The sequence below is a fragment of the Ranitomeya variabilis genome, chromosome 7 (genome assembly GCF_051348905.1).
Source record: "Ranitomeya variabilis isolate aRanVar5 chromosome 7, aRanVar5.hap1, whole genome shotgun sequence".
NCBI classification, from domain to species: domain Eukaryota; kingdom Metazoa; phylum Chordata; class Amphibia; order Anura; family Dendrobatidae; genus Ranitomeya; species Ranitomeya variabilis.
In genome coordinates, this window is record NC_135238.1 from 181,837,139 (window position 1) to 181,909,227 (window position 72,089).

General features: G+C 44.7%; 1 long non-coding RNA gene across 1 annotated transcript; it reads left to right on the forward strand.

Moving 5' to 3' along the window:
- Positions 1 to 20,235: 20,235 nt before the first annotated feature.
- Positions 20,236 to 47,008, forward strand: LOC143785826 (uncharacterized). Its single transcript, XR_013218098.1, has 6 exons — positions 20,236 to 20,294; positions 21,481 to 21,607; positions 39,708 to 39,918; positions 42,925 to 42,947; positions 44,484 to 44,786; positions 46,693 to 47,008. It is a non-coding gene; the product is annotated as an uncharacterized LOC143785826 (long non-coding RNA).
- Positions 47,009 to 72,089: the final 25,081 nt, after the last annotated feature.

Below are 72,089 nucleotides of genomic sequence, written 5' to 3' on the forward strand. Positions count from 1 at the left end.
GGCAGTCATTGCCAACAAAGGGTTTTCAACCAAGTACTAGAAATGAACATTTTATTTAAAATTATTGAATCTGTCCAATTACTTTTGGTCCCTTTAAAAACAGGGTGGCACATGTTAAGGAGCTGAAACTCCTAAACCCTTCATCCAATTTTAATGTGGATACCCTCAAATGAAAGCTGAAAGTCTGAACTTCAACTGCATCTGAATTGTTTTGTTTAAAATTCATTGTGGTAATGTCTATAACCAAAATGAGAAAAATGTTGTCTCTGTCCAAATATATATGGACCTAACTGTATATATATATATATATATATATATATATATATATATATATACTGTATATATATATATATATATATATACAGTATATATACAGTATATATATATATATATATATATATACACTGCTCAAAAAAATAAAGGGAACACTTAAACAACAGAATATAACTCCAAGTAAATCAAACTTCTGTGACATCAAACTGTCCACTTAGGAAGCAACACTGGTTGACAATCAATTTCACATGCTGTTGTGCAAATGGAATAGACAACAGATGGAAATTATTGGCAATTATCAAGACACACTAAATAAAGGAGTGGTTCTGCAGGTGGGGACCACAGACCACATCTCAGTACCAATGCTTTCTGGCTGATGCTTTGGTCCCTTTTGAATGTTGGTTGTGCTTTCACACTCGTGGTAGCATGAGATGGACTCTACAACCCACACAAGTGGCTCAGGTAGTGCAGCTCATCCAGGATGGCACATCAATGCGAGCTGTGGCAAGGTTTGCTGTGTCTGTCAGCGTAGTGTCCAAGAGGCTGAAGGCGCTACCAGGAGACAGGCCAGTACAGCAGGAGATGTGAAGGGGCCATAAGAGGGCAACAACCCAGCAACAGGACCGCTACCTCAGCCTTTGTGCAAGGAGGAACAGGAGGAGCACTGCCAAAGCCCTGCAAAATGACCTCCAGCAGGCCACAAATGTGCATGTCTGCACAAACGGTTAGAAACCAACTTCATGAGGATGGTCTGAGTGCCCAATGTCCACAGGTGGGGGTTGTGCTCACAGCCCAACACTGTGCAGGACACTTGGCATTTGCCACAGAACACCAGGATTAACAAATTCGCTACTGGTGCCATGTGCTCTTCCCAGATGAAAGCAGGTTCACACTGAGCACATGTGACAGAGTCTGGAGACACCATGGAGAGTGATCTGCTGCCTGCAACATCCTTCAGCATGACTGGTTTGGCAGTGAGTCAGTAATGGTGTGGGGTGGCATTTCTTTGGAGGGCCACACAGCCCTCCTTGTGCTCACCAGATGTAGCCTGACTGCCATTAGGTACCGAGATGAGATCCTCAGACCCCTTGTGAGACCATATGCTGGTGTGGTTGGCCCTGGGTTCCTCCTAATGCAAGACAATGCCAGACCTCGTGTGGCTGGAGTGTGTCAGCAGTTCCTGCAAGATGAAGGCATTGAAGCTTAGGACTGGTCTGCCCGTTCCCCAGACCTGAATCCGATTGAACACATGTGGGACATCATGTCTCGCACCATCCACCAATGTCTTGTCCAGGAGTTGGCGGATGCTTTAGTCCAGGTCTGGGAGGAGATCCGTCAGGAGTCCATCCGCCCTCTCATCAAGAGCATGCCCAGGCATTTTAGGGAGATCCTACAAGCACATGGAGGCCACACACACTACTGAGCATCATTTCTTTGACTTGAGGCATTTCCACTAAAGTTGGATCAGCCTGTAACTTAATTTTCCTCTTTGATTTTGAGCATCATTCCAACTCCAGACCTCTGTGGGATATTAGTTGTGATTTAGGTTGATCATTTTTAGGTTTTATTGTTCTCAAAACATTCCACTATGTAATGAATAAAGATTTACAACTGGAATATTTCATTCAGGGATATCTAGGATGTGGGATTTTAGTGTTCCCTTTATTTTTTGAGCAGTGTATATACAGTATATACTGTATATATATTCATTTTGACCTCATTAATTTACACTCTGCACCCCATCTTGACTGAAAAAAACAGAAATGTAGAATTTTTTACATATTTATTAAAAAAGAACTGAAATACTGAAATGTCACATGGTCATAAGTATTCAGACCCATTGCTCAGACACTCATATTTAAGTCACATGCTGTCCATTTCCTTGTGATCATCCTTGAGATCGTTCTACTCCTTCATTGGAGTCCAGCTGTGTTTAATTAAACTGATAGGACTTGATGTGGAAAGGCACACACCTGTCTATATAAGACCTCACAGCTCACAGTGCATGCCAGACCAAATGAGAATCATGAGGTCAAAGGAACTGGCCAAGGATCACATAGAAATAATTGTGGCAAGGCACAGATCTTGCCAAGGTTACAAAATAATTTCTGCAGTACTCAAGGTTCCTAAGAGCACAATAACCTCCATAATCCTTAAATGGAAGAAGTTTGGGACCACCAGAAGTCTTCCTAGACCTGGCCATCCAGCCAAACTGAGCAATCGTTGGAGAAGAGCATTGGTGAGAGAGGTAAAGAAGAACCCCAAGATCACTGTGGCTGAGCTCCAGAGATGCAGTAGGGAGATGGGAGAAAGTTCCACAAAGTCAACTATCCCTGCAGCCCTATTCCAGTCGGGCCTTTATGGCAGAGTGGCCCAATGGAAGCCTCTCCTCAGTGCAAGGCATATGAAAGCCCACATAGAGTTTGCTAAAAAACACATGAAGGACTCCCAGACTATGAGAAATAAGATTCTCTGGTCTGATGAGACAAAGATAGACCTTTTTTTGATAATTCTAAGCAGTATGTGTGGAGAAAACCAGGCACTGCTTATCACCTGCCCAATACAATCCCAACAGTGAGACATGGTGGTGGCAGCATCATGCTATGGGAGTGCTTTTCAGCTGCAGGGACAGGACGACTGGTTGCCATTAAAGGAAACATGAATGCGGCCAAGTATAGAGATATCCTGGATGAAAACCTCTTCCAGAGTGTTCTGGACCTCAGACTTGGCCGAAGGTTCACCTTCCAACAAGACAATGACCCTAAGCACACAGATAAAGTAACAAAGGACTGGCTTCAGAGCAACTCTGTGACCATTCTTGACTGGCCCAGCCAGAGCCCTGACCTAAACCCAATTGAGCATCTCTGGAGAGACCTGAAAATGGCTGCCCACCAACGTTCACCATCCAACCTGATGGAACTGGAGAGGATCTACAAGGAAGAATGGCAGAGGATTCCTAAATCCAGGGGTGAAAAACTTGTTGCATCATTCCCAAGAAGACTCAGGGCCGTACTAGCTCAAAAGGGTGCTTCTACTCAATACTGAGCAAAGGGTCTGAATACTTATGACCATGTGATATTTCACTTTTTCTTTTTTAATAAATTTGTAAAACTTTCTACATTTCTGTTTTCTTTCCATCAAGATGGGGCACAGAGTGTACATTAATGAGAAAAAATGAACTTTTTTAATTTACCAAATTGCTGCAATGAAACAAAGAGTGAAAAATTGAAAGGGGTCTGAATACTTTCTGTACGCATCATATATATATATATATATATATATATATATATATATATATATATATATATATATATATATTTACCTGCTGTGTAATCCTGTGTAACCATTTGTACATTTCCCCCTGCTAGCCTCTTGTCGCCTTAGTTTGCTCACTGTTTTCCCTGTAGTTACTATTTTTTATTGTATTTCACCAATAAAGATTTAAAACTTTTGAGCCTACTACAGGCTATATAGTTTTTGTTTATAGGTTCTCTAGTACTCCATACAAATATAATGCACTCCTCATAGTACTCCATAGTCCATACAGTAGAATGTTCCTTGTAGTGCTCTTTACAGTATTATGGCCATTACAAAGTACTCATTGACTAAAAAAAAAAAAAAAATACAATACTCACTGCTTCTTCTCGTTTCCCCACTGCTCCGGTCTCTGCAGCTAGCACTCTGAGACGCCCACACATCTCAGCACAGCGGGCGCCATGTAGTTACATCTTTGCAGCCACTGCCTTGAGATGTCATATGCCAAGGAAGGATGATGGAGGAGGAAGCTTTAGCTGATGCTACCTTTTTCATCATTGCTTTGAACTGTATCGTCATCCAAGATGCTGATACAATTGAACTTGCGATGACAGGCAGGGAACCCGGTGCTGTCACTTGCACATGGTCCCCCCGTCTCACGGGCCTCATAGCAGCAGCATGGCCCTCCGCAATAGTAGGTACGCCACTGGTCTCTCTACACATTATTCCAGAAGTTTTGTGTCTTGTTCATATGCAACTTTGCAAACTTTAGCCGTGGTACCATGTTCTTTTTATAAACAAGAGGCTTTCTCCTTGTTACCCTTCCAAACAAGCTATAACGTTCTCCACTTCTAATAATTTTTTTTCATTGTAAAATAATAATCTCCAAATAGTTTGTAAATGGCCTTATTACCTCTTTTATATTGATGGGCAGAAACAATTACTTTCTAACATGATTGCTGAAGTCTCTCTCTGTGTTAAAGGTGTTGTCCACTACTAGGACAGCTATAGTTCTCATTCTGAATCTTTGCCCCTGTGAAAATAAGAACAGCTATACTCACCTCCCGAGCCGGCGTTGTTCCAGTGGTGTTGGCACTTTTGTTCATGGGACTCACACGACTTTAATTTGCCACATGAGCCCCGTGCCCAGTCACCGCTGATGTCATTGTCTCTGCCTTTGGATTGATCAGTAAGACAAGAGGACGTGGGCGGCCAGCCATAGCTTCTACTTCCTCTTTATCACTAGTAAGTAAGGTGGGTACAGTGCGGTGATTGGGCGCAGGGCTCTCTTGTCATAACAATCTCACATGAGCCCTGGGTACGAGAATGCCAACACCTCTGAAATGGTGCCGTATGGGAGGTGAGTATAGGTGCTGCTATTTTCCTGGGGGCAAATGTTCCGATTGAGAAGGGGATATCCTTGTAGTTAACAACCCCTGTAACAAATACCTGAATGCTCCAAAATAGCAAACTGCCCAAACTTCTGCTTTTATACAGGTGGTCACACTTGGTGACAAACAGTCGATCAAAAACAATTAATTAGCTGCTACTCACCCTCTTAGTATCTATGGAAGCAGTAAGGATGTACTTACATTTTAACACACTCACCTCTTTTGTATCTTGGCAAAGCTTTTGACAAATATACAATGTTCCGGTTCAAATTGGCATCTGATGGTCTTCACCTGATGTTGTTAATCTGAGATTGTATTTATCTAATATTAAGACCCTCAAAAGGCCAGTTCCTAATATGTTTATATACAGCATATGACAAAACTGAGCACTCCCCTCTCACATATTTGTTAGGATATTATTATATATTTTCATGGGACAACACTAAAGATATGATACTTTGCTACAATATAAATTAGTCAGTGTACAGCTTGTGTAACAGTGTACATTTGTTGTGCCCTCTAAATAACAAAACATGTCTAAATGTCTAAACCGCTGACAACAAAAGTGACTACACCACTAAGTGAAAATGGCCAAATTGAACCCAAAGTGTCCATATTTTGTGTGATCACCATTATTTTCAAGCACTACCTTAACTCTCTTGGGCATGGAATTCACTAGAGCTTCATAGATTGCCACGGGAAACCTCTTCCATGACTACATCACAGAGCTGGTTGATGATAGAGACCTTGTGCTCCTCCACCTTCTCTTTGAGGATGCCCCACAGATGGTCAATAGGGCGTAGATCTGGAGACATGCTAGGCCAGTCCAGCATCTTTACCCTCAGTTTCTTCAGCAAGACAGTGGTCATTTGGAGGTGTGTGTGGGATCATTATCATGCTGGAATAGTGTCGTGAGACCAAGTTTCTGAAGGGAGGGGATCATGCTGTGTTCCAGTATGTCACAGTACATGTTGGTATACATGGTTCCCTCAATGACCTGTATCTCCCCACCTCCGGCAGGACTCATGCAGTGTGGGAGCAGGATTTATATTTATCTATCCTGACTCCATTTTGGATATTCTACATTAATTCTTGCTTTCCGGGATGGAGTTTTAGTCTGTGTGCGTGTTTTGAGATTTAGGAATGTCTTTGTCTAACGGACTTAGAGAAAACATAGGAAAGAAATTAAACTAAAGAGTAAAAGACACACCTAAACTCTTCAGCTGGGCGTAGACAGTATTACATTTAGCCAATGAGATGCATATATGCTAATGCCAGCACATTTTTAGAGATAAACTGAGCCAATTACATTGTTACAATGCATTACTATTAATAACCTACAGTACAGACCAAAAGTTTGGACACACCTTCTCATTTAAAGATTTTTCTGTATTTTCATGACTATGAAAATTGTACATTCACACTGAAGGCATCAAAACTATGAATTAACACATGTGGAATTATATACTTAACAAAAAAGTGTGAAACAACTGAAATTATGTCTTATATTCTAGGTTCTTCAAAGTTGCTTTGATGACTGCTTTGCACACTCTTGGCATTCTCTTGATGAGCTTCAAGAGGTAGTCACCGGGAATGGTTTTCACTTCACAGGTGTGCCTTGTCAGGTTTAATAAGTGGGATTTCTTGCCTTATAAATGGGGTTGGGACCATCAGTTTTGTTGTGCAGAAGTCTGGTGGATACACAGCTGAGAGTCCTACTGAATAGACTGGAAAGACGAAAAGCAGCTAAATAAAGAAAAACGAGTGGCCATCATTACTTTAAGAAATGAAGGTCAGTCAGTCCGAAAAATTGGGAAAACTTTGAAAGTGTCCCCAAGATAATAATCTTACCAGATTTGCTTTATCAGGATAGCAACTCAAGATGGAGCAGTTACATGAGGACAAATGAACATGTATATCCCAGGACGTACACAGAAGAAAATGGAGTTTCTTCTACCCAGTATACCTTGCTTCAAACCCACAATGCAACACTCTATCTGCTGTTAAAGACACAGGTTATAAATTCAGCCACCACTAGATGGTGCTATAACGCAACAAACCAGCACATAAATACAAATATATTGCCTATATTCAGATGGGCTGAACAGTGTGTGACGTGTGGTCTGAACACTGACAGGTTGACCCCCCACCCCTTTTACCTCTGCAGCAATGCTGGCAGCACTCATACGTCTATTTTGAAAAAACAATCTCTGGGTATGACGTTGAGCACAGGCACTCAACTTCTTTGGTTGATCATGGTGAGGCCAGTGCTGAGTGGCATGGGTCTTGATAAACCGCTGTATGTTCTTGGCCACCGTGCTGCAGCTCAATGTCAGGGTGTTCGCAATCTTCTTATAGCCTCAGCCATCTTTTTGTAGAGAAGTCTTTTTCAGATCCTCAGAGAGTCCTTTGCCGTGAGGAGCCATGTTGAACTTCCAGTGACCAGAACAAGAGTATGAGAGTGATAACACCAAACAAAAACCTTCTCCTCATTCACACCAGACCTTGTAACACTAATGAGTCACATGACACCAGGGAGGGAAAATGGATAATTGGGCACAATGTGGCCATTTTTACTTAGGGGTGTGTACTCACTTTTCCTTCCAGCAGTTTGAACATTAATGGCTGTGTGTTGAGATACTTAGAGGGCACCACATTTACACTGTTACTGTACATTGAAAAAAAAAAGAGAAGCCAGCACTGCTAATGGTCAGAACGCAATACAAATGGTGCACATGCACCTACTGAATTCTAACTGTAGTTCAAATATGAGACATTTAGCAAATAATTGATCAATTTTTTGAGCTACCCCGCCACTTCACGGCAATCTCATAATGGGGCAGTCCTACGCTACGTTTTTTATTAACGTTGTGCCATTACGGCCTCCTAGATGTATAAAAAGAGCATAAAAAGAAGAAAGACACCATTACTATACTATGACATGCAAGCTGTACCTGGAGACATTTTCAGAATCACCCCCTTGGTGCCAGGAAGGACAAGCGTAGGTGAAGGCCGATCAGGTCCAGTGCGGACATGTCAGATCTGGCCTCCACCCTGCCCTGCCTCAGGCTCTAGTTAATTTTGCAGCTGTGTCTGAACCTGTCTCACTCTTTAACCTTGGTGCTGGCTTGGAGGCGTGGAGGCCAGATCTGACATGTCCGCACTGGACCTGATCGGCCTTCACCTACGCTTGTCCTTCCTGGCACCAAGGGGGTGATTCTGAAAATGTCTCCAGGTACAGCTTGCATGTCATAGTATAGTAATGGTGTCTTTCTTCTTTTTATGCTCTTTTTATACATCTAGGAGGCCGCAATGGCACAACGTTAATAAAAAACGTAGCGTAGGACTGCCCCATTATGAGATTGCCGTGAAGTGGCGGGGTAGCTCAAAAAATTGATCAATTATTTGCTAAATGTCTCATATTTGAACTACAGTTAGAATTCAGTAGGTGCATGTGCACCATTTGTATTGCGTTCTGACCCTTAGCAGTGCTGGCTTCTCCCTTTTTTTTTTCTGTTACTGTACATTGTTTCAAAGTGTCAGATGTTCACTGTTGTCCCATGAAAACATATAGTAATATATTTTCAAAAATGTGAGGGGTGTACTAACTTTTGCAAGATACTGTATATATAAAATTCAAATCTGGGCGAACTTCGTTTTTTTCATTACTGTACTACTATCTATATGTTCTAATACAGTAATATACAGGGGTGGAGCAGTTAGAACAACTCCATGCGGCTCCACTTATCAATAGCTTTGCCATTAATGCGGAGAAAAAAAGCACTTTCCTAACATAAATGTAACTGCAAAATGCTATTATTCTCTGTTGTCAGTTGTTTTGTTCCTGTCGGATCAGGGAGAGACTTGGAAGTTGCCGTTCATTGTGATCAGCAAATGCAATAAGGAACCTCATGTTTTCCTCTAACTCATAGAGCAGTAGGTGATATGGACTAAAATAAAGGTACATATAAAAAGTGTCATGAATTATAGCATGGGGCTGTGGGCTATTTGCAGTCTGATTTTTTTTTTATTTGTTGAAGTTGTAAACTTAATACATAAAACAGCCGTGTCAGTTCTGATGACATCACAAGGCGCATGACATCAGAGTACTGGACATCACAGACCTCACATGACATCACAATTGCTATAGAATGTGCAAAGTTCTGATCCTGAGCCATCTTGTGTCACAGCCTGAAGAGGACGAGTCCAGGTAGGTAGCTCTTCACTGAACGCTGAGGACCGGGTCACATCGGAGAGGGAGGAGGACTCGCTGCACAGCATTCTGCACAGCACAGACAGCACAGCGGGGCCAGGAAGAGATCTGCAGTGGGCGCTGTATGGACGGCATCCTCATCACCGTGATTTCTCCAGATGAATATTAGCTGCATTTTTTTTCTTCTTCCTGATCTTCCCCAGGCTGCTCTGAGATTGGAAACAGAGATCCCACATACATTTTGTGAGTACAACCGGGGTCCGGCGGACAAAGCACGCCCTGTAGGACCCACAACTCACCAAATCAGCTCTATTTGAACATATTCACAAAGAGAAGGAAAACGAGCATTGATTTATACAAGAAAACTTTAATTTAAGTAGTAAATATACATGTTACAAATTTTAATAATAAATGGCTAAAAGACACAGGGTGAATGCCTAAATATGCTGATGTAAACCCCTATACACCATACTCCCCAGATGACATAGCGGTTCTATAACAAATTGGCAAGTAACTCTATTGGTCCCCTATATTGGGGGTAGAACAAACGGGGGAAAACACAATAGGTGCATAATGGCACCCATGCAACCAGGTGAAACCGCCCAAAGTGGGGACCCAGTAATAAAAACCCCATTAGTACCAAGGTGAAACTAAGATGGAATAGGTATTAGCACTTACCAAGAGTACAGACCGGGTGGGGAGACTGGTGGGAAGAAGAACGCCCCAACGCGCGTTTCGTGGCCGCACAGGACCACTTCCTCAGGGGGATATGTTTGCTGCATTGAAGGACCTTCAAATAACCCTTGGCCGTAGTCACATGGTAATCGGCGGCCAATGAAAATGGCGCTATCGGCGCATGCGCACTGCGCCCGACAGGTCCTAGCAGTGGATCGGCGTCTCCATGCCTCCTGGGCACGCTCCGGGTACTTCATGTGCCCTGCGCGTGCGCATTTGGCTTGACGCTTTGATCCACTGCTAGGACCTGTCGGGCGCAGTGCGCATGCGCCGATAGCGCCATTTTCATTGGCCGCCGATTACCATGTGACTACGGCCAAGGGTTATTTGAAGGTCCTTCAATGCAGCAAACATATCCCCCTGAGGAAGTGGTCCTGTGCGGCCACGAAACGCGCGTTGGGGCGTTCTTCTTCCCACCAGTCTCCCCACCCGGTCTGTACTCTTGGTAAGTGCTAATACCTATTCCATCTTAGTTTCACCTTGGTACTAATGGGGTTTTTATTACTGGGTCCCCACTTTGGGCGGTTTCACCTGGTTGCATGGGTGCCATTATGCACCTATTGTGTTTTCCCCCGTTTGTTCTACCCCCAATATAGGGGACCAATAGAGTTACTTGCCAATTTGTTATAGAACCGCTATGTCATCTGGGGAGTATGGTGTATAGGGGTTTACATCAGCATATTTAGGCATTCACCCTGTGTCTTTTAGCCATTTATTATTAAAATTTGTAACATGTATATTTACTACTTAAATTAAAGTTTTCTTGTATAAATCAATGCTCGTTTTCCTTCTCTTTGTGAATATGCTCTGAGATTGGCAGAGGACCTGTAAGTATCAAGTGAGAAGACATTTTGGGTCCAACATAGAAAGTAAGTGACCGTGCATGTGTCTGTGTGTGTGTGTGTGTGTGTGTGTGGTGGGCGTGCATGTGCCTGTGTGTGTGTGTGTGTGTGTGTGTGTGAGGTGGGTGTGCATGTGCCTGTGTGTGAGGTGGGCGTGCATGTGCCTGTGTGTGTGTGTGTGTGTGTGTGTGTGTGAGGTGGGTGTGCATGTGCCTGTGTGTGTGCAGCACTGAACGGGTGTGTGCGTGCATGTGTTTAGATGTTTACGTGTGTGTTGAGGTGTACATGTCCCCTGAAATGCAGCAGTGAAGGGCTGTGTGTGTGGCCCCTGCACTGAATGGGTGTGTGTGTGTGTGACCCCAGCAATAAAAGTGTGGCTGTGTGACACTTTGTGTGTCCTGCACTAATGGGGTGTGTGTTTGTGTCTCCAACATTGTAGCACTGAAGGGGTGTGTTCCCTGTTTTTATGTGAGTGTGTTGATGTGAGTATACATTGTATATGTTTGTATGTGTGTGTTGAGGTGTACATGTCTGTTATGGACCTGGTGGTTAGGTGCACCAGGAATGACCTGATAGTTAAACACGGAATCAGGACGAGCTCTGGGGAAATGGGAACTCTGCTGACCGCAAACCCTACTCCTATCAACACAACTAGAAACAGCCGTGGAGCGTGCCTGACTCTGCCTAGACGCCTCTTCACAGCCTAAGAGCTAACTACCCCTAAAGAAAGGAAAGAAAGCCTTACTTGCCTCAGAGAAATAATTTCCCCAAAGGTAAAAGCAGCCCCCCCCACAAGTATTGACTGTGAGATAAGAGGAAATCACAAACACAGGATGAAATAGGTTTTAGCAAAGAGAGGCCAGTCTAACTAAACAGATTGAGGATAGAAAAGGGATCTTTGCGGTCAACACAAAAAGCTACAAAAACCACGCAGAGTGTGTAAAAAATACCCCCGCACCGACTCACGATGCGGTGGTGCCACTCTGCACCCCCAGAGCTTCCAGCTAGCCAGGTAGTTTCATGATAGCAAGCTGGACTAGAACTTAGCAAGAAAAACAATATGTAACAAATGAACAAGCAGGAACTTAGCTTGTGCTGGAGTAGACAGGTCCTCAGAAAGATCCAGGAGAGATCTGAACCAGTACTAGAACATTGACAGCTGGCAAGGAGTAAGGATCTGAGTGGAGTTAAATAGAGAATCAGCCTAGCCCCAAACGAGGGCAGCTGGAGAAGGAATCTCAGAACCAGCAGCTCCACTCACAGCCACCAGAGGGAGTCCACGGACAGAACTCACCGAAGTACCATTCATGACCACAGGAGGGAGTTCGAGAACGGAATTCACAACACATGTCCCCAGAAATGCAGCAGTGAAGGGCTGTGTGTGTATGTGGGTTTGTGTGACCCCAGCAATAAAAAAGGGATGTGTGTGTGTGACCCCAGAAATAATGGGGTGGCTGTGTGATGGTCTGTGTGTCCCTGCACTAATGGGGTGTGTGTTTGTGTGCCCAGCACTGCAGCACTGAAGGGGTGTGTGCACTTGTGTTTATGTGTTGAGATGAGTGTACGTATGTTGTGTATATCTGTGTGTATGTATGTATGTTGTGCCTTGAGGTGAGTGTGCACGTTTGTGTGTATATGTGTGTGAGTGTTCATGTATGTATTAAAGCCAATTAACCTGTCACTTCATTTCAAGCCCCTAATCTCCCACCACCTTGGTGGTGAGGTGGTGACTTCATTCCCAGTTCCCTTAGAGGGGTTATTTGGGACATGAATTTATGACCTCTCTGTAAGGTCGGTTTCACACGTCAGTGGCTCCGGTACGTGAGGTGACAGTTTCCTCACGTACCGGAGACACTGACACACGTAGACCCATAAAAATCAATGCATCTGTTCAGATGTCATTGATTTTTTGCGGACCGTGTCTCCGTGTGCAAAACACGGAGACATGTCAGTGTTCGTGGGAGCGCACGTATTACACGGACCCAATAAAGTCAATGGGTCCGTGTAAAACACGCACCTCACACGGACGTTCTCCGTCTGGGGTACGTGTGCGTGCAGGAGACAGCGTTACAGTAAGCGCTGTCCCCCCCACATGGTGCTGAAGCCGCCATTCATATGTTCCCTGTAGCAGCGTTTGCGGCAGAGAAAATATGAATAATAGTGTTTAAAATAAAGATCTATGTGTCCGCAGGCCCCCCACCCCCTGTGCGCCCCCCCCGCTGTCCTGAAAATACTCACCCGCTCCTACGTTGGCTGTCACTCCTTCCTCTCTGCCCCGCGCCTCCTACTGTATGCGGTCACGTGGGGCCGATCATTTACAATCATGAATAGTCGGCTCCGCCCCTATGGGAGGTGGAGCCACATATTCATGACTGTAAATGATCGGCCCCACGTGACCGCATGCAGGAGAAGCCGCGGCCAGACCAGGAAGCAGCGAGGGAGCGGGTAAGTATTTTCTGAAGAGCGGGGGGGGCACACAGGGGGTGGGGGGGCGGCGGACACATGGATCTTTATTTTAAACACTATTATTCATATCTTCTCTGCCGCAAACGATGCGGCAGGGAACATATGAATCGCAGCTTCAGCACCAGATGCTCCTACGTGTGGTACCCAGCACGGTGCGTGTGGTACCCAGTGGGAACACGGGCGGCACACGTGTGCCGCAAGTGTGACACACTGATGTACACAAGAAACGTAGGGGCACACGGACACGGATAACTCCGGTACCGAATTTTCCGGTACCGGAATTATCTGGACGTGTGGGACAGCCCTAAGATAGATGATCAGTATGAGATCGGTGGGGTCCGACACCTGGCACCCCCACGATCAGCTGAAATCTGCTGCGGCAGTAGCAGATACATGATAAGCATACATGATCGGCCGCTGCCTCTGGTCTATAAGACGCACACAATATTTAGCAAGAATTTTGTTGTTATAAAGTGCGTCATATAGTCTAGAAAATACAGTGAGTGACAGTCACGCTTTATCTAAGAAATGCATCTTATCCCCCATCTTATGCTGGACTATGTCCGCCATATGTCGGCTCCCCACCTTTCACGCAGGCTCGCACGCTGAACCCCATCTTTATCGGCAGATGATGGCTGTGTTATTCAGCCATCATATGCCTCTATCAGTGGCGGGTCACCCGCCGCTGTTGTTAAATGCCGCAGTCAGTCTGTGACAGCTGCATTTAACGTTCGCCGGCAGGGGGACTCACCGTTCTATCCCCTCATCTGCGCACCCGTGACCTGATCACTGAGGATCCATGTGACTGTCACCACTGTACTCCTGTGAAAGCTGCCTGTGGCTGCTGTTTATAAGAGATTGTGATTTCTGCTATATATAGCAATGCTGGATGTAGCACAAGCAATCAGATTATCTCAGAATCTAGTCCCCTAAGGGGACTAACAAATATAGTGAAAAGTAAAAAAAAGTTTTAAAAAATCTGAAAAAAATAAAAGTTCAAATCACCAGTTCTCCCCCATTAAAAATTTAGAAATATAAAAATTTTAAAAATACACATATGTGATAATGCTACGTTTGTAAAAGTCAGATCTATCAAAATATAAAATAAATTAGTCCGATTGGGAAATGACCTAAGTAGAAAATAAAATGCCAGAACTAGTCTTTCTGCCATTGCAACAAGAGAAAAAAATGTAATAACAACAGATGATTAAAGCATTGTATATACCCCAAAACAATATCAATATAAACATCAGTTCAGTTGCAAAAAACAAGCCCTCACAGGACAATATCAACACAAAAATAAAAATGTTATGGCCATTGGAATAAAGGAAGGAAAAAACGGAAACGCAAAAGTGAAAAAAAATTACTCAGTCCTTAAGGGGTTAAAGAGGTTTTACCGTAATATGTCATAATAACACATGAAGCTTTCCTACCTCCGGCCGCTCCACTTCTGGCTCGTCACTGCTGCCTCTGATCTTTAGTCACTGTCTTCAGGGGTGACGTCATGACTGCAGTTCTGCAGCCAATCACTTGGTCAGTGGCCCATGCCGGCAGAGCTTCTAGGCTCAGTGATTGGCTGCAGCAATGATGTCTGCTGTATTTGAGCCATCACCGCTGCAGCCTGTCGGAATAGACCACAGGAAGTGCTGAAGATCCAGAGCTGGAGCAGCAGGGAGAAAGTAAAGCTCTGTTGTTTTTTCTACCTCCTACATAATTAAAAAACCTTCCTGTAAAGACAGATAATGATTTATTACCTACCAGCCATTGTCTCCTTTATCACTCACTAGCTCCTAAGGTACCGTCACATTAAGCGACGCTGCAGCGATATAGACAACGATGCCGATCGCTGCAGCGTCGCTGTTTCGTCGTTGTGTGGTCGCTGGAGAGCTATCACACAGACAGGTCTCCAGCGACCAACAATGCCGAAGTCCCCGGGTAACCAGGGTAAACATCGGGTTACTAAGCGCAGGGCTGCGCTTAGTAACCCGATGTTTACCCTGGTTACCAGTGTAAATGTAAAAAAAAAACAAACACTACATACTTACATTCCGGTGTCTGTCGCGTTCCTCGCCGTCAGCTTCCCTGCACTGTGTCAACGCCGGCCGTAAAGCAGAGCGGTGACGTCACCGCTGTGTTCTGCTTTACGGCCGGCCGGCGCTGACACAGTGCAGGGAAGCGGACGCCGGGGGACGCGACAGACACCGGAATGTAAGTATATAGTGTTTGGGTTTTTTTACATTTACAATGGTAACCAGGGTAAACATCGGGTTACTAAGCGCGGCCCTGCGCTTACTAACCCGATGTTTACCCTAGTTACCAGTGAACACATCGCTGGATCGGTGTCACACACGCCGATTCAACAATGTCAGCGGGTGATCCAGCGACGAAATAAGGTGCTGGCCTTCTAGCTCCGACCAACGATGTCACAGCAGGATCCTGATCGCTGCTGCGTGTCAAACACAACGATATCGCTATCGAGGACGCTGCAACGTCACGGATCGCTATCGTTATCGTTGTTAAGTTGTTCAGTGTGAAGGTACCTTTATACACATTTGGCTGATTTCACCTCTTCGCTGGAAGTCCTATTAGGAGCCTCCATCGTAGATTTTATCATATTGGACGATTGCTCAGCCAACAGCTACATGGCCGCTGTTCACATGACGTAACCCAATGTTATATACAGCAATATGCAGCAGGACACGAGATCCAGGGAAATATCCGATCGCCAGCAATGGGGTCAGGAAGGAATGTTTTTCCCCCCTGAAGCAGAGCTCTTTGGGGGGGTTTCTTTGCCTTCCTCTGGATCATTGGGTCCCAGTGGCTCTCAGATGGTCCCCAATGATTGCAGCTCGTTCCGTTGTCTCCATGGGGCCAATCTGAGAGTCACTGTGACCATAGTTTAATTTCTTAAAGTGCCAGTAATATTTTCATTACAATGTTGCTTATTGCTATTCCAATAAAAAAAAAAATCTCTATAAATATAGTGTGTTGTGTGGTTTTTCCTGGATTTCACTTTACACTGTGACAATGATGGGAGTGATCACTACTACTCTGAATATTCCACGACTAGACCTGGAAGTATAGGGGGCTCCATATACAGAGAGCAGATGCCATAATGTCAGCTCCGGTACCAAAATATATTACAATTGTTCTAGGGCTCAGTCTGCGATGGGGGCACTAACATTGTATACAGTACGTCCTACACAACACACTACAGAGAGAAGACTGAAGACCAGGACACAGAGCAGCAGAATATAAGAGACACAGGGTCTTGTGTAAAAGGAAAAAACAGGGATAAGATGTTCAACAAGTAGCCGGGGGCTCCAGGACCAAACCAGGAGGGAGGCCTCAGTCATCAGTGGCCACTGTTCCCATGGAATGGCCACATTTACCAACCGTTCTGTAGCCACTTGTTTACCTTGGTCCAACACCTCCGTCGGTCCTTGCAGTTATTAGGTCAATGCTGAAATTCTTTCCTGATTAGACACAGACACGTAGGTACAAACCATGTATACCACCATTACCGTACACAACCAGAGTCCTGTTCCGGACCAGCGGCCTTTACAATTCATGTCTAAGTGGGTTTATACAAGGGTCTATCTCTATAAGAGAACCATGTGCTAGTAACTTGGAACAGCAGTAATGCAGTAACACCAGATTAATATTCTTCGGGCTCAGAACCTTCTCACAAAGGCGAAATGGACTCTGACATTCAATAAGCAATAAGTACCCACACAATTGGAGGGATAAATTGCTAGTCCTTCCTGCACCCTGGTGTGTGTCCAGTGGTGACCACTCTTAGTCTACTTTGGCTCTTTAGATTGCATGGTGATAAAGAATATGAGGGCCACATACCATCAGGAAAAAGATCTCTTAAGAGCACGGTACCCTGAATTGTGCAAAACACAATAATATTTTCCATATAATTCTAATGTGTTATATTCAGGATATGTTTTTCTTTAAAGTTTGGTTCTTAGAAGATATAAAATGAGGTGAATTGGACTCTGACATTACATAAGCAATAAGTACCCACACAATTGGAGGGACAAATTGCTAGCCCTTGCTGTACCATGGTGTGTGTCTAGTGGTGGCCACTTGTAGTCCATGTTGGCTCTTTAGTTTGCATGGTGATAAAAAATCTGAGTGCCACATACCTTCAGAAAAAAATCTCATAAAGGCATGACACTTTGAATTGTAAAGAGCACAATAATTTATTCCATACAATTCTAATGTGTTATATTCAGGACACAGTATATTAAAAAAAAAAATCTGGTATAAAAAGAAGTAAATATGTCTTCAAGTCACAGCAGTCAATCAGCATTCAGAAAGATGATGGATATCTGTTATGTGCATGTGTGTTATGCAACTGTCTGGGCTTGGCGGCTCTGCCACCTTCTCCAATGCGGTACTACAAGTGGCCCAGCTTGCCTCCATGACATCAACTCCCTAGAAGTTTTAAGGCCCATCTGGACACACTCCAGTTAAACCAGGACTTTGTGCGACAGCCGTGGGTGTGAACTCTGACTTTATCCAAGTCCTTTTTTCCTGTTGTCTCCTTAGACATCTGTCCCCGGGATCCAAGGCTGGTTTTAGACAAAGTGGGTCTCTGGGCAAAAGTTTAAACTGGGGCCCAAAATGCTAACACATTGCACCATCACACAGTATCATTTTGGTTGTATTTACATGTGAGTTCAGGCATCTAATTGAGCGTGATCGACAATATTGAAGTCATTTGACGCTTGTTTCCCAGCCTCTTTACACTGGCTGAGGAACAATGATGAGGATAGAACGATCACTAATAGGTCAATCTGCCACATACAGTATCATGTTATCAGCAGCATATCCATATTATATAATGTGCACCATATACTCATAGTCCTCCATATAGTATAATATATTCCTAGTCCTCCACATACTATAATGCACCCCATAGTCCTCCATATTGTTTAATGTGCGTCAGTCCTCCATATTGTATAATACTCTGCCCATAGTCCTCTATATAGTATATTACATTCCCCATAGTCCTCAATATAGTATAATACATTTCCCATAGTCCTCCCTATAGTATAATACACTCCCCATAGTCCTCCATACAGTATAATACACTCCCCATAGTCCTCCAAATAGTATAATACTCTCCCCATAGTCTTCCATATACAGGGTGGGCCATGTATATTGATACACCTAAATAAAATGGGAATGGTTGGTGATATCAACTTCCTGTTTGTGGCACATTAGTATATGGGAGGGGGACAACTTTTCAAGATGGGTGATGACCATGATGGCCATTTTGAAGGTGGCCATTTTGGATCCAACTTTATTTTTTCTAATGGGAAGAGGTTCATGTGACACATCAAACTTATTGAGAATTTCACAATTAAAACAATGGTGTGCTTGGTTTTAACATAACTTTTTTTTCATGAGTTATTTACAAGTTTCTCTTTGTTTACAGCCATTGAAATTTTGCAGAGGTTAACACATGAGGAGCGGATAGAAATTGTATTGATGTCATGTGAATGCAGTGCCCGGGTCATTGCAGCAGATTTCAATGCAAGACACCCTACTTCGGTTGGAAAGTCGTTGTGTGGTCGCTGGAGAGCTGTCACACAGACCGCTCTCCAGCGACCAACGATGCCGAAGGCCCCGGGTAACCAGGGTAAACATCGGGTTACTAAGTGCAGGGCCGCGCTTAGTAACCCGATGTTTACCCTGGTTACCATCGTAAAAGTACAAAAAAAATAAACAGTACATACTCACATTCCGGTGTCCGTCAGGTCCCTCGCAGTCTGCTTCCCGCTCTTACTGAGTGCCACCGTAAAGTGAAAGCAGAGCGCAGCTGTGACGTCACCGCTGTGCTCTGCTCTTACTTTACGGCCGGCAGTCAGTCAGAGCGGGAAGCAGACTGCGAGGGACCTGACGGACACCGGAATGTGAGTATGTACTGTTTGTTTGTTTTTTACTTTTACGATGGTAACCAGGGTAAACATCGGGTTACTAAGCGCGGCCCTGCGCTTAGTAACCCAATGTTTACCCTGGTTACAAGCGAACGCATCGTTGGATCGGTGTCACACACACCGATCCAGCGATGACAGCGGGAGATCCAGCGACGAAAGAAAGTTCCAAACGATCTGCTACGACGTACGATTCTTAGCAGGGTCCCTGATCGCTGCTGCGTGTCAGACACAGCGATATTGTATGGATATCGCTGGAACGTCACGGATCGTACCGTCGTAGCGACAAAAGTGCCACTGTGAGACAGTACCCTAAAGCTCGGGTGTTCATGTAAAGTTGCATGAACCAGTTAACTGCCTAAGTGTGTAGCAGTACAGACACAGCGTGCTATTAACTGCATAAAGTGTATGAGAACATGATGCGAGGAACCTGATTATGTTTTTTTTTTTAAACAGGCCACACAGGGATAGTTAGGTTAATGCATTGAGGCGGTAGGCCAGTCTGAACAAATGAGTTTTTAGGGCACACTTAAAACTGTGGGGATTGGGGATTAATCGTATTAACCTGGGTAGTGCATTCCAAAGAATCGGCGCAGCACGTGTAAAGTCTTGGAGACGGGAGTGGGAGGTTCTGATTATTGAGGATGCTAATGTTTTTGCAGTGACGCCTTGATGTTCCGGGAGTTGGGAGTCTTGAACTGCAATTCACACTGTGTGCCTCACTGCTGTCTTGGGGAAAACCACTCTTAAGATCGTCTACAAGCGTGTTTTGATACTCCAGCATGCATGAGTCCCAGGGGCGTAACTACCGCGGTCGCAGGGGTCGCAATTGCGACGGGGCCCGCAGTGCTTAGGGGCCCACCCAGTCCAGCAGACTGGGCGGGCTCCTAAGAACTCTAAGCTACAAAATGGGCCGCCGGCCCTTTAAATAATTCTTCCTTACAGGCCCTGCTGCGCGTGCACTCGCGATCACGGGTGGGACTGCACTTGACCCGCAGCAGAGCCCCTCCACCGCAGAGAGCCGCACACCACTACTATAGCTGCCACTGCTCTGTGCGCACAGGACCTGTGATGAGGTCACAGGAGGGGAGGAGTTGGAGTCACATGATCAAGGGCTTCCGTGTAGTGCAGGACAGTAGTGCAGTGCTGTTTGTCATCGTGCTGGAGGGTAAGCTTTTGTGTGAGGTCAGGAGGGGTTTGGGTGGATGTAGCAGAGCAGTGTGTGTATGAGGTGTACAGAGCGGAGCCGGGTGTGTATGAGGTGTACGGAGCGGAGCCGGGTGTGTATGAGGTGTACGGAGCGGAGCCGGGTGTGTATGAGGTGTACGGAGCGGAGCCGGGTGTGCATGAGGTGTACGGAGCAGAGCTGGGTGTGCATGAGGTGTACGGAGCGGAGCCGGGTGTGTATGAGGTGTACGGAGCGGAGCCGGGTGTGTATGAGGTGTACGGAGCAGAGCCGGGTGTGCATGAGGTGTACGGAGCAGAGCCGGGTGTGCATGAGGTGTACGGAGCGGAGCCGGGTGTGTATGAGGTGTACGGAGCGGAGCCGGGTGTGTACGAGGTGTACGGAGCGGAGCCGGGTGTGTACGAGGTGTACGGAGCGGAGCCGGGTGTGTACGAGGTGTACGGAGCGGAGCCGGGTGTGTACGAGGTGTACGGAGCAGAGCCGGGTGTGCATGAGGTGTACGGAGCAGAGCCGGGTGTGCATGAGGTGTACGGAGCGGAGCCGGGTGTGTACGAGGTGTACGGAGCGGAGCCGGGTGTGTACGAGGTGTACGGAGCGGAGCCGGGTGTGTACGAGGTGTACGGAGCGGAGCCGGGTGTGTACGAGGTGTACGGAGCGGAGCCGGGTGTGTACGAGGTGTACGGAGCGGAGCCGGGTGTGTACGAGGTGTACGGAGCGGAGCCGGGTGTGTACGAGGTGTACGGAGCGGAGCCGTGTGTGTACGAGGTGTACGGAGCGGAGCCGTGTGTGTACGAGGTGTACGGAGCGGAGCCGTGTGTGTACGAGGTGTACGGAGCGGAGCCGTGTGTGTACGAGGTGTACGGAGCGGAGCCGTGTGTGTACGAGGTGTACGGAGCGGAGCCGTGTGTGTACGAGGTGTACGGAGCGGAGCCGGGTGTGTACGAGGTGTACGGAGCGGAGCCGGGTGTGTACGAGGTGTCGCATCTCTGCTTCAGGAAAATGGCCGCCGCGATCTCCATCTGGGCACGCGCGGCATCCTGCGGCCATTTTCCTGAAGCCGCGGCCAGCAGAGCGCCGCTTCTGCGCACGCGCGGCCAAAGGAAGATGGCCGCCCCACCGATCACCAATGAAATGTCGCACATCACGCTATTTTCACTCCCCTGTGCAGTGGATTCGGGACCTTGGGCATGCGCAAACCACTACGCCACCAACGGAAAACTAAGCAAGATCTGGGGGAAGACACCACGCCCATCTGACCAGACCAGCCTGATTGACAGGCGAAAACGACTACTTTGGTAACGTATTTCGGCAGCATAGGTGGGGAATCAGGGTCCACAAAATACACTATTGCAATGCACAGCTCAGGCCCTATTTAACAGTATTTTTATCTCATACGGAAAAAACGGGGTGACAGGTTCCCTTTAAGAGAAAGCCAAAATAACCCCGGGACAGAAGGCGAGAGCAGGGGGGAGGTGCGGGACAGAGCCGCTTTAGGCTAGTTTCACACTAGCGTTAACTGCAATACGTCGCAAATGCGTCGTTTTGCCGAAAATACGCATCCAGCAAAAGTTCTTGCTGGATACGTTTTTTCGTCATAGACTAACATTAGCGACGCATTTGCGACGCATTGCCAAACGTCGCGTCCGTTTTGCGACGCTTGGGCGTGTGGTAGCGGACCGTCGGGAGAAAAAAACCTTACATGTAACGTTTTTTGCTCCCGACGGTCCACTTTTTCCGACCGCGCATGCGCGGCCGGAACTCCGCCCCCACCTCCCCGCACTTCCCCGCACCTCACAATGGGGCAGCGGATGCGTGGGAAAAATGCATCTGCTGCCCCCGTTGTGCGGCGGAGACCACACTAGCGTCGGGAACGTCGGCCCGACGCACAGCGACGGGTTGTTCCCGACGCTAGTGTGAAACTAGCCTTAGTCGCTAGTGTGAAACTAGCCTTAGTCAGGAGAAGCTGAGGAGCTGCAGCCGGTTTACATCAGCCACCCCTGTACCAGAGAGGAGATTGTGAGTTGTGTATATGAGCTGGTATCTCTGGTGTGTGTGTGTGTGGTATCTGTAGTGTGTGTGTGATAACTGTAGTATGTGTGTGATATCTGTAGTATGATGTGTGTGTGTGTGTGTGTGATATCTGTAGTGTGTGTATGTGTGTGATATCTGTAGTGTGTGTATGTGTGTGTGTGTGTGTGTGTGTGTGTGTGATATCTGTAGTGTGTGTGTGTGTGTGTGTGTGATATCTGTAGTGTGTGTGTGTGTGTGTGTGTGATATCTGTAGTGTGTGTGTGTGTGTGATATCTGTAGTGTGTGTGTGTGTGTGTGTGTGATATCTGTAGTGTGTGTGTGTGTGTGTGTGTGATATCTGTAGTGTGTGTGTGTGTGTGTGTGTGTGTGTTATCTGTAGTGTGTGTGTGTGTGTGTGATATCTGTAGTGTGTGTGTGTGATAAGTGTATGTGTGTGATATCTGTAATATGATGTGTGTGTGATATCTGTAGTGTGTGTAATAACTGTTGTGTGTGTGTGTGTGTGTGTGTGTGTGTGTGTGTGTGTGTGTGTGTGTGATATCTGTAGTATGATGTGTGTGTGTGTGATATCTGTAGTGTGTGTGTGATATCTGTAGTATGTGTGTGTGAGGCAGCGGCGTAACTACTACGGTCGCAGCTGCAAGCGGCTCTGGCAGGTCAGGGGGCCGTGAGTCCCCTTGAGCCTGTCTCCCTTATGCTTGTGTCCCCATGTGCCAGTCTCCCTTGCCCATTAGTCCCTGTGTGTCCCCATGTGCCTGTCTCCCTTGTCCCCTTATGCTTGTGTCCCTTGTCCCCGTGTGCCAGTCTCCCTTGCCCATTAGTCCCTGTGTGTCCCCTTGAGCCTGTCTCCCTTATGCTTGTGTCCCCGTGTGCCAGTCTCCCTTGCCCATTAGTCCCTGTGTGTCCCCATGTGCCTGTCTCCTATGTCCCCTTGTGCTTGTGTCAGTCTCCTTTGTCCCCTTGTGCTTGTGTCAGTCTCCTTTGCCCACTAGTCCCTGTGTGTCAGTCTCCCTTTCCCACTTGTCCCTGTGTGTCCCCTTGTGCTTGTATCCCTTGTCCCCTTGTGTCAGTCTCTTGCTCACTAGTCCCTATGTGTCCCCTTGTGCCTGTCTCCCTTGTCCCCTTGTGCTTGTCCCTTGTCCCCGTGTGTCAGTCTCCATTGCCCACTAGTCCCCTTGTATCAGTCTCCCTTGCCCACTAGTCCCCGTGTGTCAGTCTCCCTTGCCCACTAGTCCGTGTCCCCGTGTGCCAGTCTCTCTTGTCCACTAGTCCCCGTGTGCCCTTTGTGTCAGTCTCCCTTGCCCACTTGTGTCAGTCTCCCTTGCCCACTAGACCCCTTGTATCCTTCTCCCCTGCCTCCTATCCCCCATGTGTCCCCTAGTGCCTGTCTTCCTTGCCCCCTTGTTCCCTCTCCTCTGCCCCCTCGTCACCATTTGCTCGTGTCTTTGTCACTGCCCCTGTATGGAGGGGCTGCATTATACTATGAGGGGGGCTGCATTGTATTCTATGGGGCTTACATTGAATTTTATGGCGGGGGGGGCCCCATTTGGAAGTTCGCACCGGGGCCCATAACTTTGTAGTTACGCCACTGATGAGTCCCTTTCCAGGGGGGAAGCATCTGGTAAAATTTACTTTTGTACCATCGATCTAACAGAGTGGCAACCCAGTAGTCAGCACTATTTCTAACCCTAAGTATATGGGCTTCAAGTTGAAGATGTGTTGGTGGTGGGGTAACACTCAAGGGTGCTTCCTCTGTCCCCTCCCGCCAACCATGGACAACAGAGAAGGGATCACTATTCTCTTAATTTCCTGACAGTTGTGCATCCATCACCTTTATCTCCTCAATTTGTTCTCGGCTCCTGCACTTCACTAACAGTTTGTCAGGTACCTTGAGCCCCTTTCAATTGCTGCAATCCACCCTCCCATGGCACCAACCTGTGTGACGAAAATTTCGAATTTAGAGATACTGTTATCTCTTCAGCATCCTCCTCTGCTTCCACCCCTTCCTCTGGGACCATCACCTCCTCCTATAGACTATTCAAATTGTGCTCCAGCATGGAGATGAACGGAACAGTGATGCTGATGAAAGCATCGTCAGCGCTAACCATTTTAGTAGCCATTTTGAAACTGTGCAGAAGGGTGCAGAGGTCCATCATCTGTGCCCACTCCGCCAGCGTAATTTGCACCGTACTGTCCATGTCTGTGCTGCGTTGGCCCAGATTATGCAAAAGGGCATAGTGTACCGGGGGTTGTCGCTGCTCCATCAATTGCTGCAACATGTGCAGAGTGGAATTCCACCATATCGGCACATCGCAAATAAAATGGTTAACCAGTAGGCCGAAAGACCTCTGTAGAGATGCAAGTCAATGACCTGAAGGGTGCAGTTGGCAGATGTGAGAATACAGCAACCGTGCTTTCTGCAGGAGTGCTTCCAGGCTGGGATAGTGGTGGAGAAAATGCAGTACCACCAGGTTGAGGATGTGAGCCATGCAAGGCACATGTGGAAGATTGCCCCAGCGTAAGACCGCCACCAGGTATGCACCATTATAGCACATGGGCTTGCCCGGCTCCAGGTTCAGTGGAGACAGCCATTGCTCTAACTTGGCCTGGATAGCTGTCCACAACTCTTGAGCTGTGTGATTTCCATCTCAAAGTCATATTAATTTAAACACTGCCTGAATGTGGTGATCCCTCGCTGCGCAATCTGCAGGGGGATTCTCTCTGCACTGTTGAAACGCGTGTCTCATTAAGGGAGAGGTTATGGTCACAGGTGGAGGCCCTAGAGAAGGTGGAGGAATCAGTGGAGGAAATGTTAGATACAGAGGTTTATCCCTCAAGCTTTGGGGATTCCAAGACTTGTGGAGCAGCCCCTTGACTGCCTGCCCCCACAGCCATCAGAGTCAACCAGTGCCCCATCAGCGAGATGCAACACCCCTGCCCATGTCTGCTCATCCAGTTGTCAGTGGTGAAATGTACCCTGGTAGACAAATTGCTGGACTGTGAATGAGGTGCTGGCGAAGATGTTATGGTGGATTGAGAAAGATGTGGTGTGCTCGGTGAAACAAAAACAGTAGGCTTTTCCACTTCCGTAACAGCTGACGGGCCCTCACTCACCCTGACTGTAAGGGGTAAACAAGTGGAGATTCTGCGGACAGAGATCTGTGTGACAACACTTGTCACGGTGACGGAAGAGGAAGAAGCAGCAGATTTGTTTGATGGGACAGCCGGTGGTTGCTAAGGCCCGCTAGTCTGCATTTTAGCACAGTGCGATTCTCAGACTAAGGTATATTGATCGCCCATGTGCTGTTTCATGCATGTAGGAGTCAAGTTATTGCAATTTTTGCTTTTACTGAGTTTTTTGCAAAGTTGACAGATAACAAGAGCTGGGTAATCCTTTGTGGTCTCAAAAAAGGCCCAGGCTAGGCAACCCTTGCCACCTATGTGAAATGCAGACTTGTGACCGGTGCTTGCCACAGCCACAGTTGTGACTGAGTATGCAGTGCTCATCGTGGTTGCATCACTCACCATGTCTGTGTGGCAACCCACAACATAACCTCCTCATCTTCCTCCTCCTTCACCTCCTCTCCTGAGCTATTCAGCTGCGTGCCTCTGGGTTCATACCAAGTGGGATCTACAACCTCATAATTATCCTCTCTGTTCTCCCACTCCTCACCCTGAGAGGCACACTACTCCTCTTCCTACCCTAACAGCACAGTACAATCAGTTGGGCAGTTGAAAATTTGTGATGCAGGAGAAATAAGGTTGATTGGGGAGCCACCTTTGAGGATTGTACTGTGTGTGATGTTAAGGTGGAGGAAGAGGAGGAGAGGCCACTTGATGCAGTGCTTGCCATCCACTGGAGCACATGCCCTCATCTACTAGGTGTACCACTATGCAGCTGCCAAAGAAAGGGAGCCGAGTAACCAGTTCAGTAACAGATGTTATCAGTTGTCTTTGGATAGGATGAGATGGTGTATGTTCAGTTGAGCTTTCAGTAACATTAACCTAACCCACATATATGTCAAACACCAAGCCAATTACTCCTTTCACCACAACCTCGCTATTTGACACTCATGTTGTATGTACCCGTGCCCTCTTTTAACCAGCTGTTTCACAACCTTAGGCCCAGACCTGTCAGACACTTGTCACTAAACGAACAATCACTATTTATTTTCTTAGATAGTGTGCCTGAACACTACTATTAGCCCTAACGATTTTGATTAGCAAATGGGGCCTCCTGACTGCAACACAATTTTAGCCTAACAATTTGGATTAGAAAATGGGGCCTCCTCGCTGAACCCTAATATTAGGCCTAACAATTTTGATTAGCAAATGGGGCCTCCTGATTCCTGACTGCAACACAGTTTTAGCCCAAATGATTTGGAATAGCAAATGGGGCCTCCTGCCTCTCTATTACTACAAACTAGTTAGATGCTGAAAGATCGATATCAGACAGGACAGGATCCTATCTAACTAAATGACAAGCTCACTTGCAGCAGCATCAGAAGTGGCCTCCCTGCCCTGAACACTGAGAAAATGGCACCCGCAAAACAAGATGTCTGCGTTTTTTTATGGAGAGAGTCATGTGACTGCAGCAGCCAATCATGGAAGCCCTTGTGTCATGACATTATTCATGGGTTCTGCGCCCTGGTTGGCTGCCGGAATGTACACACATTAAGTTACTAAAAAAAATTATACTGCGCTGCTCCTCTGACCTAAAAACACCCTCTCCCCCCCTCTCATGATACAGCACCACTATCCTAGACAAAGTAAAAGCAAAATCATTAGTGGAAACGCGATCATTAACCGATCTTTAACCGAATTTTGCAGACATTGAGGAAAAATGCTCGGGAAACCGATCATGAATCCATATGTGCTATGTTCGTGCTGAATTTGAGATTGGCAAACGTTTTCCGAATCTCTAGACAGGACACGTACCTATAATATTATTCACATGTTTGTGATTTTTTGCAGAATGTAGGGAAAAGATCGGGATATTTTTATCGAACACTGATTATAAGGGCTTGCTCACACTGGCGAGTGGCATCCGATGATTCTCTGAGAGAATTGGATGTTATATGTGTAATAGAGTGCAGGGATTCGTATGTCACCACGGAACAGACAGACCAACTGTTAAAGGGGATTTATTAACAGGGGTAAAATTCTCCTCGCAGGGAGTAAACGGGGTTAATAGTCGAGTAAAACAGTCAACAATTAAGCGGAATCAAAGGGTTAACGAGTGTTCTTGTAACTTATCAGCCCAGGGAGGTCCTGACTGGAGGTTCCTTTTCCCAGTGTGGATACAGTCACCAGCAGAGCTTGGGATCCTGAAGTCTCTTCTGTGTCTCCTGGAAGATCCGGGGTTAAGTCTCTCTGCAATCTGTTCTTCGCAAAGTGAAAGTGAAACCAGGAAATAGCACAGTCTCCCTCGCTGCTGCAATAGCCTCTATGCATCAGGCTGACAGTCTCCCTGTATTAACGCTGTCACACACACTCTGGGTAGTTACTTATCACACTCAGGGATTCTTTGCTTGGCACTGCGGTCACCAGGGCTGCACAGTCACTGTCTCTGATTCTGGAGGCTTCCAAATCTACACCCTCACATCCAGCCGTCACTCTGGTGGGTATCTCAGCCTCAGTGCCCTCACGGGGAGCACTCTGTCATGGGGAGCGCGGCGCTGCAGCCTGCTTTCTCTCTGGCACGCTGTCCCCTCTCTGGCGCGCTCTCTCTCCCGCACTTTTCTGACCACTCCCCTCTCTTTTCCCAGCAGTCAACCTGTCCCCTCTGTCCAGGGCAGAAAGTCTTCCCCCCAACAACCCAGCTGTATGGCTAAGTGGTTCCAGGCAAGGAGCAGGGAAAGCAACCTCCTTACATTCCCCCTCTCTTAAAGCTCGCCATTCCACGGGCGAGGACTCTTCGTGCTTCTCTTTGTTCTTCGGAGGGGAGTCAGATACCTGCGATTCTCGCATCTCCTTCTGCCTTTCTTCTTGTAGATACTCCAAGACTAAATGGTTTAGGAGCTGCTCATCAGTCAGGTTGAGATATGCTTTCTCTGCGTCATCAACAACTGCTGTCTTCTTCTTTTTCTTCTTAGCTTTGCCGCTAGCAGATGTCTGCGTAGATGATTCATCCTCCTCCTTGTCGTTATCGGAAACTTTAGGGACTTCTTGTTCAGGCTCCTCAGTTCGGGGGCTTAGTACACGCAATTCTTCTTCATAGCTCCCCCTCTCTTTGACAGGAGCATTCTTGTCAAACCTTGAGTCAGATGAATTAAGACCATGCAGGCCGGACTCTTTGTCATCTGCGCCGGGCTCTGTGGGCATAATTTCCCAGGGCTTCTCAGCCACACGCCCTGTCTCACACAGCTGCTCCATTTCCCCTGTCCGATCAGGAACTGGTGAGCTGACAGCCAGCACATTCTTCACCTCAGGGGACGACATCAGTGGTTCCTCCTTCTCATCGGCTCGGACACTGAAAACGAGTGTCGCAGGAACACTTGGCACTTTCTCTCCTTCTTCAGGAACTCGTGCTGGACAGGGTAGTAAAGCACTTTGGTGGTCTTCTCGAGTGAACGTCACTTTCTTTCCTCCGGACTGAGTCTCACCAACAAAACCTTCAGACCCAGGCTGTAGATCCACCAGGTTCGCCTTTACACGTTGGGACAGCACAGTCATTTCACCAGAGATGCTTGACACCTTCTCCACCTCTCCTTGGCGTCCGACATTGTGGTACTGTCTTGCCCTAGGTGGAACTCTTCTCTTCCTGCCGTACCATTCCCTCCAGGGGGGACGTTCCTTCCAGTTAGCAGGACCCTCAGAGGGGTGAGCGGATCTCTGCCACAGCTCTTCTCGGGTAGGGCAATTTCTGGACATGTGTCCCACCTTTCTGCACGTCCAGCACTCACGTCTGCGTCTGTCTGGAGGGTGCTTCAGTCTGGATCGTCGACCTCGGCAGGGGACATCTTTCATCTGCGGTTGCTCTTCACCCCAGGATACGGAGTTACACTCTGGGGCCACCACCGAAGCCACCTTCATGCTGCGCACCTCTCCTCTATCTCTTTCTGGCGGCTTCCACACGTTACCTCGGGGTATGCCGCTGGTCCCCAAAACGGCAGTAAGGGCTTTCCCCAGACTCTCAATCTCCTCCCAGATTCTTCTTATCTTCAGCTGGGAATCTCAGGTCCACATCGCCTCCTCTTCATTTTGACTGGGTGCTCCGCAGTTGTAGCATCTAGGCAGTCTTCTTCGCCGAGCGGCACTAGTCTCACTTTGGAGGGCGGTTTCTGCAGCAGGGATCTTCTTATATTCAGCCACCTCCTCACGGACTCGCTTAAGCTCCTTCTTCAAGTCTTCTACCCATTGAGGGGCTGTTACCTCCCTGCTCCATACCTTTCCCACTGGCACTACCACCCCTTGCTCTTGCTCGCGTGTGCGTGCCTCACTCCCGACCTCAGAGAAAGTCATATCTAGCTTTACACGCATGCGCTCTCGCAGGGCCTGTTTCATCAATACATCTCGCAAGCCTGTCACCAGTTGGTCTCGCAGTACAACGTCAATTGACCCCACACCTATGCCGTCCTTCCGTATAATGGCAGTATGAAGCTCCTGCAGTGCGTTCATATATTGCGTCACGGTCTCCCCCTCTCTTTGTACCCGGCGGAACAGTCGCATGCGCAGCTCCCCTACGTCAGTGGGGTCCCCATGCGTCTCCTCAAGTATACGTAATACTTTGTCCAGGGTATCTCTCGCCTGGGGGGGTCTTAGCATAACAGAGTCCCGTGCATCCCCCTCTAGGGCCATCACAGCTATTTCCGCCTGCAGTGCCGGTGTCATAGGATGTATCCGTATCATCCCTCGGATGCGCTCCGTCCAACCCCACAACATGACATTACTCCCTGAAAATTTTGGCAAGTTAGCTAACATGGCTCCCAGGGAGATGCTAGACCTGGGGCCTCCCTCAACTGCTTGGTCTGCCTCTTCTGCGCTATCGTGTGACATCCTGCCGACTACGCCAAGTGTAATAGAGTGCAGGGATTCGTATGTCACCACGGAACAGACAGACCAACTGTTAAAGGGGATTTATTAACAGGGGTAAAATTCTCCTCGCAGGGAGTAAACGGGGTTAATAGTCGAGTAAAACAGTCAACAATTAAGCGGAATCAAAGGGTTAACGAGTGTTCTTGTAACTTATCAGCCCAGGGAGGTCCTGACTGGAGGTTCCTTTTCCCAGTGTGGATACAGTCACCAGCAGAGCTTGGGATCCTGAAGTCTCTTCTGTGTCTCCTGGAAGATCCGGGGTTAAGTCTCTCTGCAATCTGTTCTTCGCAAAGTGAAAGTGAAACCAGGAAATAGCACAGTCTCCCTCGCTGCTGCAATAGCCTCTATGCATCAGGCTGACAGTCTCCCTGTATTAACGCTGTCACACACACTCTGGGTAGTTACTTATCACACTCAGGGATTCTTTGCTTGGCACTGCGGTCACCAGGGATTCTTTGCTTGTCACTGCGGTCACCAGGGCTGCACAGTCACTGTCTCTGATTCTGGAGGCTTCCAAATCTACACCCTCACATCCAGCCGTCACTCTGGTGGGTATCTCAGCCTCAGTGCCCTCACGGGGAGCACTCTGTCATGGGGAGCGCGGCGCTGCAGCCTGCTTTCTCTCTGGCACGCTGTCCCCTCTCTGGCGCGCTCTCTCTCCCGCACTTTTCTGACCACTCCCCTCTCTTTTCCCAGCAGTCAACCTGTCCCCTCTGTCCAGGGCAGAAAGTCTTCCCCCCAACAACCCAGCTGTATGGCTAAGTGGTTCCAGGCAAGGAGCAGGGAAAGCAACCTCCTTACATATGCAAATGACCCTCAGCTCAAACTCTGCTGCAAACGTGAGCCAAGTGTCATTTTACTGTGATTTTATTCTGTTGCATGAAAGAATCAGATCACAGGTGCAGAGAAGACAGAGAATTTAATTTCTCCATCTTCTCGATTCTGTAAGTCGGCGTATATAGGACTGCACTCAGATCACATCCAAATGCAGTGCCACGTTTTGCACACATCCAGAGACTTGTATGAGTGTGTGCTGTTCAGATTGGAATTATCTCATCCTGTCATTTACCCCTACTCAAAAATCACACAATATCAATATTAACTACCCCAAACTTCTACAAAGCAACCCTGTCTAGTGATGGCAGGAGAGCAGTGATTATAAACACAAGTCAATAAAGAGTGCTATTTAAAAAAATTTTAATTGTAAATACGCCAAACAGGAAATATCCCATTCAACTATGTCCCCCCTTTCTATACACACACTTATATACATATACACATGTATCGTGCACACACACAATGTTCATTTGCATACATAGAGATCACCACACCAATTAAATAAAATTCTCTATGTTTGAGTCATATCTCCCAACTTTTACAAACCAGGGAAAATGACGTGTTATGGCACTGTTGAAGCCCCATAATTTTCTCACCAGCGATACCCCTTTTATGGCCATTATAGAGTATGATTTTCCAAAAATGCCCCCCACACACAATGAGTATGTATCACAGGAGGGTGTGATCAAGAAATGCACTGACCTCAACCATGGTACTATATAAACAATTTTTATTAGAACAATTCTTTTTAAAACGACATGTAAATGTTACTACAAGAAAGGGTCCTGGAACCACAAAAAAGGGACAACTCTGCCATAGGTCACTCCCTATGAAAATATGGCTAAACACTGGGTGTTTCTGTGACTGCTCCTACTATATTGCACATATCCAAAAAAAATGAATATTAACATGTGTCAGGAAAAGAAAATTCATTTGCTCATATGAGCACACCTTAATCTAGGTAGCTATACGCTAATCCTCTTAGTTTGATTAAATATTTCCCCCACATTATAAAAATCAATGCAACTATCTATTTAGTATGAGGCATACCTGTTTTTTAGCCACATGGGAGTGATCCTCGGCGTCCCTCTGCCCCGACGCGCGTTTCACACTGCTTCTTCAGGAGTGATCACACGAGTTCCGTGCTTCAGCAGGCCAAATGCCACTGCAGGTGAGCTGGTTTCTGTGACGGGGTGTATGGCAGAGCAAGAAGGGACAACAGGCCGAGGGACGATCCAACGAGATTTATTAAAGGAGGGAGCATACAACATCAAATATCCATAATGTCCTTCAAGTCCACGAGAAGTCCACAATAAGTCCAAGTAAAGAAACAGATCTGGAGGTGCTTTCCAGTAATCCCGCACCCGATAAACGAAACAATAGTCCTTCCACGAGTCCAACACATCCACCACAATCACACGGATACCGATTGCTTCCTCAGACAGCTTCGGTTCCTTCTCTTCCAGTATCCAACACACAACTGGCTAGATCACACATGGGTCTCTTGTCTGTGCTCCTGGGATCCGCCCATGAAGGGGGTAGGGGTCACACCTTCTATTCAATGGCTGGGTCCACCAGAAGATTCCAGACTTGTTGGCTCCGCTTAGTCTATCCAGTATGTACATTTGACCAGCCACCTGCTGTGAGGAAGAATGGCTATTCTTCACTAGTTGACAAAGCTTAATTACATTATAGCTTAGGGCTGCAAGTATTGGGGGAAGGAGACATATTGTTACAGGTGAACTCCAGCACAAGAAAATACATAAATTACAGCTAATAGAAACCAGAGAACAGTTACATACATCAAATGGCATATTATTCAAATACAGGACAGGGCAAAAGTACATATCATGACAATCCCTTCCCCTCCCAATTTGTGTACGTACTAGGGACCTCTACAGGTCGCTGGTTAAGTACACACAGGCAGAGCGTAACTTACATGTGGCTTCATGCAGCCACGAATTGGCATCGTAGCTCTCCCACATCATTGCCCAGGAGAACATCTACAGGCAGACCACCCATCACCCCAACCACACATCGCCTGACCCAAAAACCAAAGTTCAGATCCACAGTGGCTGTGGGAATAGTCCTCCATTGTCCACCAGCCAGTTCAATGACAATCCCAGGTCCTCAATGGATTGCCTCAGGCCGAACCACTCGGGGATCAGCCAGTGTGAGGAAAGCCCCTGAGTCACAAAATCCAATAAGTCTCTGTCCATCCAGCATGACCTCCTGCAGGTGCTTACCTCGATGAGCAGAAGTCGTCATAGCTGCAGGTTGCACACCATAAACTCCTAGTGGTGCAACATGGGTGGGTGAGGCACTAGGCCAGTCCTCACGTAGTGGTGACACGTCTTCCTCCATGGCACTTGGCTGTACATAATTAATAATACAACTGGGTACAGGATCAATCCTCATTTGAACAGCTGGGCAGGAGGCTTGCAGATGCCCTGGCTGCCCACATCGATAGCATCTGTGCTGGGTCTCACTCCATCCAAGGCATCCTCTTGGGCGAGGGGTAAGGGAACCTGGAGGCCAGCTCCCACCTGAAGGTGCTGTAGGGGTTTGAGGATGACTCCTCCATGGGCTGGCTGGGCATGAGGCCTGCAGATGCCCCGGATGCCTACAACCATAACACCTGTGCTCTGCTACTTCCTCTCCTTGTCGTATTCCAGAAAACGCAGTAGAAGCAACTGAAGGCACATTTACACCGGTATCAGCATGAGGTGGTGGCTTAGAGGAACGGGGAACAATGGGGACAGAAGAACTGGGGGCCACCAGTGTTATGGAGCTGGTAGGCCTCTCTCGATCCTCTAACAGAACCCTCCACTGAGGCTTGATGATGAGAGCCTCATCAGCGAGAGATGCAGCTTCTTCCACTGTCGCTGGTCTCCTCTCACGCACCCATTCCCTGATCTTAACGGGGCACTGGGCAAAGAATTGTTCTTTTAGGATAACCTGGAGAAAGGTGTTCCATGTTAAGGCCTCCTCTGCCTCCAGCCAGCGATGACATATTTGTTTGAGTCTATGAGCATATATCTTAAAAGACACTTCCCCATCACAGGCCAAAGTACGGAACTGAGTCCTGTAAGTGTCTGACATCACAGCATAATGTTCTAGAATAGTCTGCTTAATCTCCGCATACTCACGGTTCCCTCGAGGGTCCATAGCTCTATAGGCTTCGGCAACTCCACCCTCTAAGAGCCCCACAAGATGTCGGACTCACTCCCTTTCCGGGACTTCCATTAATCGACACTGATGCTCAAAGTCCTGGAAGAAGCCCTCAATGTCGCCTGCAGCCTCATTAAAGGGCTTAAAGTCTTTGCGGGACACTCTGGGGAGTTCCCTCATGGTGGGTGCTGGGGTCACAGTCTGTCTGGAGCTTCTAGCTGCTTCCAAAGCGATCTGCCTCTCCAGCAATGCCATCTCCTGAGCTCTGTGAATGGCCTCCCTCTCCCTCTCCTCAGCTCTGTGAATGGCCTCCCTCTCCTCGGCTCTGTGAATGGCCTCCCTCTCCTGAGCTCTGTGAATGGCCTCCCTCTTATCGTCTATGGTGGCCTCTTCTCCCAGCAGTGCCATCTCCTCCTCGTACCACACAGCCCACTGACTTTTTTGGATATTTACCTCCGGCTGCAGTCTTTCCTCCATTTGCTGTGAGGATCCTTCCTCAGCGTCATCTTGCAGGCGAACTCCTTCCAAAGCCTCAATTAGCTGCTCCTTGGAGAGTCCTTTAAAACGGACTCCTACTTCACGGGCCTTTGATTGTAGGCTCCCCAAAGTACAGTTCTTGTACTCTGCGGTGCTGGTTCTCGATGTTGGGCCATTGTCCTCCATTCCTTCTGCTCTGATCCCTCTGCTGCCAACCAGTTTGTGATGGGGTGTATGGCAGAGCAAGAAGGGACAACAGGCCGAGGGACGATCCAATGAGATTTATTAAAGCAGGGAGCATACAACATCAAATATCCATAATGTCCTTCAAGTCCACGAGAAGTCCACAATAAGTCCAAGTAAAGAAACAGATCTTTCCAGTAATCCCGCACCCGATAAACGAAACAATCGTCCTTCCATGAGTCCAACAGATCCACCACAATCACACGGATACCGATTGCTTCCTCAGACAGCTTCGGTTCCTTCTCTTCCAGTATCCAACACACAACTGGCTAGATCACACATGGGTCTCTTGTCTGTGCTCCTGGGATCTGCCCATGAAGGGGGTAGGGGTCTCACCTTCTATTCAATGGCTGGGTCCACCAGAAGATTCCAGACTTGTCGGCTCCGCTTAGTCTATCCAGTATGTACATTTGACTAGCCACCTGCTGTGAGGAAGAATGGCTATTCTTCACTAGTTGACAAAGCTTAATTACATTATAGCTTAGGGCTGCAAGTATTGGGGGAATGAAACATATTGTTACAGGTGAACTCCCAGCACAAGAAAATACATAAATTACAGCTAATAGAAACCAGAGAACAGTTACATACATCAAATGGCATATTAATCAAATACAGGACAGGGCAAAATACATATCATGACAGTTTCTTTTTCTCTTTTTGAGCAGAAACTTTTGACCTGGTAGAGGACCCATAGAGATTAAAGAGTAGACGTATGCAAAAGCCCATCATCATCAGGATACTTTCAAATCTATATTTAAAATTGCAGTCAGTGTCTTACGCTTAGTTACTGTATTTCTGTCTCTACTTTGGCAGGCATCCCACGAAATGTTAACACCAAACCCGGCGTACTTATATAGCCTCATCTGATCCTTATTTTGTGTTTACTGCTTTTCTCTGTCTCTTTTTTATACTTCAACTGTATTGTAACTTATGTTTCATCTCTTATGTCCTAATACAAGTTCTTTTGTTATGGGCAAATACTCAAATGGAAACACTCATATCCTGAAAAGTTTCTTTAATATTTCGATTCCTAGGCTGTTGTTTTAAGCAGGCAGCAGTGCTGTGCCACCATCAAATGCTGTGGCTGCCCTGTGCTTCCCTATCACCTTCTTTTTGCATTTGGCACCCTGAGAAAACAGGTCAGTAATTGGAAGTCATCAGCACACCCAGGTGAACTGTGACATCATCAAGGCCAGGCTGAACTGCGGTGACCTCAGGACCATGGGAAAATTCTGGTGATGATGTCACCACTGGTGAATGATGCTGCACTCTCAGCAGCTCATTCACCAGTGGTTTTCAACTGGGATGGTCGCATAATAGCACCGTCCAGGTTGAAAACTATTTAGCCACTAGACATGGATTACAGCATGGGACACAATGATGGACAGGTATGGTATGTTGTTGTTTTTGTATTTTACTTTTATTACAGGAGATCGAGGGCGTTGGGGAATTAGGTGTTGCAATAAGTATGGTTTAATTTAGAATATTAAAGGATTCTGTGTATTTTTTTTCAAATAAAGGATTTTATTTTGGCTGTGTCCTTATTTACAAACAATACAACTATAGGATTAGTAATGGATGGGTATTTTATAGACACCTCTCCATTATTAAGCTGTGGGCTTGATGTCACCTGACATTACAGAGGTGACATCAACCCCACAAATATAAACCCCACTTGCCACCGCTACAGGGCAAGTGGGAAGAGCAGGCCAAAGCGCCATAATAGGTGCATCTAATAGATGCGCCTCTTCTGGGCAGCTGCGGGCTGCTGTTGTTAGGCGGGGGGCCTATATCAATGGCCCCTTACCAGCATAAGAATACCAGCTGTGAGTTTTAGCAAGGCTGGTTGTGAAAAATGGGGGGACCCCACACCATTTTTTTTAAATTATTTGCTTAAATAATTAAAAAAACAGCATGGGGACCCCTCTATTTTTTGATAACCAACCTTGCAGTTTTGCCTGGTTGGGTCAAGAATATAGAGGGGAACCCACGTAGGGTTTTTCATTCATTTATTTTGTTAGATCGCAGGCGGCGGCTGTGGAATACCCCAATCATCCGTTCCTGCTGTCATTGTTATTAGTGGCAGCAGGTGTCAGATGATGGGGATAAGAGTCCCAAAAGCCCCCGGGGACCTGCTGTCATCGTTCGGACCTTAAGATAACTCTCATCATTCTCCTCTGCTTGCGCCAATCGCTGGCAGAGCAGGGGAGAATGATGAGAGCTGGCTTCAGCACCAGCTGCCTGGAAACAGCGCTTACTGCAGCGCTTCTTCCCTGGCGGCCTTCCATGTGGTACTGATGCGGCACTCGGGCGGCACATGGTTGCCACTTATGTGCCACACATATTACACACACGGACACACGGGCACGAATATCTCAGGTACCGGTTTTTCCGGTACTGGAAATATCAGGACGTGTGAAACCGGCCTAAACGGGTCACACTAGATACTAAAAGCAAAGGTTCACATACTTTTGCCACTCACAGATATATTGGATCATTTTCCTCATTTAAAAAATGACAGCCTAATATTTTGCCTTTCTTTGTAGGATTTGGTTCTCATTATCTACTTTTATGACTTGTGTAAAAATCTGATGTAGTTCTAAGTCAAATTTTTGCAGAAATATGAAAAATTCTGAAGGGTTTACAAACTTTTAAGCACCACTGTGAAGGAGGGGTTGGGTGGAACACTAAACCATACCCCTTTTTTACTCTCTTCTGAATTCTTCTGATGTTCCTTTGCCAAATGACCTTAAAAACCTGGCGTGAGGCATTACGTGGTTGTTCAATATTTTAATCAAAGCTATGACAAGTTACGTTTCTAGGCGCTCCTTTGTTATCCCATCAAATTAAATCCTACTGTTTCCTGCTAGTTTACATCTATTTAAATATGTGGAATCTCTTTAGTTAATTGTGCCTAAATATATAAGGTACAAGTCAGACAAGCCTAATTATCATATTGCATATTATTAGTAATTAAAGTTTTATATTAAAATGCCTGATGGTTGTCTTGGACTGGGAGTTTTTACATCATGAGTGTCTAGAACAGACGTCAATATGGTTGTTTCTGCAACAACATAAGTTTGTCCAGAGCTTGTAGGAAACAGATACCCAGAGTATAAATCTGTCAAGTGAAGCTTTGCTTTGATGGTTATGGTCTATTTATTGGGCTTTATGGTGGGGACCTGACTGTAGTAAACATTTGCTTGGGCTGTCTTCTATTTGGGTACATTGACATGCGCCATTATTCACCCTAAGTCTAGGGTCACACCACCGTATTTTCTCTCAACTGAGAATCTGGCCAATTATGCTAATCACACTCTGACCAGAGTATGCTCATGGTGTGATCCAATTTTTTTGGATGAGGAGAAAATGGAAAAAAAATTCTCCATCTTCTCTAATCTGTCAGTCCATGAAAATCATGTCATCTGAGTGCAGTAGGATGTTATCCACACACTCATTGACTTGAATGGTCAAGTGTGATCCGATAATCAGATGCACTCGGCCATGCAGGACAATGGGAAAAAAAAATTGGACATTAACACGGCCCCATAGAACAACATTGGATTGAGCGCAATGCAATGTCTTGTTGGATTGCACTCGAATTGAAAATGTGGTTGTCTACACGAGCCCCTAGGGTGTATTTTCTGCCGGAAAACCTATTCTATAACACCAACTCCCAAGGATCCCACCCTGTAGAGTCCCAAAATCCACCAGGCAATTAACCAAAACCCAAACATAAAGGGGAGGTTAGCATCCACCTGATATACAACGCCCCACCACAATTTTTCCACCAACTCTAAGAACCCCCTCACCTCTGCTCGCCCAATGACCCAATGACATCATCATCCAACATATTGAACCTTACTTGAACCCCTAAATTAAGGGGCAGGAGGGTGGAACCTTTGCTCTTGGTGCTGACTGCTAGCACCCACCCTTTCTCTGACAGATAAACCCTTCTCAAATGTAAACATCCCCCTTACTGTCCAAACCCTCTAAACTTTTGATCCCACAAAGCCCATGCTTCTACCCATATTTATTTTTCAACCCCTGCTTACCCTACAAACCAAGTCATGGGTCCCTCCGCCTATGGGTTTGCTGAGGGCTACGTTTTTGCTTTTCTTTGAAGCATTTTATTGCAGTATTTGATGCATTTTTTTGCAAAGTTTTTGTAGTGAAAATGTTGAAAAAAAAACAAACAAAAGCCACACTATCGCTAAACAAGAATGCTAAATTGGGACAGAACGATCATATTAACAATTGTTCTTCCCCTTACAGTTTGTATCAGCCATTGTGCAGAAATCAGCCAGTGTAAATGGAATTTTAGGCTCTGTTCACATTGGCACTGTGTAGGGTGCCAATTGAAAAAAAAATGTAACCCTGGCAGCACCATGAAAGACCCCATTATATGTAATTACATGGCTTTTTAATCCAATACGATAAATTGGGAATGGATTCATTTCTAGATCAGTCATACTTATCATAACAGAGATAACTGATAAAAGTGTGAACAGAGTTTTATGTAGAGCACAATCTTGTAAATTGCAACACCTGCCTGTCATACGGTATCACAGGTAATTTATAGCAGTGATTGTCTTACAGGTGCCCCAGAAAAGAAGAATGTCTTCACATTGCCAGTGACACATGAAAAGGTTAATTAAGTCTAATTAGGTACGCAGATTGGGATCTCCATGCCCATTGTGTGCCAGGCATGATGCTTGCTTCCACCCAGCCTTATCACAGCTCTATAAGTAGCCCGCCTCTTTCTCAGCAATACACACACATTCTATTTCTTCCAAAGTTCCTGTTCTAGGTAAGTACTTATTAAAATAAAACAAACTATAAGCAGTTACTAGAATCTATAATATATTTTTTATGTCTTGAGAATGCATTCCCTCAAGTTTGAGCTATCTTAGGTGATACTTTAAGGAAGATTTATATAAATAACTTAACTAGCAACACCTTGATTTCAGATTGTATAGTATTGCTAGAAATTTTATTACTATACAGTGTGGTTTAATGCATATCCAAATCTTAGCTTTTCTGATATTTAAGGGAAATAGGTCAGCAGGTTTTTTCGATTTAATACGAGAGCAGAGACACTGATTCCAGTGATGTATCACTTACTGGGCTGCTTGCTGTCAACATTTTTATACAATCACAGTTTTCTCGGTTGCTGATCTTGCAGTTCTCTGAATGTTGAGCTCTCTATAACCCCACCCACACCTTTGATTGGCAGGTTTTTGTGTACACTGTATGTTGGCAGAGAGCTGCCAGTTAGTGGTGTGGGTGGGGTTTTACTGAGCAGTTAGACTAGGAGGCAGGAGACACCTAGTCCTGTAGTGATAATCTCCTGATGATAAAACACTTTTTATTGAAGCTGTTGTTCCAATTTTACAAGAAGCAGTTCTGGGAATAGATTCTGCCCCAGTTTCTTTAACTCCTTCCCGTTAAAGCCAATTTTCATTGTTGCGCTTTAATTTTTTTCTAAGAGCCGTAACTATTTTATGTTTCTGTTAATATAGCCATATGAAGGTATATGTTTCGTAGGACAAGTTGTGGTTTTGAATGACACCATTCATTTTGCCATACACAGTAATGTACCGATGTACAGAATGATGTAATGTACAGAAAATAATTCCAAATAAGGGAAATTTATGAAAAATTGCAGTTATACCAATTTTTTTTTATAATTTTTGCAGCGTTTATTATGTGGTAACTATGACATGGTAATATGATTCTTCAGGTCAGACTACGGCAATACCACATTTCTATAAGTATATCTTAATTAATGGTTAAAAAATGAAAAATTGGCTTATGTCACTATTTTCCGAAATGTAACTTTTTAATTTTCTTCATTTATGGAGTTGAAGGGCTTGCTTTTTGTGTTGTAAGCTTTTTACTGGCATCATTTTGGTGTATATCCAATATTAGGATCACTTTTTATTCCGTTTTATTTGGTGATGCTCAATGACCAAAAAACAACAATTTATGGCTTTTGCCATATAGGTTACATTTATTTTAATAAATCAGATTTTTTTTTGGATGCTGTCATATCGTGCATGTTTATTTAGGTCTTTTCATCTTTATTTTTATATTGGGAAAAGAAGGATGATTCAACCTTTTCTACTTTTTATTTGTTTTCATATTTATTAAAAACTTTGTTTTATTGATTTTCCCTTTTTTCTCTTATGCCCCCTAGTGAACTTGAACTATATACTTGCACTATATACTGCAATGCTACATATATGTAATTAATTAAATTATCTCATATAAAGTCGCAGGCTGGGCTTGATAAGATTACAAAGATGGTGGTAACGGTGGCTTTCAGTAGTCCACGGCTGCCATAGTAATTCATTGGCACCCCAAAATCTCGCCACACACCGAGCACAATTATTTAAATGCCGCTGTCAGAGATTGACTGCAGCATTTCAATGGTTAAACAGCTAAGATCGGAGTTAGCTCCAGTTGCTGCTGTTAGAGACCGGTGCTGGCTGTACAACACAGTTGACACCCACTATGTATTGGACGGGCTCAGCTCCTGATCCTGCTCCATACACCTGCACCCAAAGCAGGACACACATGTACATCCTACATTGGGAAGACGTTACAGGAGTTGTTGAGAACTTAATTATTGATGACCTTTTATCAGAATAGCTCATCAATATAAGATTTGTGGGGACAGTCACACTTATCAGCTGTTTGTAGGTTCCTCAGGTGCCAAATGTAATCAGTGTATAGAACTAGACCAGCACAGCTCCATACTCTGTGTAGTGGCCGGGTACTCAGCTATCATCTCATTCACTTTACATCTGGCCCCCACAGGAGTTGATCGGCGGGAGTACTGGGTGTCACACAACCACCAACATATTGATGACCTCAGGAACAGATGCAGACATAAGTAGGACTCTATGCAAGAGCAATATATGGGCCCTTTGCAGTCCAATAACTCATCATAATGCACAATCCCACCTGCTTTGGAGGTTGTAGTGCGCCCTCTTATCTCTTGGACCCCTGCATGACAGCACAGGTTGCACCAATAGTATGTCTGACCATGGATGACCTATCCTAAGGATAACTCATCACGGTCTAAGTACTGGACAACCCTTTACAGAAAACCACTATTTTAGCTACAGCTTACATGCTCAGGTTATGGCGTGACTTGGACTTACACCATTACTCACAAATTGTTAACAAACCCTTACCCAAGTATTCACAGATAAACATAACACGATTGTATATACAATAAGTCTAAGCCTTTAAAATGTATTATGTGCATTCAGGAGTCATTGATGACATTTTATGATAATATACAGTATAAATAGGAATGACTCATCCATGTAGGTGTGGAATTTCTAGTAAAGTTATCATATTATGCAAACTTATCTGTAGGGTTAACCATGTGTTTCTGACGTGCCCTTCAAAAATCTAGTTAACCTACGCACAAAATTATGTAGAACAAATGCAGACATGTGCATTGTTTTCATTACATGTGACTTCTGCCCCCATACACATTAGACTCAAGTCTGCCGAACCTAACGTCACAGTTGACTGACAGTCTAATGTGTATGGAAACCTCCAGACTCTCCTCCGACAGATTATGTTGGGGATGAAGGATCCAACCTGTTAAATTTCAACAGTTGATCCTTCTCCTCTGCACAGAGATAACCCGCAGCACACGGCCTGTGTATGGGGGAGTTGGGATAGCTGTCGGGACAACTGATATTCGTCTGACAACAATCGAACCTGTATGGCCAGCTTTATTCTTATAACAAAAGTATATCCAAATAAATTAATAAAGTGTTTTTTTTTGTTATAGGTGCTCCACCATGTCTTATTACGGTAGGTGACTAACAGATCTTTTGACCTCTCACATATTCTCCTATCCAATAAAACCTTAGAAACTCCATCTTTTTATATTATTTGTTCCATTTGTTCTTCAATTTATAAAATAAACTATTAATGCAGAATATTTTGTTATACCACTTGCCTGATATTCATTCAGAGAAAACGTAGCAACAATCAAATAACTAAAACATGTTTACTATTGTGAATTATAAACAGTTACATAAATTGCACTAAAAAAATTGGTCCTCATTCAGTGACAACTCATTTTTACTTGTCTCTTGTACTCCTGCATCAGATCATCTCTTACAGTTGTCCAACAGTAATCTGCAAGCATTGATGGATTCCATTTTCCTTGATATCTTTTCTCCATAGCCGCAATATTGTGGTGAAATCTCTCATCGTGCTCATCGCTCACTGCTCCCCAGTTTGATGGAAAAAAGTTTAGATGCAAATGTTAGAAATTAATCTTTAAGGACATGTTACTAGCTCTGTTTTATGCCTGCAATAGCAGACTTTATAAACTATGTTTCTGAACGGAAGCAAATGAATCTTAAATGGCTAACCCATTCATATACATTTAGGTTATGTCATAAATGTATAAGGTTGGGGCTACATGGTGGCTTTGGCTGCAACAACTGTCGCACAACTAAATTTTAATAAACACCAAATAAGCGCTAGCCTGGGAACCAGTAAAATAAATGAATTTTATTTATAACAAGGATAAAAACATATATATGATATATAAAACTAGAGAAAAACACAAGATGCAGGAGCAACTGGCAGGTATGGCTGGTAAAGTGGTACTAGTACATATAAAGTTACCCTCAAATTAACAATGTTATAAGGAAAATCTAACCACCTATTGAAAGGTAATGTAAATATAACTAACAATTCACTCAACGCGGCGGCCGTTGATGATCATGCACCACATAATACAATATATATATATATCGTGACATAAATTAGTATATAATATATGTGCAAAATCGCATAATAAAAAAGATAAAATAAGTATATAAGAGGTGCAGAATCACCACCAGCCACAGCGTTCAGGAATGTACCATATAATAACAATATAACAAGGTCACAGTATAGCAAAAAGAAGGAACATATTACCCAATGTCAGCCACCAGCCATGGACCCACGACACCCGACGCGCGTTTTGCTGAGGAAAGCTTCGTCCAGGGGTGGAATTGATTGCTGCGATGATCTGCGTCAAATGCAACATGTAGGATTTTGTTGCGGTCGGCGCAGCTTCAAAACGCCACATGCGGAGGCATCCACATACATCCGCATGGCCTGCGTACCCAATGTTAAAGTTAGGGTATGCAGAACGCATGCAGACATAGGCGGAGCTGAAGGAAGAGGCGTGGCAGTAGGCAGGGCTTCACGAGGGAAGCAGGCTGCCGTCTGCAGCTCTGCCGAATGCTAGTGTGAAGCTAGCCTTAGTGTAATAAGTGATGCATATCATAGTTGTGATTCTAGTAATAATCTATTGTTTATGAACAAACTGTAATATTCATTTTACAGGGAACTACCCCGTGAATCACCCCCAACCCAACTATAATCCTGGACATTACAAACCACCACCTCCCCATCCTGGACATTACAAACCACCACCTCCCCATCCTGGACATTACAAACCACCACCTCCCCATCATGGACATTACAAACCACCACCTCCCCATCATGGACATTACCAACCACCTCCTCCGCATCATGGACCCAGCTGGAGCAATGTTCATCATCCACCTAGTTATAATGGACCTCCCAGGCCCAACTGGTCTAATGGACACCATGGATACTAGCCTGCAAGGCTTTTCCACAGCAAGGGTGGGTTTAAATGTATTATATCACAGCAAAGCCAATGGTATATATCTGCTGTAAGGTGTAATCTTTCCTATAATTCCTAATACATTGCTGTTGCACATCTACACCTTAACTGCTTAGCGACCTAATCCCACTTTATGCACGGCAGATGATGGCTGTGTTACATAGCTGGCATCTCTCTGTAACAGCAGCGACTGGAGTAAACTCTGATCATTGCTGTTAACCATTTAGATGCCACTGTCAATCACTGACAGCAGTATTTAAATAGCATAATTGCGAGGATTACTCACATTGGCCCCAGCATAATGCAACTATGGAGAGCCAATGACTTAACCTGGCCTGCTGAAGGCTCTCGTCACTGACATCTTAGTCCTCTTATGATGATTAGAAGTAGACTGGCTGAAGTTTGGCAGGGAAAAATGATTTGTATTGAATTTATGTAAATTAAAGTAAAGTCTGATATCTGTTCAGCCCACAGAGCATTATTAGCAAATCTGAAAAAAGAAATAAAAAAATTTTGTTCACCTGGCCCTCACCTGTTTCACCGTGCAATGCACCCAGTCAACTTCTTTGGTCCATTCACCTGTGCAGTTAATAAAGATGGCCCGGTGAAAACCGCACTGGGGACCAGACTGAAAAATACGTGAGGTTCGAGTGAGTGTATGTATATATATATATATATATATATATATATATATATATATATATATATATTTATTTATTGCTTTTTAAAAAGGGATTTTTACTACTAGGACAAATCCTTCTTAATTACTATATTCTCTCTTATAGGCCGGGTCACACTTGCGAGTGCTATGCAGGAAACTTGCATGAGTCTCTCGCATCAATACCCGGCACTAGGGACTGCTGCCGGCACTAGGGACCGAAGCGTGCGGCTGCATAGAAATACATGCTGCTGAACGCTCCAGTCCTGAGTGCCAGGTATTGATGAGACTCACTCGAATTTCTCGCATTACACACGCAATTGTGACCCCAGCCATAAAATAAAACTACCCTATACTCACCTCTGTCACTGGCACCAATCCAAATTGTCGACGCAGTCTCCTGATGCTCCCATGATATAGTTTTGTCTTGCCATATGAGTGAGCCCTGCAGCCAATCAGCAGCCACAATTGAGCTGCTGTTCATCCACTTCCTGCTGCAACATTAGCGACCACTGATTGTTATGCCCCGTGAGCTCTGCAGCTAATCAGTGGTAGCTAATATTGCGCTCTACCACTGGAATGGTGTCGGTATATGAGGTGAGTGTAGGGTATTTTTATTTAAGGAATAAGGTTTCTCCTTTTGGAGAGTGACATGCCAGCTCTGGCATGCCAGTATGAGGAGACTTAAAGGCCTTGCATGCTCTTCTGGGAAATTAAATATGCAAATTGTCTCTTCAGAGAGGAAGAGGCCTTGAACTCTAGTGCCACCTATGGGAAGTAGTAATCCTACAAGCCATTATTGACTAAGTTGATAATGATCTGTAGGATTGCTACTTTCAATAGGTGGTACTAGAGTTCAAGGCCTCTTCCTCTCTGAAGAGACAATTTTCATTGGGAAGTTTTATGTTACAAATGGGAATATAAAATGTTAGAAGTGGTTGTCCTAGCAGTAGGCAATCCATTTACCTTGTTCCCAGCCCTTTATAATCTACAAAATGGTGCCTGACTGGACAATCCAATAAATATCAATGTTGCTAAGGCCTAATTTATGAGTTCACAAGTAATGCGATATGCTTAGAAGAGTCACAATGTGAGTCAAAGCTGCTTTTCAAATAACCATTTTTTATTTTACTATTTTGAGCTCATGTTTTTTTCACAATTCTATCTTTTATAAAATAAATTTCTGGGATTACTCAACAAGTAGTTCATATTTTATATAAACTCATTTCCATTTTTCTCTGTTTTAGATCATGCGACGCGACGAATCTTCATAGTAGGAAGAAAAATGATTTCATTTCCTGTACAAATTTCCTTTCTATAACTATGTTAATGCATTTGCTTACTATTCCGGTTTCACTTGCGGTAAACTACGGTAAATGAATTGTCATTTGCTTTGCTTATCTGGAAGCTTAAAGTGTCTCACATACTGTAATTTATGGAAATAAAGCTTGTCAGACTGCACGTGCTCAAAGCCTTTATATCATGTAATGAGTTCTCGTTAGTTACAATTTAGTTTTATTCTTTCTGTATTTCATTCAAACAATAAAGAAACTTTCCTGTCCATAATAATAATCATACAACTATGCAGAGACAATCTGTACTTGGGGTATATTCACACATTTTGTATAATGCACTCTTTTTTGGTCACTTTTTATATGCTTTTTTAGGCTAGGTTCTTACCATGAGCTATTGGTAAGTTTTTGATTTTGCAGATTTTCTGCACCATTTCTGCATCTATTAAGTAAAATAGGTTACCAGTACTTGCCTTTTTTTTTAAATGCACAGAGTAAAAAACTCATCCAAAACTCATTGTTTAAATGTATCCTTTACTCACTCCTGATTTTGGCTTACAAATACTGAGGTAAAAAAACCTCACCAAATACTCAACGTGTGCACGTGGCCTAACAGTGTTTTTACTTGCGTACTTGCGTTTCTTACCCATTCACGTGAATGGATGAAAGGCACTGCAAAAACACTGAAAGAATTGGTGCGCTGCGTCATGGAATAAACGTAGCAGGGTTCAAAAACTGTACAGGAAAAAACTGAAAATGCTTAACAATTCAGAAATCTCATTGATTATGCTGGTACTGTAAAATGCTGCACATTTTATGAAGAGTAAGCTGCGTAAAAAAGCCTAGCAAACATAAAAATAGTGCAAAAAAGCCACGTATGAACATACACTAAGAACATTCTTAGTGGGCATACTGGTAATAGAATAGTTAAACCAGTCTTACCAGTATGTCTCATATACAGAGGCGTAGTTAGGGTTTTGGTTCAGGGGGGGCGAAGCTTCTGAGTGGGCCCCTAACCAGGTAACCTTGATTACAACTGGGTGACGCACCCTAATAGTGGAGGAGAACCTCGGCAGATGACCGCGATGTTGCTGAAAATAATCTCTATATGGCCAGTGGTAGATACTAGTGATGATATACTCGTTACTCAAGATTTCCTGAGCACGCTCGGGGGTCCTCCAAGTATTTTTTAGTGCTCGGAGATTTAGTTTTTATTGCCACAGCTGCATGATTTACATCTGTTAGCCAGCATAAGTACATGGGGGGGTTGTCTGGTTGCTAGGGAATCCCCACATGTACTTATGCTGGCTAACAGATGTAAATCATTCAGCTGCAGCAAGAAAAACAAACTCTCTGAGCACTAAAAAATACTCGGAGGACCCCCGAGCATGCTCTAGTAATGAGTATATTTTCTCATCACTAGTAGATACCAGTCCAACAGAACATATAAGAGATCACAGCACAGTTACAGATGGTGACTTACCGCTGACGTTCTTTCTGATGGAATCGTTCACTTTTCCGGTCTTTTCCATCTGGACCAGACCGACATAACTTCTTCCACCCAGGATTTGTCTGCAGAGATTACAACAAAGACACATTTCACTTCTCATATTTTCAGCACGTCACCATTAGTGATGAGTGAATATACTCGTTACTCGAGATTTCCCGAGCACTTTCGGGTGTCCTCCAAGTATTTGTAAGTACTCGGAGATTTAGTTTTCAGCGTCGCAGCTGAATGATTTACATCTGCTAGCCAGCTTGATTACATGTGGGGATTCCCTAGCAACCAGACAACCCCCACATGTACTTATGCTGGCTAACAGATGTAAATCATTCAGCTGCGGCAAGAAAAACTAAATCTCCGAGCACTAAAAAATACTCGGAAGACACCCAAGCGTGCTCGGGAAATCTCGAGTAACGAGTATATTCGCTCATCACTAGTACCATCTATTTCCAACCTGCACAAACTTCTCATCCTGCTAATACCCCAATGCTACTGCCGTATGTGTCCCTATTACTGCACCTACTGTGTGGTGCTATGTGCCCTCTAAATTCTAAAGCAACCCTCTAGAATATAGTAATGCCGGGTGCAAATGCTCTAGAAAACAGTGCCCACATTTTGCTCCCTAGAAAGCAATAATGCCCTCTGTGTACCACTTTAATAGTCACATTGTTAGGGCTAGCGGAACGCACCAAATAAATAGAGAAAAGGAATAAGGTGCGGTCGCAGCCCGGGGTCCACCGTGCAGAGATGGAACCTGCTGCTAAGCAATGACGGACTATATGGCGGTACAATGAGGATACACACCGGTTAGCTTCACCCTGTGTGGAAGAAGCAAACCCTGTTGCGTCACAGGGCCGCAGTACCGCACGTAACAGAAATAATAATTAAATAGCACAAGAGTGCATGCGATGCCGCACTGGCGGACGCCACTAACCACCCAGACTTGGGTTTGGAAAGCGCGGTGATAGCGCACGGCACCGTACTGGGGGTCACAGCAATAGACGCTGTTTGTGTACCAGTGTTGGTTACAAGTCGAGCGCTAGATTACAATCATCCTCCTTACGCGAGCATTCAAACACAAGGGAGGGGATGATTAAAGAGCAACTTTCACTCACAACACACACACATAAACAAGTGTATACTAGCGCATGGCCGTGAGGCCATGCGAACCTTTTATAGATGCAGCAAGTTCAGGACCTTCCTAGAGGACCAATAGGAGCTACTGCAGTACCTGAGCATGTGACCCCAGACCTCCACTGAGAGGTCTTCCTTTCAGCATGCTCAGAAGGGGAAAAGCAGGACTTAGTCCCAGAGATGTCTGCTCGCCGCTGATCAGTACAGGCTACAATGGCAGAGCCTGGAAAGGCAGCAGTAACCCTTTGCACAGAATCAGACTGAGCAATACGCTGGGACCGACATCTCCGCTGAGCAGGCTCCACTGCGGCTGATGCAGAATGAGAGACCGGAGCAGACATGGTTCGAGATTCCCCCTGTGCAGCGGTGGGAACTCGATTCCAAACATGGCCCCCCCCTCCTTGGGCCTCACCACGCTCAAAGGCTGCAATGAGCAGCAGAGCTCAAATGTGCTCTACAGGTTCCCAGGTTCTGTCCTCAGGGCCGTGGCCCTTCCAGTCCACCAGATAGTATTTTTTGCCACGTACAACCTTGCACCCCATGATAGCATTCACCTCGTACTCATCCGTGGACGAACCCGATGTCCCAGCAGATGACTCAGAAAACCGGGACATATAGACGGGCTTTAAGAGGGAAACGTGGAAGGTGTTGGTGATACCTAGGCGCGGAGGAATGGCCAAACGGTAGACCACAGGGTTAACCTGTTCCAGAACCTTGAAAGGACCAATGTCGCGAGGCGCAAACTTAGTGGACTCAACTCGCAGCCTGAAGTTATGGGCGGAGAGCCACACTAAGTCACCAGGAGTGAAAGTCAGAGCGGGGTGTCGGTGAGCATCGGCAGAAACCCTCATTCTCTCCTTGGAAGCCCGAATGGCATCCTGTGTGCGGTCCCAAATTTCACGTGCCTCCACTGCCCAGTCTGCCACCCTGGAATCAGTGGAAGACACAGGCATGGGCACAGGGACACGCGGATGCTGGCTGTAATTAAGGAGAAAAGGAGTCTGCCCAGTGGAATCGGCTACGGCGTTGTTCAGAGCAAATTCTGCCCAAGGTAGCAAAGATGCCCAGTCATCCTGCCTAGCAGAGACAAAATGTCGCAAATATGTCACCAGAGTCTGGTTGGCACTCTCTACCAACCCGTTTGTCTCGGGGTGATATGCAGAGGAGAGATTTAGTTCTATGCTGAGTAAACGACAGAGCTCTCTCCAAAACCGAGATGCGAACTGGGGATCCCAGTCACTGACAATTTTATCAGGCATGCCATGTAAACGGAAAATATGTTTAATGAACAATGCCGCCAAGGCCCGTGCAGAAGGTAACCGTGGAAGCGGCACCAAGTGCACCATCTTAGAGAAATGATCGGTGACAACCCAGATAACGGTGCAGTTATGAGACTTGGGTAAGCCCACCACGACGTTCATCCCAACCATCTCCCATGGCCTGTCTGCCACCGGCAGGGGGTAAAGTTGCCCAGCAGGCCGTTGCCGAAGAGACCGAGTCTTGGCGCAGGAGACACACGCCCGAATATAGTCCCCGACGTCACGGGCCATATGCGGCCACCAGTACGTCCTCGCCAAAAGCTCAGATGTGCTCTTGGTCACAAAATGTCCAGCCACCCTGGATAGGTGAGCCCAAGAGAGAACCTCCGGTTGCAAATTAGATGGAACGAAAGTCTTGCCCTGGGGGCACAGACTCTAGCGAAACCGGAGCCACAGTTCTCAGGCTCTCAGAAGGGACAATAAGCCGAGGCTCCTCCTCCTCAGATGACACTACGGAGCGAGAGAGAGAGCGTCGGCACGAATGTTCTTCTCCCCAGAGAGAAAATGGAGAGTAAAATGGAACCGAGAGAAGAACAGGGACCATCTAGCCTGGCGAGAATTCAGCCGCTTGGCCGTCTGTAAGTACACCAAGTTCTTGTGGTCTGTTAACACTTGGAAGAGAAAGAGAGCTCCCTCCAAGAGGTGTCTCCACTCTGAGAAAGCCAACTTCATGACTAGCAACTCCCTGTCCCCGATGGAATAATTCCTCTCCGCTGGTGAAAAGGTCTTGGAGAAGAAGAAGCAAGGATACTTCTGACCTTGAGCATCCTTTTGGAAGAGGACTGCTCCAGCACCAACGGATGAGGCATCCATCTCCGTAATAAATGGCTTATCTACATAGAGGCAATGTAGGATGGGAGCGCTAGCGAAGTGTGACTTAATCAAGAGAAAGACCTTGGAGACCTCCTCCAACCACAACTTAGGATTTGCTCCCTTCTTGGTGAGGGCAACCAAGGGAGCTACCAAAGTTGAGAAAAGTGGGATGAACTGGCGATAGTAATTAATGAACCCCATAAAGTGCTGAACCACTTTAAGAGAATGATGTTCTTGCTAACAAATCCAAAAAATAGGTTAAACCGCACCCTATGTCCCTTATAGCCTTCCTAGGTCTGTGGACGCAAGTCCTTGCCAGGGGGTCAGCCCAGCTAAAAAGTCCAATCCATAATGTAAAAAAGAGGACAGCGCCACAACGGTCAGTGATAAGAAAAAACTTACAGCTTTAATCTACCAACTGCGGCGACGTTTCGGTATAAAGGTAAAGGTTTATACCGAAACGTCGCCGCAGTTGGCAGATTAAAGCTGTAAGTTTTTTCTTATCACTGACCGTTGTGGCGCTGTCCTCTTTTTTACATTATGATGTTCTTGCTAGTCCATCACAGCCTGTAGCTTGGCAGGATCCATAGCCAATCCCTGGGCAGAGATGATATAGCCAAGGAAAGGCAAGGACTCCTGCTCAAACACACACTTCTCCAACTTGGCGTAGAGGGAGTTTGCTCATAAGAGGTCAAAAACTTTGCGAACATCTCTCTGATGGGAGTCAATATCTGGAGAGTAGATGAGAATATCATCCAGATAGACTGCGACCAAGGTGGTGAGCATCTCCCGGAAGATGTCGTTCACAAAGTCTTGGAAAATGGCTGGGGCATTACAGAGCCCGAAGGGCATCACCAGATATTCATAGTGCCCATCCCTAGTGTTAAAAGCCATCTTCTATTCTTCCTGCTCACGGATGCGAATCAGGTTGTAAGCACCCCGCAGATCTAACTTAGTAAATACCCTTGCTCCCCGTAGCCTATCAAAAAGCTCAGATACCAGGGGTAGTGGGTATTTATTCTTAACGGTGATGGCATTAAGACCCCTGTAGTCTATGCATGGACATAGTTCTCCATTCTTCTGCATGAAGAAGAACCCAGCCCCTGCAGGTGACACTGACTTCCTAATAAATCTACTTGCCAGATTCTCTTGAATGTACTGGGACATTGCCTCCGTCTCCGGGAGAGATAACGGATAGACTCGACCCCGGGGAGGCTCTGCACCAGGCAAGAGGTCAATAGGACAGTCATAGGGGCAGTGAGGAGGAAGGGTCTCCGCAGCCCTTTTGGAGAACACGTCCGCATAGGACCAATAGTGCTTGGGGAGAGAGGAAAGATCTGCGGGTACCTCTGTAGAAGCAACCTGAATGCACTCCCTCTCACATCTACCCTCACATGATTTACTTCATCCCAAAATTTTCCCTGAGGACCACTCTATATGAGGAGAATGATAGCGAAGCCATGGTATCCCCAACAGGACCTCATCAATTCCCTCAGGAATGACTAATAGGGAGATAACCTCCTGATGTGATGGAGACATAGAAAGAGTGAATGGAATGGTCTGATGTGTAATCTGTGAGGGTAGTGTCGACCCATTTACCACTCGAACGGTCACAGGTTTGGCGAGCATCACCAGGAGTATTGCGTGATGCTGGGCGAAAGCAGATGACATGAAATTGCCTTCCGCCCCGGAGTCCAGGCAAAGCTCTACCATAAGAGTGGATGGGCCTATGGTTATTGTCCCCTTGAAGGACAATTTAGAGGAAAACGTCTCCGTGTCTAGTGTACCTCCTCCAACTACCACTAGACGCCAACGTTCCCCCGACTGCTGAGAACACTTGGAGGCAAGATGTCCTGACTGCCGGCAAACATGACAGACCATAGGTGCACGAGCGGACCGGGACGTAGATCCCGCACACAACGCCTCTATGGCCTCATGTGACCGTAGATTCCTGAGGTTAGGCGAAGGTGGGAGCCAGCCGAAACCTCTGCCTACACTGGGCTCACTCCAACCTTCGCTTGTGAAAACGAAGGTCGATGCGGGTTGATATAGCTATGAGCTCCTCCAGTGTGGCGGGAATCTCCCTAGTGGCCAAAGCGTCCTTCACATGGTCAGCCAGCCCTCTCCAAAATACCAGGATAAGGGCTTTATCCAACTATTCCAGCTCAGACGCTAATGTCCGGAAGTAGACTGCAAAATGGCTGACCATGGACAAACCCTGAGTCAATGCCAGCAGTTGGAGCACCGTATCATGGGTGACTTGGGGTCCTAAAAAGACCTGTTTTAGAGTGCTCAAAAACCGAGGAGCAATCTGCACCACATGATCGTCGCGCTCCCACAGCGGCGTAGCCCACTCCAATGCCCTGTCTGACAGCAGAGAAATTATGAATCCCACCTTTGCCCACTCTGTGGGAAAACGTGCAGCCAGGAGCTCGAAGTGTATACCGCACTGGCTCACGAAACCCCTACAGGATTTACTGTCACCAGAGTATTTCTCTGGCAGCGGGAGGTGAGATAAGGTCAGAACAGAGATGGCAGTGGGTAAAGCTGCCGCAGCCACGCTAGCAGCCTGAACAGCTATTGCGGTAACATCCACCGCTGAGGTTGCATGCTTGAGAGCCGCAAACCTGCCCTCCAGCAGCTGGATGTACCCCTGCAATCGCTGTTTGTCCGTCATTACTTAGCCAGAGCCTGGCGCTAGTATAATGTTAGGGCTAGCGGAATGCACCAAATAATTAGAGAAAAGGAATAAAGTGCGTTCGCAGCCCAGGGTTCACCGTGCAGAGATGAAACCTGCTGCTAAGCAATGACAGACTATTTGGCGGTACAATGAGGATATACATGGGTTAGCTTCACCCTGTGTGAAAGAAGCGAACCTTGTTGCGTCACAGGGCCGCAGTACCGCATGTAACAGAAATAATAATTGAATAGCACGAGAGTGCAAGCGATGCCGCAGTGGCGGATGCCACTAACCACTCAGACTTGGGTTTGGAAAGCGCGGTGATAGCGCACGGCGCCGCACTGGCGGTCACAGCAATAGACGCTGTTTGTGTACCAGTGTTGGTTACAAGTCGGGCGCTAGATTACAATCATCCTCCTTATGCGAGCATTCAAACACAAGGAAGGGGATGATTAAAGAGCGACTTTCACTCACAACACACACACATAAACAAGTGTATACTAGCGCATGGTCGTGCGGCCATGCAAACCTTTTTTTATTCAATAAAAATTTTTTTATTGAATAAAATTTTGATATTCTATTCATCGATGCTCCGTATTTCCTCCTTTTTTTCAAATATGATATTCTTGGAGCTGATTTAGTGAATCTGAGGGTGGCTGTTAATTTCTGCCACACTTCATATCTCACATTATGTATTTGGGGTCTCTGTTACCAAACCTTTCATAGCTGCAGCAAGTTCAGGACCTTCCTAGAGGACCAATGAGAACTGCTACAGTAACTGAGCAGCTTCAGAACCTTCCTAGAGGACCAATAGGAGCTACTGCAGTACCTAAGCATGTGACCCCAGACCTCCACTGAGAAGTCTTCCTTTTGGCATGCTCAGAAGAGGAAAAGCAGGACTTAGTCCCAGAGACGTCTGCTCGCCGCTGCTTAGTACAGGCTACAATGGCAGAGCCTGGAAAGGCAGCAGTAACCCTTTCCACAGAATCAGACTGAGCGAGACGCTGGGACCGACGTCTCCGCTGAGCAGGCTCCACTGCGGCTGATGCCGAATGAGAGACCGCAGCAGACATGGTTCAAGATGCCCCCGTGCAGCGGCGGGAACTCGACTCCTAACACACAGTAACCTGAGTTCCCCTATAACAATAAGTGCCCACTTAACACTGAATAATGTCCCAAGTCTCCCCCTGTACAGCTCCCCTATACACAGCATGATGGTCTCTTATACATAACATGATGCCTCCTCACTGTAATGTACCCCCACACAGTATACTGACCCCTTAGTAACCCCCAAACTACCTGATAGGCCCAACCTGTATGATGGCCCATTCACTGTAATCCCCACACTCTATGATGCCCCCCTAGAAAGCCTCCATATAGTATAATGTGCCAGATAGTCTTCAATATAGTATAATACATTCCCCATAGGCCTGTATAGTATAATGCATTCCCCATAGGCCTGTATAGTATAATGCATTCCCCATAGGCCTGTATAGCATAATGTACTCCCCATAGGCCTGTATAGTATAATGTACTCCTCATAGGCCTGTATAGTATAATGCATTCCCCATAGGCCTGTATAGTATAATGCAGTGGAATGGGCTACAAAACCATAAGTAAGATGCTGGGTGAGAAGGAGACAACTGTTGGTGCAATAGTAAGAAAATGGAAGAAATACGAAATGACTGTCAATCAACATCGATATGGGGCACCATGAAAAATCTCATCTCGTGGGGTATCCTTGATCATGAGGAAGGTGAGAGATCAGCCTAATACTACATTGGGGGAACTTGTTAATGATCTCAAGGCAGCTGGGACCACAGTCAGCAAGAAAACCATTACGCCATAAAAGTTTAATCTCCTGCAGTGCCTGCAAGGTCCCCCTGCTAAAGAAGGCACATGTGCAGACCGGTCTCAAGTTTGCCAATGAACACCTGGATGATTCTGTGAGTGATTGGGAGAAGGTGCTGTGGTCAGATGAAACAAAAATTTAGGTCTTTGGCATTAACACAACTCACCGTGTTTGGAGGAAGAGAAATGCTGACTAGGACCTAAAGAACACCATCCTCACTGTCAAGCATGGAGGTGGAAACATTATGTTTTGGGGGTGTTTCTCTGCTAAGGGCACAGGACTACTTCACCGCATCACTAGGAGAATGGATGGAGCCATGTACTGTAAAATGCTGAGTGACAACCTCCTTCCCTCCGCTACGACATTAAAAATGTGTTGTGGCTGGGTCTTCCAGCAAGACAATGACCCAAAACATACAGCCAAGCAACAAAGGAGTAGCTAAAAAAGAAGCACATTAAGGTCAAGGAGTGGCCATAGAAGACTTATGGAGAGAGTTGAAGCTCTGAGTTGCCAAGTGACAGCCTCAAAATCTTAATGATTTAGAGATTATCTGCAAAGAGGAGTGGACCAAAATTCCTCCTGACATGTGCACAAACCTCAACATCTACTGCAAAAAACGTCTGACTGCTGTGCTTGTAAACAAGGGTTTTGTCACAAAGTATTAAGACTTGTTTGCCAGAGGGATCAAATACTTATTTCTACAAGTAATTCCAGCGGATCTATCCTACTTGGCAGTTAAAATCCATTTTATTATTTCGTCTTTAAAATAATCCATTTTGCAGAAATCCTTGATGTACACAGGGGGATCAAAGAAAGGGCACACTGCTGCTTTATGCGTGCAGACAACGCGTTTCGACCTTCTTAGGTCTTCTTCTAGGTCTCTAAGAAGAACTAAGAAGGTCGAAACGTGTTGTCTGCACGCATAAAGAAGCAGTGTGCCCTTTCTTTGTTCCCCCTGTGTGCATCAAGGATTTCTGCAAAATTGATTATTTCAAAGATGAAATAATAAAATGGATTTTAACTGGCAAGTAGGATAGATCCGCTGGAATTACTTCTTGGTTCTTGTGGCTATTGCATCATGAGTGTGCCTCTCCCATTTCAACTCTGTGCTGCTTCCAGGCATTGAGCGGACCTCCTTAAGATGATAGACTGGGTTAGCTGGCTACAATTTTAATTTTTTGGGCAAATACTTATTTCTCACTGCAAAATGCAAAAAAAATTATATATTTATACAATGTGAGTTTCTGGATTTTATTTTTGATATTCTCTCAATGTTAAAATTAACCTACCCTAAAAATTATAGAATGTTCATGTCTTTGTCAGTGGGCAAACTTACAAAATCAGCAAGGGATCAAATACTTATTCCCCCCACTGTATATACTCGGAACACAACCGAAGGACCAGTCTTGGAACAGGATTCTATCCTGGCTAGAATTGATGTGGAAGCATTATATTCCTCCATCCCACACTCCAAAGTCCTGGAGGCGGTTGAGTATTTCTTAAAAAGAAGAGTTTGTAAATTCATAAAACATAATGAGTTTGTGCTGGAGGGGCTTAAATTCTTTCTCACCAGAAACGTCTTTATTTTTAATGGTAAGTACTTCCACTAGCTCAGGGGCACTGAGATGGGGAGGCCTATTGCCCCCTCATAAGCTAATCTGCTCCTGGGCTTGTGGGAGGAAACTATAACTTTTGGTGAGTACAGTGTAATGGGCAGTGATAGCTACTTAATCTGGTTAAGATATAATAACGACCTATTCGTCATTTGAAGGGGTGTAAATGAGAGTTTTTCAAGTTTCTTTGAAGCATTGAATATCAATAAACTGGAGCTGTACCTGAGATTGCAGAGAAAGTGTTCTGATATGAAAAATTTTAAGCGACAAACAAGATGTAAAAGATTCTTGAAAGGGGTTACCCCTATAAGATCTTAATAAAAGTATACCATGGTGCCCTGATGAAAATCAGGACTGATGGATTTTCTGCTATTCTGAAAAAGACCCAACAATAATGCAGGAGTGTGTTTCATAACTACATTTAAGGCTACTTTCACACTAGCGTTTTTTGGCATCTGTCGCAATGCGTCGTTTTGGCGAAAAAATGCATCCTGCAAAAGTGCTTGCAGGATGCGTTTTTTCACCATTGACTTGCATTAGCGACGCATTGTGACGGATTGCCACACGTTGCATCCATCGTGCAACGGATGCGTCGTGTTGTGGCGGACCGTCGGCACAAAAAAACGCTACATGTAACGTTTTTTTGTGCCGACGGTCCGCCATTTCTGACCGCACATGCGCGGACGGAACTCCGCCCCCACCTCCCCGCACCTCACAATGGGGCAGCCGATGCGTGGAAAAACAGCATCCGCTGCACCCGTTGTGCGGCGCAAACAGCTCTAGCGTCGGTACGACGCTAGTGTGAAAGAAGCCTTACAATGGCGTTGATGAATTTAAAACTATTTTCAATAGACACTGGCCAATACTCAAAATCAACTGAGATATTGGCGAACTCTTACCGCCACACCCAAAGATTACCTACACAAAGGGTAGATCATTACAAGACCGCCTAGTGCATAGTCATTTTACATCATCCTGACTAGTGATGAGCAAGTATACTCATTACTCGAGATTTCCTGAGCATGCTCGGGTGATCTCAGAGTATTTGGATATGCTCGGAGATTTAGTTTCTGTCTCCGTAGCTGCATGATTTGTGGCTGCTAGACAGCCTGAATACATGTGGGGATTTCTTAACAAACAGGCAATCCCCACATGTTCTCAGGCTGGCTAGCAGCCGCAAATCATGCAGCTACAGCGACAGAAACTAAATCTCCGAACACATCCAAATACTCGGAAATCACCTGAGCTTGCTCGGGAAATCTCGAGTAAAGAGTATACTCACTCATCAAAATAACTGGCTTCTACAGATGTAGCGGCTGTGTGGAATGTAAGATCATTGAGGTTGGAAAAACCTTCCATGATAGAGCCACCAGGAGGAATTATAATATCAGATAATTTTATAAATTGTAGGAGTAAGTGGGTAATCTACAGGGCATCCTCTGTGTGTGGCATGGATTATGTCAGCAAGACCAAAAGGGAATTCAGGAGAACAGGAAAGCACATCGGGGACATATTTGAAACACAGTCCAAAAAATTGTTTTATAGGGCAAAAAAATTACCTCTGATTTAAGTATAATATCAAACACATCCCTAAATAAATATTTTCAGAGGAAGAGAGGATCCATTGCACAAAATACATTTAAAAATATTTTTTAATGAATCATATTAAAATAGTATTAAAAGGTCAAGCAGTTAGAACAATAGTGGCTTACTTACAAAAAAAATGAATGAATGCCCCCTGTATAGAGCCTTCATATTGTATAAAAATTTAAATATTACACATTACAGAGTGTAAAGGTTTAGGTAAATCAAGCCACAAAGAGTAAACATACTTACAAAGTGCCCAGTGCTCTTCGGTATAGATGCCCCTGACGACGCCGTTTTGCCAGATGCTTTTTCAAAATCGGCCCCCAAATTTTTATCTGTTTGCTGGATCAGATTTTCATCAGTTTTTGGTCAGGGTGTCCATTTTTTACCATCAGTGATATTCTGATATGCCAAAAAATACTGACAAGGACAAATACAGCCAGGGCCAAGGCCAGACAGTATCTAAAGTGACTCAGTTGATTTTATTCGATGGAGTTTGCGTCAAAATCCTGTTTTTGGGGATTCCAACCGAAACCCTTATGCTCAGCAGAAAGCAAGGTAGAAGCGTGAACTTAGCCATATTAATTTGATGTCAGGATACTGGAAAATAAATGATCCTTTTTCCATTAACTGCAAATCCTGTTGGAGTGAAATTCAAATGCAGAAAAAAACTTGTGTATATAATTTTGACCTTCAAGAACCAAAATGATCCAAGTCACACAAAGGGTAAGTTTCCCTTTTTGAGCACCATTTTAATTTTTGTAGACTTACTTTATGAACATTTGCATTGCTTAACAAGCGCTTGTGCAGAGTAAATGTTGACCTTCAGCTTTAAGTGTCAATCACAGATCTACTGGTAGGTACTGAAACTAGAAGGGCTCGTACTTTTGATCCGAGTCTGTCCGACAAAATAGCGAATTGCACTTTGATCAGTGTTATACTATGGGACCGTGCACATGACTAATTTTTTTCCCCTGGGAAAACATTGCAGAATGCCCCAGTGTTATCCAGCCATTCAAGTCAATGAGTCTATGGAAAACATGGGACTGACATCGGAGTACAGTCCGATTTCCACGGACTGACGCAGTGGAGAAGATAGAGAAATGTTTTTCTCCATTTTCTCCTCACTCGAGAGAATCGGATCACACTATAATCAAACTCTGTTTGATCAGAGTGTGATTTGCATAATCGACCCAATCCCCTTGGATAAAAGAATATACACTTGTGCGACCCTAGCTGAAGACACACATATCAAGAGATATAGCCTTTCATTGACCTTCTATACTTCAGTGGTGTAAATTAGATACAAATAAATTAAATTACTGTTTATTTTCTGATGTAGAGACTTGGAAACCTGCAGAAATATTAATATACTCGCAGTATCAGTGCAAGACACATAATGGAGGGTTCACATCTTGTTGTATTCTTCACTGAGCTCTCAGTCCTTGGGGTTACATTCGATTACAAAGAATGCACACACATCTATTCACTTATTGAGGCAAACGGAGTCTCAAAGATGGAAGTTTGGACTCTGACTCCTATATGCTGTTGTTATTTTGTAGTCTGCTGTGTTATCTTGTCCGTCATATAAGATTGAGAGCATAGGGTGATCGGAATCCTCCTTACAGCAATTTACTTACAAATTACAAAGATAACTCATGTTTTGCACGAGTTTGTTTTATGGGGAAACTAAAGAAGGTTTTCAAAGTTGAACAAACAATTTAAGTATCGACAGGGCCACCTACAGACATTTCTAGGCTGACTCATAATGCTTATTCTGTTAAAGTGTAATGTGGCATCAGGTGGTAGTCGTGGACGAAGTGCTCGCCTCTTATGCCTGGCACATTACACGAAGGTGGGGGTTCTGGCTGGGTGTGTGAACTTGTGCTATGGGGGGCGCTACTCCCTTGCAGGCTGCATGATGCTGGTGACTTCAACTGGCCAGGATCAGGTGTTCCTGTTCTTCTCAGAGTGGCTTGGTTCTGCCTCACTCAGTTCTACATGTTCACCACTACCCAGCACAGTACTACAGTTCAGTAACTGAGAGTTCTATCCTCAACCTGCGGTTCTGCTTCCTCTTAACTTTTAATGGAACTTGTATGTCAATACAGCCAGTACTTCGCTTCTCAGTTTGCTGACACCTTGGAACTCCCACCTGAGGCACTTTCTTCATCTCACGTTCCCTGTTCCGTCCTGGCCCGTTACCTCTCTGAATTATAAACTCAGGGTGGTACTGCTAAGTGTCCGGTCCCAGGACCTGTCTCCAGTGAATCATTTTCTCCTTCAATCACTTCTTTCTTTCCCTCTCTCTCTCTTTACAGAAGATCACGCTATCCACTGCCTCGGTCTCCACTCACATCAGGGACACCCACGTTGTGCGACTCTGCTGACTAGTCAGACCAAAGAACTGCTTTTACTGCACGCTAGGCCCTATCTAACTTCTTGACAGGAAACTGTCTCTGTCTCTTCACTTTATCCCCTCCCACCCTGGGTTAGTCCAAATCATTAACTCTAACTCTCTCTACTGTCGGGCAGAACACAGCACCGACATTGATAATGCATATCACATTACACATGAACCATTCATACATACCACACTAAGAGCCAAATCTAATTTCAACCCTGCCCAGGAATACTCCGAATCCTTCGAAGCATTCCAAAAGAATGTGATCCGGGATATCAGAAAAATCTCGGATAAAAGATGTTCTAAATTTAGAAATAATTTAACATATGCGGAACAAAGGGCCATTATACAAATCCAAAGGAACAAAGATATTACTATTAGACCGGCGGATAAAGGTGGGAGTATTGTTATCCTCAACACTGAAGATTATATTAAGGAATGTTTGCGACTTTTAGGGGATCAACAAACTTATACACTTTTATCTATAGATCCCACGAATATTTTTATTACAGAAATGAGGGATTTAATCAAAAAAGGGTGGGACCAAGGGATTATCACCAAACGGGAGTATGACTTTATTAATATAAATCAGCCACAGATGGCTTATTTTTATTACCTCCCTAAAATCCACAAACATCCTGATAACCCCCCCGGTAGACCTATAATATCGGGGGTAGGATGTTTGACAGCTAATTTATCGAAATATGTAGATTGTTATCTACAAAAACTAGTGCCTGATCTCCCATCCCATTTAAAGGATAGCACACACATTCTGAGGATTTTAGAAAATATTGAATGGAAGGATCACTTCATATTAGGTACATTGGATATCACTTCCCTTTATACCATTATACAGCATGAAAAAGGGTGTGAAGCAGCTGAATTCTTCTTGGAAAAACAGGGCATGCTTCCCAGAAATCAAATTTCGTTTATTTTAGACTGCATGCATTTTATCTTGACTCATAATTATTTTAAATTCAAGACTCACTACTATGCCCAGCAATGGGGTACTGCCATGGGTACCAGGTTCGCCCCGAGTTACGCCAACCTGTACGTTGGCAAATGGGAACATGATACCATCTTTAACGATCCCTCCTTGAGAGCGAACCTGGTACTCTGGCATAGATTTATTGATGACATTGTTTTTATATGGTCTGGTGGGCCCGAGACTCTGTTAAATTTTATCAGTAATTTAAATAAAAATTCATATTTTTTAAAATTTACGGGCACCACCAGTACAGTGTCAATTAACTTTTTGGATTTGAATATTTTTATTGAAGATGGTAAGGTAAACACAAGAACATTCCATAAACCCACTGATGGGAATAATTATATCTCTCTGAACAGTTGTCATCTTCCCCATTGGCTCCTTAATGTTCCCAAAAGCCAGATGATTCGGGCACATAGAAATTGTTCCCGACCACAGGATTTCACCCAGGAGGTGGAAGCTTTGTCCAAGAAATTTGTCAAGAAAGGCTACTCACATAGTTCTCTAAATATGACAAAAAACGAGGTTGAGAAACTACCGAGATCCAGTCTCTTTTTTAATAAAGGAAAACGAGATGATTCAGTATTGTTGGAGAATGTTCCAATTATCACCAGATACAATGCCAACACACATCTGTTTAGAAAAATTGTGCAGAGACACTGGGACATTCTGAAAGAAGATAAAGTGATAGGTGAAAAACTTCCTGAACGGCCATTGTTCATTTACCAAAAAGCACGAAATCTCGGAAATAGAATAGCCCCTACAGTTCCTCATCTCATTTCTACTGCCAAATATTGTTCTCAAAAACCTCAAGGTTTTTTTCCCTGTCAAAAATGCAAGCCTTGTAAACTCCTTAAAACTAAGAAACAATTTTCATGCAAAAAGGGGAATATTGAGTGGAGGATTGAGAACTTTATATCCTGTAATACCACGGGCATCATCTATGCGATTAGATGCCCGTGTGACAAAATTTACATTGGCAGAACAAAGCGGGCCCTGAAGATTAGAATTAATGAACATATTAGTAATATTAATAAGAAATTTGAAGGGCATCCCCTTTCCAAACATTTTCTGACGCATCATGGCGGGTCAACACTTGGCACCGTTATCACTGGTCTTAAATTAGTACATAAAGGTCGAAGAGGTGGGGATTTTATCAAGAAAATGTCTAGAGAAGAAACAAAGATGATTTTTACCTTTGATTCTCTAATCCCAAAGGGCCTCAATAGCGATATTGAACTGTTTGCATTTAACTCCTAAATTACGGTCATGTGACTTCGGCAGGCTATATAGATCTACACGAATTAGGAAGGACCATCCCTTTTGAAGGAGCTCGTTTTTTTGCTCCGAAACGCGTAGGATTTGGTCCTATTTTCTTTCTGTAGCCCGTCACGTGAGATTTCACGTGACTGTGACGTCACACCAGGTCCTGCTGCAGCAGAGCACCGGGCGGCTGAGCCGAAGTAACGCTGATCGGTCTCTTAGGTAGCACGTGTGCAGGAGTTTTTCTGCCACCGGCCGGGGCAGTTCCTGCAACACGCCACTCCGGAGACAAAACCCAGCACTTTTGAGGAGCCTTGCGCTCGCGGGAGAAGTAAGTGTCTGGCCCCTGACAGGAGTCTGAATTACCAGCGGTAACCGTTCTGTGAATGAAGAAAGATCACATGCGTCGCTGACTCCAGCAGCGCCCGACTCAACTAATTTAACCACGGATTATTTTTCTTATAAAGACTTCTAAGCAGGTAGATATAGATATTTTTTATATATGAACATATTTATATTTTAATGACTGATTGATTTTAATGTGCATGCAGTACGCTGTGTTTTGTACTAGGAATTTTATATATATTTTTTCAGCACCAGGTTTTTAGATTTCATATATAAAAAGGGACTTTTGAATCCAGCGCAGATAGATTTTTTCATTTTATAGTATATCTTATATAGTAACGGTTGGGTGTGACCGTTACACTATCTGCTGCAGGTGCATTAAGGTACAAGCGCTACTGGTTTCATTGATATACATTTTAGTTATTATTAGCTCACCCCTTCCAGCCAGCAGCTGTACATTGCCCTTAAATATGAAAGATCTCTGTTCAGATAGGAATAAAAGAATTCTTACCATACAAAAATTCTTTAATCAATCTAATGGAGGGACCCAAGAAACATCTATGCATGAAGATGCCACTATGGCAATAGAAACTTTGAAAAAACTTGAACACCATTTAATCAAAGAAATGCGGGACCTTTGGGAAATCGCTACATTGGAAAGATACTTGTCCTTTCAATGTATACCAAAAGGCCTAAGAGTATATAAATCTATTTCAGGCGATATTGGTGACCCTGATACGGTGAAGGAATGGGATGCGATGTTTAAGGAATTTTCAATCAAAACAGTCTCCTTCATTATTGAAAAAAGGCAACAACATTTAAAAGGACTTAAAAAGAATATCTTGAGATTATTTGATGAGATAAGACCCTTTGAACAGCATCCTGAGATCATTAAATTATCAAAGAGCATCAGGATTCGAATTTTAGCAAAAGAGAAAGAGATTCTGGAGAAGAAGCAATCAAAATTTGGTAGGGATAGGGTTCCGACTTGGGGTGTGCATCCTCCCCCTCAACCTTCTCCTCAGAACCATCTGATCAACAATGTCAATCAAAATTCTATAGACAGAGGTGAACAGCAAAGCTGTAGAGATGTTGATCAATTTTTAATATTGGATGAAACATCAAATAGCTCCTTGAGGAATAATCAAATGTCTATACATCATATGGATGAGAGGGAAGAGGCAGGACATCATATTTCTTCCAATCTATTGGAAGTAAGTACAATTTCAGCAGACTCGTGGCCTTCCACTCACGATGTCTCGATATATACCCCAATTTCATCACATGCATTCCAGAACAGATTTCAAGTTCTAGAGAATGAAGTAGATTCCCCTGCCACTAGTGTAGGTAACTTACTCCAGGAAAATAACCACTCTTTTTGTATACAACCCCCCAAAAGACTCCCAAAGAAAACCCTGAAAAGGACAGAGAAATCTGTGGGACAAACCCATTCTAATGAACAATTGACAGATAAAAATACACGTAAACATCATCCTTTTTTTCAGGCAGGTCCGAAAAGACCAGGAAAAGGGGTTGCAGGGGTGGGAAATTTGCCCAAAAAAAGAGGAAACAAAATAATGAAAAAAAGTTAGAGGAGAACTCACCACAACAAAAAATATTTAATTTGAGCAGCCATATATTAGACCAAAAGGAAATCTCTTTATTAAATAAAGGATTAAAATATGCACCTAGTACTAAATTAGATAAGTTCCAGGCTTTCATTGGGATTAAACTATTCATGAGAAAACTGGCTGTAAAGAAATATTTTATAAAAAATCCAGTTGTCTGTTATCCCTCCCAAAATGAACCATTCATACATACCACACTAAGAGCCAAATCTAATTTCAACCCTGCCCAGGAATACTCCGAATCCTTCGAAGCATTCCAAAAGAATGTGATCTGGGATATCAGAAAAATCTCGGATAAAAGATGTTCTAAATTTAGAAATAATTTAACATATGCGGAACAAAGGGCCATTATACAAATCCAAAGGAACAAAGATATTACTATTAGACCGGCGGATAAAGGTGGGAGTATTGTTATCCTCAACACTGAAGATTATATTAAGGAATGTTTGCGACTTTTAGGGGATCAACAAACTTATACACTTTTATCTATAGATCCCACGAATATTTTTATTACAGAAATGAGGGATTTAATCAAAAAAGGGTGGGACCAAGGGATTATCACCAAACGGGAGTATGACTTTATTAATATAAATCAGCCACAGATGGCTTATTTTTATTACCTCCCTAAAATCCACAAACATCCTGATAACCCCCCCGGTAGACCTATAATATCGGGGGTAGGATGTTTGACAGCTAATTTATCGAAATATGTAGATTGTTATCTACAAAAACTAGTGCCTGATCTCCCATCCCATTTAAAGGATAGCACACACATTCTGAGGATTTTAGAAAATATTGAATGGAAGGATCACTTCATATTAGGTACATTGGATATCACTTCCCTTTATACCGTTATACAGCACGAAAAAGGGTGTGAAGCAGCTGAATTCTTCTTGGAAAAACAGGGCATGCTTCCCAGAAATCAAATTTCGTTTATTTTAGACTGCATGCATTTTATCTTGACTCATAATTATTTTAAATTCAAGACTCACTACTATGCCCAGCAATGGGGTACTGCCATGGGTACCAGGTTCGCCCCGAGTTACGCCAACCTGTACGTTGGCAAATGGGAACATGATACCATCTTTAACGATCCCTCCTTGAGAGCGAACCTGGTACTCTGGCATAGATTTATTGATGACATTGTTTTTATATGGTCTGGTGGGCCCGAGACTCTGTTAAATTTTATCAGTAATTCAAATAAAAATTCATATTTTTTAAAATTTACGGGCACCACCAGTACAGTGTCAATTAACTTTTTGGATTTGAATATTTTTATTGAAGATGGTAAGGTAAACACAAGAACATTCCATAAACCCACTGATGGGAATAATTATATCTCTCTGAACAGTTGTCATCTTCCCCATTGGCTCCTTAATGTTCCCAAAAGCCAGATGATTCGGGCACATAGAAATTGTTCCCGACCACAGGATTTCACCCAGGAGGTGGAAGCTTTGTCCAAGAAATTTGTCAAGAAAGGCTACTCACATAGTTCTCTAAATATGACAAAAAACGAGGTTGAGAAACTACCGAGATCCAGTCTCTTTTTTAATAAAGGAAAACGAGATGATTCAGTATTGTTGGAGAATGTTCCAATTATCACCAGATACAATGCCAACACACATCTGTTTAGAAAAATTGTGCAGAGACACTGGGACATTCTGAAAGAAGATAAAGTGATAGGTGAAAAACTTCCTGAACGGCCATTGTTCATTTACCAAAAAGCACGAAATCTCGGAAATAGAATAGCCCCTACAGTTCCTCATCTCATTTCTACTGCCAAATATTGTTCTCAAAAACCTCAAGGTTTTTTTCCCTGTCAAAAATGCAAGCCTTGTAAACTCCTTAAAACTAAGAAACAATTTTCATGCAAAAAGGGGAATATTGAGTGGAGGATTGAGAACTTTATATCCTGTAATACCACGGGCATCATCTATGCGATTAGATGCCCGTGTGACAAAATTTACATTGGCAGAACAAAGCGGGCCCTGAAGATTAGAATTAATGAACATATTAGTAATATTAATAAGAAATTTGAAGGGCATCCCCTTTCCAAACATTTTCTGACGCATCATGGCGGGTCAACACTTGGCACCGTTATCACTGGTCTTAAATTAGTACATAAAGGTCGAAGAGGTGGGGATTTTATCAAGAAAATGTCTAGAGAAGAAACAAAGATGATTTTTACCTTTGATTCTCTAATCCCGAAGGGCCTCAATAGCGATATTGAACTGTTTGCATTTAACTCCTAAATTACGGTCATGTGACTTCGGCAGGCTATATAGATCTACACGAATTAGGAAGGACCATCCCTGATGAAGGAGCTCGTTTTTTTGCTCCGAAACGCGTAGGATTTGGTCCTATTTTCTTTCTGTAGCCCGTCACGTGAGATTTCACGTGACTGTGACGTCACACCAGGTCCTGCTGCAGCAGAGCACCGGGCGGCTGAGCCGAAGTAACGCTGATCGGTCTCTTAGGTAGCACGTGTGCAGGAGTTTTTCTGCCACCGGCCGGGGCAGTTCCTGCAACACGCCACTCCGGAGACAAAACCCAGCACTTTTGAGGAGCCTTGCGCTCGCGGGAGAAGTAAGTGTCTGGCCCCTGACAGGAGTCTGAATTACCAGCGGTAACCGTTCTGTGAATGAAGAAAGATCACATGCGTCGCTGACTCCAGCAGCGCCCGACTCAACTAATTTAACCACGGATTATTTTTCTTATAAAGACTTCTAAGCAGGTAGATATAGATATTTTTTATATATGAACATATTTATATTTTAATGACTGACTGATTTTAATGTGCATGCAGTACGCTGTGTTTTGTACTAGGAATTTTATATATATTTTTTCAGCACCAGGTTTTTAGATTTCATATATAAAAAGGGACTTTTGAATCCAGCGCAGATAGATTTTTTCATTTTATAGTATATCTTATATAGTAACGGTTGGGTGTGACCGTTACACTATCTGCTGCAGGTGCATTAAGGTACAAGCGCTACTGGTTTCATTGATATACAAAGAGTAAACATACTTACAAAGTGCCCAGTGCTCTTCGGTATAGATGCCCCTGACGACGCCGTTTTGCCAGATGCTTTTTCAAAATCGGCCCCCAAATTTTTATCTGTTTGCTGGATCAGATTTTCATCAGTTTTTGGTCAGGGTGTCCATTTTTTACCATCAGTGATATTCTGATATGCCAAAAAATACTGACAAGGACAAATACAGCCAGGGCCAAGGCCAGACAGTATCTAAAGTGACTCAGTTGATTTTATTCGATGGAGTTTGCGTCAAAATCCTGTTTTTGGGGATTCCAACCGAAACCCTTATGCTCAGCAGAAAGCAAGGTAGAAGCGTGAACTTAGCCATATTAATTTGATGTCAGGATACTGGAAAATAAATGATCCTTTTTCCATTAACTGCAAATCCTGTTGGAGTGAAATTCAAATGCAGAAAAAAACTTGTGTATATAATTTTGACCTTCAAGAACCAAAATGATCCAAGTCACACAAAGGGTAAGTTTCCCTTTTTGAGCACCATTTTAATTTTTGTAGACTTACTTTATGAACATTTGCATTGCTTAACAAGCGCTTGTGCAGAGTAAATGTTGACCTTCAGCTTTAAGTGTCAATCACAGATCTACTGGTAGGTACTGAAACTAGAAGGGCTCGTACTTTTGATCCGAGTCTGTCCGACAAAATAGCGAATTGCACTTTGATCAGTGTTATACTATGGGACCGTGCACATGACTAATTTTTTCCCCTGGGAAAACATTGCAGAATGCCCCAGTGTTATCCAGCCATTCAAGTCAATGAGTCTATGGAAAACATGGGACTGACATCGGAGTACAGTCCGATTTCCACGGACTGACGCAGTGGAGAAGATAGAGAAATGTTTTTCTCCATTTTCTCCTCACTCGAGAGAATCGGATCACACTATAATCAAACTCTGTTTGATCAGAGTGTGATTTGCATAATCGACCCAATCCCCTTGGATAAAAGAATATACACTTGTGCGACCCTAGCTGAAGACACACATATCAAGAGATATAGCCTTTCATTGACCTTCTATACTTCAGTGGTGTAAATTAGATACAAATAAATTAAATTACTGTTTATTTTCTGATGTAGAGACTTGGAAACCTGCAGAAATATTAATATACTCGCAGTATCAGTGCAAGACACATAATGGAGGGTTCACATCTTGTTGTATTCTTCACTGAGCTCTCAGTCCTTGGGGTTACATTCGATTACAAAGAATGCACACACATCTATTCACTTATTGAGGCAAACGGAGTCTCAAAGATGGAAGTTTGGACTCTGACTCCTATATGCTGTTGTTATTTTGTAGTCTGCTGTGTTATCTTGTCCGTCATATAAGATTGAGAGCATAGGGTGATCGGAATCCTCCTTACAGCAATTTACTTACAAATTACAAAGATAACTCATGTTTTGCACGAGTTTGTTTTATGGGGAAACTAAAGAAGGTTTTCAAAGTTGAACAAACAATTTAAGTATCGACAGGGCCACCTACAGACATTTCTAGGCTGACTCATAATGCTTATTCTGTTAAAGTGTAATGTGGCATCAGGTGGTAGTCGTGGACGAAGTGCTCGCCTCTTATGCCTGGCACATTACACGAAGGTGGGGGTTCTGGCTGGGTGTGTGAACTTGTGCTATGGGGGGCGCTACTCCCTTGCAGGCTGCATGATGCTGGTGACTTCAACTGGCCAGGATCAGGTGTTCCTGTTCTTCTCAGAGTGGCTTGGTTCTGCCTCACTCAGTTCTACATGTTCACCACTACCCAGCACAGTACTACAGTTCGGTAACTGAGAGTTCTATCCTCAACCTGCGGTTCTGCTTCCTCTTAACTTTTAATGGAACTTGTATGTCAATACAGCCAGTACTTCGCTTCTCAGTTTGCTGACACCTTGGAACTCCCACCTGAGGCACTTTCTTCATCTCACGTTCCCTGTTCCGTCCTGGCCCGTTACCTCTCTGAATTATAAACTCAGGGTGGTACTGCTAAGTGTCCGGTCCCAGGACCTGTCTCCAGTGAATCATTTTCTCCTTCAATCACTTCTTTCTTTCCCTCTCTCTCTCTTTACAGAAGATCACGCTATCCACTGCCTCGGTCTCCACTCACATCAGGGACACCCACGTTGTGCGACTCTGCTGACTAGTCAGACCAAAGAACTGCTTTTACTGCACGCTAGGCCCTATCTAACTTCTTGACAGGAAACTGTCTCTGTCTCTTCACTTTATCCCCTCCCACCCTGGGTTAGTCCAAATCATTAACTCTAACTCTCTCTACTGTCGGGCAGAACACAGCACCGACATTGATAATGCATATCACATTACACATTAGAACATATTGCAACAATACATGTGTCTTCAAGGGGGAACGTGGGCAGAACTTCCATCTTCTTACATTTTCCTTATTATCCCCTTATGTCAAGGGCACATTCCATTGTCTCACATCAGTCCTTAGGACGGGGGTAAAAGTCCTTTAGCTCCACTCATGTCCGCGAGACATGCACACATTCCCTTAGAGGCAAATTCCATTCTGGTTTGGGATTAGTCTATAACTGAGAGAGTACGACCCTCCAGCATCTGCAACATGTTTCAATCCAGCAGAGGGAGATGCAATGAGCATAACAAAACTGGAGGGGGTAAACAACTTCAGTCATCAGTGGCTATCAGGTCACTGGAGACCCAGGCTTTTGGATTATAGGTCTGCTGGACTTGGTCCTTCTGGAACTTCGGAAGTGCTCCAGACACGAGGGTGCGGCAAGCAGTTTGTGGACTTCTTTGAGCTCCGGAATCTCTTTAGCATGGTTCACACATCCTGGGGGGTTCCTCCAAGTTTTGTTTCTAAGAAGCGTTTGGATGACACTTCCCTTCCCCCTGCACCTTCAGGCTGGCCAGCCTCCGTGGTCCTTTCCCAGGCCCTTTGTTTCCAGAACCACACAAAAGCAGCCATGCTCTCAAGCACTACGCTAACCACATTCCATCCGTGGGGGCCGTCTATCTTAAAGAAGGTTACTCTCATACCTGGCATGACAGAGTTCAATCTCTGACCCAGGTGTTCTGTCTCGACCATCTACTTCTCTACGTAGACAGGATGACTGGTCCTAAACTCACAAATGAACCCATGTCACAGCTGTAGATCATAACTATAAACTTCTCTTCAGGAAGCTAGATCGCCATAGCATTCAGCCAAAGGAGC